Raw genomic sequence first — 69,310 nt, forward strand, 5'->3', positions numbered from 1 at the left:
GCTGCATGTCCCTCATCATTTATTCAGTCATTTATTTACTCCCCATTTACTGAATACCTGCAATGTGATCAGCACTCATTCTAGCTGGGGAGACAGATAACAAAGAGCAAACCAGCTGTTAAGTCATTTTAAAGTGTGCTGCGTGCTATGGAGAAAACAGGGCTGAGCTCCGAGTAAGGACGGAGGGGAGAAAGGAAACTGCCTTAGATTGTGGGCAGGGAAAGGCAGCTTTGAGGCGGTCCAACTGAAGCTGAGGCCCAGAGAATGAGAAGGCACCAGCTGTGGGAGAAAACGACAGAAGTCAATGCCTGGCAGAGAGACACATGGGCCTCAGCTGCCAGCTGACGCCTCCAAACAGATTGTGAAAAGGTGCCCAGAAGCAGAAACACAGTCCTTTCCTTGTGGCTGACACAGTCTTGTTGGGACCCAAGGCTCCGTGAGCTGTGGCAGAATTTCAGCCCCACGCATCCCCTTGGCCTGTGCTTGTGCAGTGTGTAAACCACTCCACCCTACATGGCAGGCTTGGACAGACAGTGCCTGGAAGCCAGCATCCCTGGGCAGCCCTACAAGGTTGGTACCAGATATAAACCCATTTTAACTCCATTTGACTTCACCCACCATTTAAAAAACAAAACAAGTTGTGCCTCTTAGCAGAGTCCATGATGTAGAAATTGGGAAATTCTTCATCAAACCCCAGACCCTTGCGCAGTGAAGGCAAGTCATGGGGAAGAGGCAGCTCCATTTCTGCCTTTAGGGAAAAGCACATGTGTCCACTTACTGGTAAGGTCTGGAAAAGGGGTTCCCTGTCCCTTGCAATAAAAGGGGATCCCAGCTGAATTTTTCCCCAGTTTTCTTCATCTCTCTCAGGAGCCAGCACATGCTGAGCAAAGGAGAAACTCTTGCTTCTCTTAGCTCAGAAGTCTCTGGTAGGATTCCAGCCCGGGTCAATTCTACTCACCACCCTCACAACCCACACCCATGTGCACAGGCACACACACTGATGTCCCTTTTAGGGGACCGGACAAGTACCAGAGCCGGGCCTGGACTGAGGCCTGGGTTGGCTGCACAATGATAGGAAGGTCTGTGTTCCAAACTGCAGTTGGTTTTATATAGCAGAAATCCCTGCCTCTTTTCACGATTGTTTGATTTTAATATGTTTACCACATTATTTAAAAGTTGGAAAGTAGAGAATATAAAAGAAAAAAGCCACTTGGAACCTTGCCATTTATTAGGGACCACATGTTTGTGTTTCCTCACCCCCAATTCCACTGTTGAACCACCAATGGGAAGGTCTTAGGATATGGGGCCTTTGGGAGGGAATTAGAGCTAGATTAGGTCATGAGGATAGGGCCCTCACGATGGGATGAATGCCCTTATAAAAAGGAGAGGAGACAAGGGATCTCTCTGCCTGCACACATCAAGGAAGACCGTGTGGGGATGTAACCAGGAAGAGGGCTCTCACCAAGAACCTGATCATGCTGGCACCCTGATCTCAGACTTCCGGCCTCCAGAACTGTGAGGAATAAATGGCTTTAAGCCACCTGGTCTTCTGTTACACATAGCAGCCTGAGCTGACAGCATTCTAACAAATCATTTTTAATATTGTCTTCCAAAGGTTCATGTATTAGTTTCCTATTGCTGTCATAACAAACTACCACAGATTGAGTGACTTAAAACAATTTAGATTTATTATTTTACATTTCTAGAGGTCAGAAGTCCAAAATCAGTCTCAGTGGCCTAACGTTAAGGTATCAGCAGGGCTGGTCCTTTCTAAAGATTCTAAAGGAGTATCCATTTCCTTGCCTTTTCCAGCTTCTATAGGCTGCCTGCATCATGTAGCTCACGGCCCCTTCTTACATCTTCAAAGCCAGCCATGTAGCATCTTTTGGCTTCTCTCTCTCTTTCTCTCTGATCTCTTCTTCTGTTGTTACATCACCTTCTCTCACTCTGAGGCTCTTATAAACATCCTTGTGATTACATTGGGCCCAACTGGACAATCCAGGTTAATTTTTCCATCTCAAGATCCTTAACATAATCACACCTGTTACGTTCCTTTTGACATGGAAGTCTTGTGTGATGAGGGCAAGGAGCTCTTGTGGAGGTCATTATTCTACTATTTTTAAGGTTTTTAAGTTGTGGTTGCAGTAATACTGAAATATAATTGTGTTCAATGAGCACTGTAACAGAAATATTTCCCCAGAGGAAGTCTTTGTAACCTTCTTTCCTCAAGGCCATGAGTGCTCCATTGAGGGGATGTGCTTCTGTTTGCTCATGCTGGAAACCAGTCTGTATTGCATTCTGGGCTGCTATACATCTTTCTGAAGCTAGCATTCCCCATACTTGGGATTGTTGCCTTAGCATAGGTTCTCAGGAACAGGTCAAAGGGAGCAGGTTTATGATTTGTATTACATATTGCCTAATTGCTATCCCGGATTGTATCACTTTACGTGATCTCTCCTAATCAGCCTCATTTGGCTTTTTTAAAAATGAAAGAAAGTTCTTTTTATAGGAAAGGTATTATATCCTCATTAAAGAATATCTGGGAAATATAGAAAGAGCCAAAGGAATAAAAATACCTCATAGTCCCATAAACTGAAACACAGCTTTCATTAGTATTTAATGCTGTTCTTTCTAATATTTCTGTCTTTGAATGTATATATAAACACCACCACCACCACCACCATGGTTATGATATTGGAACTTCTTGGAACTATTTTAGTTGTAGGACACCTCATGGTTTTGGATATGGGGGAGAAAAACTTTTATTGTTCTTATCTTGGGATGGTTACCATCTTGTTTTTCCAATTGATTTCTGCTCTCCATGTCACTCAGAACCTGGAGGCCTGGTCAACTCCTTTCCTGGATAATGAGTGACAGGGCACATTGTAGGGAGTATGGACTGGGATTCTTGACCACAAATCCTCAGTCTTGACTCCTCCTACCCAGTCTCTAGCCTGAAAAATGGTTGGAAAGTTTAAGTTTTATAACAATTCAGCTTTATAATCCAATTCATTGATGCTGGTTACAAGTAGAATTTTTTTTTTTTAATTTATTTTATTTATTTTTGGCTGCATTGGGTCTTCGTTGCTGCGTGGGCTTTCTCTAGTTGCAGCAAGCGGGGGCTGCTCCTTGTTGCTGTGCGGTGGCTTCTCTTGTTGCGGAGCATGGGCTCTAGGCACGCGGGCTTCAGTAGTTGTGGCACGTGGGCTCGGTAGTTGTGGCTTGCGGGCTGGAGAGTGCAGGCTCAGTAGTTGTGGCACACGGGCTTAGTTGCTCCGTGGCATGTGGGATCCTCCCGGACCAGGGCTCGAACCCGTGTCCTCTGCATTGGCAGGCGGATTCCCAACCACTGAGCCACCAGGGAAGCCCTACAAGTAGAATATTTTTAAAGAATAATTTATATATATATATCTTCCATCTTCCATCTTCCATTTCTATTTTCATGGACCTCATCTTCAAGCTCTGGTTACTTGACAAAGACAGTATTAAGAAATCATATTGAGGAAGTCCTGGCCACAGCAGTCAGATAAGAAAAAGAAATAAAAGGAATCCAAATTGGAAAGGAAGAAGTAAAACTGTCACTGTGTGCAGATGACATGATACTGTACATAGAAATCCTCAAGACGCCACCAAAAAACTACTACAACTCATTAATGAATTCAGTAAAGTTGCAGGATACAAAATTAATATACAGAAATCTCTTGCATTTCCATATACTAACAATGAACTCTCAGAGAAACATCAAAAAGAATACAATACCTAGGAATAAATCTAAGAGGTAAAAGATCTATACTTGGAAAACAGTAGGACACTGATTAAAGAAACTGAAGACAACATATACTTACACTGATCACCCATTCCAATATTAAAAATGAAAGTAAAATCTCCTCTTTCCTCGATGTTGTACATTGCTCTGCTTGCACAGAGGAGAGGAACAGAGTTAGGACCTGGAAGAAAACCTAATCCAAACTGGACTAAGCAAAAAGGGAATCTTTCATTTCAGAGAGCTGGAAAGCACAGGGGGTAGTCAGAGGCAGGGCTAGATCCTGGAGCAAGAGGTCCCCAGGACCTGGTTTCTGTCTATTTTGTGGGCTGGCTGCATTTTTAGGGAAAATCTTTATTTCAATAGACCCAGGAAGTCTGGGCGGGTCTCACTGGTCCATCCCTATAGCCAGGGGAGTGCAGTACTCTGATTGGTCAGGCTGAGCCAGGGTTACTGCAAGGACAGCCCTGGAGTTAGGGATGGAGTCAGGGGTGTAGTCAGCTCCATTAAACCTTGTGTACTGAGAGGAGAAAGAGGAGGGTCATTCCCCCAAATGAAAACTTTTAGACTTGACCTGGATTTCTTAGTTTGCAAGAGAGGACCTGATTGGCCACTCTTGGGTCAGGTTTCTATCCCCAGCCCAATCAGCTGTAGCAGAAGGAGTGGAGGCAGGGCTGGCAGTGTGGCTCTTGGTGGTGTGGTAAGCCTGGTAGGACAGGCTGCCTTTGCTCAGCTCTTCCCTCAGGGAGGGGTCAGCACTAGGTCCTGAGGCTTCCGTGTCCTACCTGATTCCTTCACTGTTTTCTGAGTGCTTACTTGTATGTGTCTCATTTTAAAATCACAACAACCCTCCGAAGTTGAAGCTGAGAGGTTGCGCCTCTTGCTCAGGGTCACACAGCCAGTAAGTGACTCAAAGGGCACTCAGGTGATTAATCTGAAAGTGAAACCGTGCACCTCAGATTGGGACTTGAACCCATGCGGATGGGACTCAAGCCCAGCCAAAACTCAGATTGGGACTCGAACCCATGCATCTGGGACTCGAACCCGGTCAAAACCCACAGTCTTTCAACTGAGATCACACACCAGGTTTCAGGACTTAATGGAGCTCAGGTTCTTGATGCCTCATGGCAGAAAGAATTCAGTGAGAGACAAAGTGACGGGTAAGAAGTGGATTTATTTAGAGAGAAACACACTCCATAGACAGAGTGTGGGCCATCTCAAAAGGTGAGAAAAGGCACCAGGGTATGGGGTTGTCAGTTTTTATAGGGGTGGGTAATTTCATAGGCTAATGAGTGGGAGGAGCATTCTAGCTATTTCAGGAAGGGGTGGGGATTTCCAGGAATTGGGCTACCGACCACTTTTTGATCCTTAAGGTCTGTTTTGGAACTGTCACAGCGCCTGTGGGTGTGTCATTTAGCTTGCTGATGTGTTACAGTGAGCGTATACTGAGGCTCAAGGTCTAGTGGAAGTCGACTTGTCCGCCATCTTGGACCCATTTGGTTCTAATCAGTTTATGTCATGTCCTCGAGCTATGTCATTCTTTCAGAGGATGTGCCCTGGCCCCTTCCCTCCTGTTTCAAGAGTAGCACCTAGGGGAGCCCCAGAAGGGACCCAGAGAAGGTGGGGCATGGGGAACTCTCCCCAGGCTGAAGGTCAGTGAAAGGGGGGTTGACAGGGAGGTGCTGGAGGGGAGGGAGCACCTTGGACATTTGGTCCAAGTGTCACACCTGGGCTTTACTGACCTTGGGCAGGCATCTGCTCCTAGCTCATGAGGTTTCTGAAGCTGCATCTTCTAGAAGAGCCACCTGGTCCTACCTACCTCTCTGAGGTCCTATCCTCCCAAGTTCTTCCTCACTGCCCTGGTGGGTTACTCAGTGGCTTTCCAGGAGTGGGCTGGGGCCTTTGTATGGGGGTGGGGATGGCCAGGTTGGGGAGCTCCGAGTCTCCAGTCAGTCATGGAGCAGGTCATGGGCCTGGAGAGAGTTCTGGAGTTAGTCTTCTACTCTTCAGGACCTCAAGGGGTCCAGGAGCTCCTCCTCACATTTTCAGTCAGACCGGAGCCCCTACAGGGGCAGGGCACTCTGTTCACACCCGCTCCCCCACCATAAGCTCCTTTCTTTCTCAACACCCCTAGGGCACTGGAACACTACTTGCCACTTTTCTCATTGAAGCTGCTGCCTCTTTCCAGCAGCCTGGCCTGATTGCCTCTTTGAACGCCCCAGTTGCCTACTCCTCTAATTTGTGCCACAACTGCTTGTGAGCGGACGTCTTGATTCTGCAGACTGGCGCCTCCTCCAAGGGGCCCTAGACGCCTCAAGCCTTGGAGAACGTTTTTTGGCCAAAGGCGAAGGATGCGCAGAATCTTCATCCAGCCAGGCATTCGTTAATTCTCTAAGTTCGCTAGGGGTGGGTCGCGTAGGCCTAGCGGGGAGACTGCGCACGCTTTAACCGAGCCCCGCGGGCAGGCAGGCCCTGTCTGAACGCGGGTTCCCGAGGGGCCCTAGGCTGGTCCGCGCGCCATAGGACCCAGCAGAGGACGTTCTTGCGAGAGGCAATTTACTTTTCTTACGTCTCAAATGCTCCGAAAATGGCTGCTAGCAGCTTCCCTATAGGGGTAAACTGCCTACTCATCTTGAGTGCATACTCGGCACACAGGGGTTTTCTCGGCGCCTTCCGTTCCAGGCCCCTGCAGGGATTTGCCGCTAGCAGCTTCCCTATAGGGGTAAACTGCCTACTCATCTTGAGTGCATACTCGGCACACAGGGGTTTTCTCGGCGCGTTCCGTTCCAGGCCCCTGCAGGGATTTGCGAGCCTGGAGTTGCAAGAGGGAGGGTCGGAGGCGCCGGAAACATTGTGTCTGGAGCCGGGAGCCCAGGGCCGAGGGCCAAGGAGCAGTATTCGTGGGCACTACTCTGTATCCGCGCCACCTCGGGCGCCCATTCCCCTCGCCGGGTCTGTGACTGCCCTCAGGGGCTCGGAGTCCGATTTAACACCCTGAGCAGGTTTTGCTGGGGAGGACCCGGGGGTCACCTCGTCCACCCAGGCCAGGCCTTGGTCCAGCCACCCGCCACATCAACTCCAGGGGGAGGGGTGTTGTCTCCCAGCTCCGAGGCCGAGCAGGAGGCCCAGGTCCCCCCGTGTCTTCTGTTAGCGCAGGGGACCTCGGCCACTGCTCAGCTAACCGGAAGACCCCTCCCGCCCCGAATGCTTCAACCTGGAGGGACCTCCAGCAAGGTCGGCCGGCGCGGGCGGCGGCACGCCTGTCCCTACGCACGCACACAGCTCTGCACACGTCAGCCCCACGCCGCCCAGTACCCGGGCGCACTCAGGCAATCACGCGTGTCCGCACTCGCCCGTGGGCACACGCGTCTGCCGCGGGTACCGAAGGGCCCCGAAAAGTCCGCGCGCACCTCAGGCGCTGCAAGCGAACCCGGTCCGGGCCCGGGCGGTGTCCCGGGAGGGCCCAGGGGGCGGAGCTCGCGGGGCCGGGCTCGCTGGGTCGGGGCGGGTCTGCGCCGCCGCCGTCCGTGCCGCCCCGCCCTCGGCCCCGCTGCTTGCTCTGTTCCTCACGCTGCAGCCCCCGCCGTAGCCGCCGCGGAGCCCACTGCCACCGCTTCTGAGGTAGGCGCAGCGGAGAGGGGTCAGGCCCGTGACTGCGCCCCGAGTCGCGGGCCGGCCCCTGGGGAGTTGGGGGAGGAGATGGGATGGGGAGCGGGTGAGGGCAAGGGGCCCAGAGCCGGGCCGGGGCAGGGAGCGGGAGCGGCCCGCGAGGGCCTGGCGGGTCAGCGGCTGGCAGAGCAGGCCGCGCGGGGCGGGCGGGCGGCGAGCAGGCCCGGGCAAGGGAGCGGGTGGCCGGACATCCGGAGGCGCCTGCGGCTGGGGACCAAAGCCCGCGGGGACCTTCGGGCGGAAGGGCACGGGCCGCCGCGTGGAGGCCCGGCCCGCCGCAGGTCTAGGTGACCTTCCTTGGAGGCGATCTCTGGCCCTCGATCGCGCCAGTGCGGGTCGGGCAGGGACCCGCCCGCCACCTAAGCTCGCGGGGCTGGGCTCACGGACCTGTGCGGGCCACGCTGTCGCCTAGGGGATGAGCTCATGTGACGACCGTGGTCCCGCGCCCCCGGCCCTGCACGCCCTGTCGGGTCCACGCCCGAAGAAGCTGGCTCCCGGCACTGTCTGCGCCTGCCAGCACCTTCCGGGCGGAATGGGAGGCTGACAGTCGACTTAGGCCGCAGGGACCAGGGCCGGAGCTGGGGGCTGGGCAGAAGGTTAGGCCTTGGAAAAAGAGGTCCCGCGGGTAGTGATGTGGCCTTCTTGGCCTTAGGAGGGATTCCTGCCTGATTCGGTCGCTCATTCATTCACCAAATGCAGCGGTGCCTTCACAAAACTGCTTCCGAGCCCTTTGGATTTGAGGCACGCAGCATTAGTGATTTGTCCAAGGTCACACAGCCGGGAAGATACTAAGCCTCTGTTTTTTCATCTGTAGAATGGGAGCAATCATACCTCTCCTTCATTGGGTTTTTGGGAAGAAAATGAGTTGATTAACGTCAAACATTCAGAACAGTGCCTGGTAGGGAGAAGGTCTGGGCAGAAACCTTGACAATTACCCTTGAGGCTTTTAGGGGAGGATCTAGCCCATCCCCTGCAGACTATTTTGCTCCACGTGGTGCTCTGGAAAGGGTTCAATAAAGGTGGCCTCTGTTATTTTAAACATTATTATTAAGCATTTGTGTGCCAGGCATTAACTTTCAGGGTAATTCAAAAAACTTTTAAGATTACAGACAGACAGGGTCAGGCTGGAGCAGAAAGTTGAATGTGGGTTCAGACCTGGGCTAAGCCTAGGCCTGTTCCACCTGAGGCCCCCAGCCCCTGGACCAGCCTCCCTTCTCCAGAGGAGATAGGGAAATGAACACCTCCTTTGCCTAATGTGCTGTAGGCAAGGGCAGGGCAGACTGCCCAGGGTGTGCCTTCTTTCCACCCCAGCTCTGGATTGAGTTCCTACAGGGTCAGGCTTAAGCCTTATACAACTTTGTTTTCAGTGCGTGGGGTGGTGCCACCTGGCAATACTAGGTACTTGAGAAGGGTCTGTGGGGGTGAATGTACTCTTGCTGACAGAAAGATAGTTTTCACCATTCCAGCATGTGGCTTATAGTAGGTGCTCGTTAAGTATTTGTGGGATTATTGAATGGGTATATGTAGTGGCTGCAGGCCCAGACCATAGTCCCTCGATCTTGGACATCCTTTTTGAGGGACACACATCTCATTCACTTTCAGAAAATCGCCTTGCCTAGCAGAGAGTCACAAATAACTAAAGGACTACAGCGGTGTGTACAGCAGTGAGAGGCAGAACTCTTTCCTAATTTGAAATAATTGCTTTGAACATGTTATCCTCATTCTGTGACTTTCCAAGTCCTTTGGGAAACTTGTTGAACTGGTGTTTCTGGGCTTGCGGGGCTGGGGGTGACACTGGTGAAGGGGATTCTCCTAAAGCCCTTGGGCCTGGTGCCTCTTCCCTCTCTGATGGTGAGGGGGTCAATGGCTTCTACTGGAGTTGTGCTGGATAAAGTGCTTGACCCTGGGTATGGGGGGCTGCTCTCAGTCAATTAGTTTATTTCTGCTATTCTATAGGCAGGGGCTGTTTGTAGACAAACAGACGGGCTCAGGGGGACAATATAGTGAGGATTTGCCTTTGGGCCTCTGCCCCACTGGACAGTAGGCACACGTGGACAACCACCTCCAAGCTGGTGGTCATGGGGAACATTCACCGCCACCTTTACCAGTAAGGTGCTCCCAAAGTCCATTTTGCCCTTGATGGGATTTCTCAAGGTGTGACATCTTTGGTAAGAGAGAGGCATGTATGGCTGAGAGCCAGCCCAAGCCTGCAGGCAGCCCCTCAGGGTGCTCAGGGGCTCCCCTCTGGTTGCCACTGAGGAAAGGTGATCAGGTGATCAGCTGGGCCTGGGCACAATCCTCCATTTCACTGCCTGCTCTCAGAGGGGTGAGGGTAAGTGAGAATCTTAGCCCTTTACCCAGAACTCTGCTGGAAAGAGTCCTGGAGAGCTGATTGAGCTCATATAACACAGCTCTGACATGAGCCATAGGGTCTAGTTACAGGCCAAGTTACCTCCTTGTTCCTCAGTTTCTCCACTATAAGTGTGATCGTCATTATTACAGTCATTCTTTATTGAGGGCCTGCCCAGCACTCTCCTGGCTGGTTGACATATGTATTATGACGTTGAATCCACTGTCCTCCAAGCCCTGGGAGAGAGGTACTGTTGTTTCCATTTCACGGGTCAGGAGACTTGAGCACAGAGTGGTGAGGTAACGATCCCAAGGTCACACAGCTCAGCAGGAATGGGGTTGGGATTCAGGGCCTGGACTGGCTAGCTCCAGTGCTGATGCTTTCACACTGCACTTGCCACTCCAAGGGGCCACTGTGAGCAGCTAATAGATTTGAGTGCCTTTTGAAAGGTAGAATTTGCTATTCAGAGTGGAACTGTTACTCTTTTACACTGACCAGAGGGCGCATGTGCATGGCTGGGTGTGGTCTAGCTGTCAGTGGACAGCAGTCAGTGGAGTTACCCTGTTTGTTGCGAGGACAGTGGCACAGGGTGTTTATCAGGAGAAGGGTCAGTTTTCCGTGGGATGAGGTAGGAGGCATTCTTCCAGGACCTGGCTGGACAATATTCAGCTAAACAATACCTCATTATGGTTGGGGAGAACTCTGGACCCTGTGGTTCAGGGTGACCTTTCAGCAACCTGCACAGCAGCTATAATTATGATAAGAAATATATAAAATGAAAATCTGTAATAAGTTCTATCTGTGTTTGTTACATATTTACTGGGTACCAGCCACTGTACTAAGTGCTTTGTACTAGCAATCTCATTCAGTCCTCAGAATGATGCTGAGTCAGGGACTCTTTTCCTGTACTGGAACTGAAGAAAAATGAGGGGCAGATAGGTTGTGACTTGCCCAAGATCTCATAACAAGAGAGTGGTGGAGTAGGATTGGAACTCAGGTCTGCTGGACTCCCGAGTCTACCTGCCCAAGCACTGTCTATTTTATCTCCACTGGGTCAAGCCAGGCAGCGAGCAGGAGCCCTAGGTGCACCTGGGATCCAGACCTTGGCATGCTGCCTGCCAGCCCAGGTCTTCTCCTCTTGATGGGTGGGTGGGCAGGCAGGGTGTCCCCAAGTCAGTGCATTCTCTTGAGGCTTGTGGAAGGCTGTGCCGGTGGTGGCCCACCTCCCAGGGTGTTTTAAAATAGAAGCAATACCTGGAAAGCCCAGCTGCCCTGTGTGAGACATTCGTGGAAGGGGGTGGGAGGACAGATGCACTGAGAGGACAGACCTACCAGAGTCTGGAGTGGATCTGGAGGGGCAAACAAAGAATATCCAGAATAATGGATTGTGGTTACACTACCACTTACTGAGCCCGGGCATTGGCTTTGCCAGCATCCTGGAGATCCAACCAGGGCCATTCTCCTGGGCTGCCACTTCTGGTGAGAAAGTGTGGGGTAGGGGTGTAGGGAGGCTCCTGATGGTGTTGGCCTCACATATTGGCTTTCGGAACAGCTCTGGCCTCCTGCTGGGGAAGTTGCTTTTCCTGTTCTCCAGAGTTAGGAGTAGTTGCTTTTGCTCTAATCCCTGGCTGGTCTGATGCCCCTCTTATAGGCTGGCCCAGTTCTGCCCTGACAGACTGCCTAGAATGGTGTTAGAAATAGCAGAGCCAAAGGCTTTCCTACAATTCTCCCTTCCTAAGGGGAACCCGAGATGGTGATGGTGAAGGCGATGACTGCTGTGTTGGTTGGGGTCCTTGCAGGAGTCAGATGTTCACTCCCATGGGTTAATTAAAGAAAGCATGATGAAGGGATCGTTTGCAAAGGTATGGGCAGAGTATGGGGGACCTGACAAGGGGTGTGGGCCCCTGGGTCCTTTAGAACAAGGAGGGGGTCCTTTGGCAGGAGCTGTGGCGTTGGTTAGAGGAAAGTCACTGCCCACCTGAGGACCAACAGGGAGGGAGCCTGGGGGATGAATACCCCAATTGCACTCTCCCATCTTCTGCTGGTGCCCCCTATTTGCTGAGCCCAACCCATAGCCCACTGAAAACAGTGCATAATGATCAGCTCTTGGGGCATAGAGCAGGATGGAGGAGGAAGGTGGATCTGGAGGGGCAAACAAAGAATATCCAGATTAATGGATTGTGGTTACACTACCACTTATTGAGTACTCACTGTGTGTCAGACATTTCTGCATGCTCTATCTATTTTCCTTACTTAATCCTTGCAGCCACAGTGGTAGAAAGGCACTATTGTTAGCCCCATTTTATAGATGAGCAAAATGAGACCCTAGGAGTATAAGTGACTTGTCCAGAGTCACACAGCTAGAACCTCTGCCAGGCTCATAGCCCCTTCCATTCGTCATTGTGCCCTGCTACCTGGGTACTCGGATGGGTGGAGAAATGCCATGGCAGGGTGGCTCTTGGTGTTTAGGTCCTAGCCCAGTTATACCCTTGCCATTAAGAATGTTTTCTGTTGACCCACTGGGTGTTCCCTGTGTTCAGAAAACTTTTCCTCTCAACTGTTCCTGACTGAGCCGTTTGGACCCATGGCCACCCTGCTCTCTGTCTCAGCCATTGCAATGGTTGTTGGCTTTCTGAGAGCACCGAGGCTCCCCTGCCTGGATCCTTCTGAGGGAGCTTCTGCAGAGAAAAGAACATGCTTCAAAGTGGGGGTTCTGGGGGTGCTTGGTGCGGGGAGCCAGCCCACTCTTCTCAGTGGCCTCTGAGGGCTGCCCTGCCTGTGCGATAGGCAGTGAAAGACAGAGGGAGGAAGGAGACTTTTGAAAAAGTGCCTCAGGCGACTCTCATGCACACTGAAGTTAGGGAGCTCTGCCCTACTCCTACCTTCTGGGCAGGGTGGCCAAAGCCATCAATGGTCACCTGAGGGTAGAATGTACCCCCCACAGGCCTTACCTGTTAACCCTGCCACCTCGGTGTGATTTGAATCTGTTCTTGGAACCAGTATAGACACGTTGATGGTTTTCCCTTTTGGCACCTCTGCTGCAGTAGCCTTTTGGAATGTGACTTGTGGCATCATGAATGCAGTGTGGCTTAATTTTGAACACATTCGTTAGGTTTTTAAATTTTCTGTCCTTAGTTTAAAAAAAAATTATCAAGTACACAAACAACTTAAGTGATTAAGTAAAATCAAAAATGAAAATCCTATTTTAGCTTCACTGCTTTCCTAAACCCCCTTTCCTTTCTAGAAGCAGCTCCAAGGCAGCCACAGTTTACAGGTTAGCTCATGTCCTTCCCTTTCACGTGCTTTTCCATCCATTCACAAATGTGGAACATATAAAGATGCATATGTAAAAAGGTTTTCCTCCAATCACATGGAATTATTCATTTTCTGTGGCTTGCTCTTTTTCATTGAACTATTATCATAGGTAGCTTTCTATGCCACCACGTAGAAATCCACCTCATTCTTTTTGATTACCACATGGTATTCCTTAGTTTGCAAGCACCTTAATTTTTATTCATTTGTTTCCCTATTGGTGGACATTTAGGTTGCTTCTGGGTTTTGTGTTAAAAATAACCCTGCGGTGAGCATCCTCCTGTATATATCTTTGGGTGCCTTGGGTGCCACTGTGAGTGTGTTCCTAGCAGTAGAATTGCCGCTAGAGTTACTGCGTGTTCATTTAGGCACTGCCCACCAATGGGCTCCTCAGGGGCTGTACTGTACGTAGTATTCCTACTTGGGGAGAATGGGAGTGATCATTTTCCACGCCAACAGTAGATATTGTCATTTACATTTTTGCGAATCCATTGGTTGAGTGAGCTGCCCAAACACAGATGTGTCAGCCTTTCTAATGTGGCTCTCTGAGGCCCTTTTAATAAAGGTCCATGCTTGGTTCTGATGTCAGAAGTGGCAGTACTCTCTTCTGAAGGCGCTTGGTTGGTCTCCTCAGCTTGAGTTCAGCTCCTCCTTAGGCCATTGTGGCCGTGGGACATGCTAGTTGTGCGTCTCCCCCCCATCCCTGGTGGTGCCGCAGTTTCCCTGTAGAGGGAGCTCCTGCCTACTGGTTACATTGTCATTTGCTTAGTCCCTATTGTCGGATACTAAGTTTCCTTTTTTTTTCTACTGTAAAAATACTTTGATGCTCACTGCACATTTACTTATTAGACAGTGCTGTCAGAATACCCTGCTTCATGCTCAGCCTCTAGAAGCTGAGTTTCTTCTTTTTTTTTCCTTTTTTATTGAGGTAAATTGGTTTATAACATTGTGTTTCATGTATACAACCTTATATTTCTACTTCTGTGTGCTCACCACCAAAACTTTCCATGGGTTTCCATCCATCACTATATCAATCCCTTTACCCATTCCCACCCCCTCCCCTCCTTTTCCTTTCTGGTAACCATTACTCTGTTTTCTGTATCTATGTGTTTGTTTTGGTTTGTTCATTTATTTTGTTTTTTGTTTCTTTATATTCCATATATGAGTGAAATCACAGGGAATTTGTCTTCTCCCTCTGATTTATTTCATTTAGCATAATACCCTCAAGGTCCATCCATGTTGTCACAAATGGTCAGATTTCATCTTTTTTTTTTTTTTTTAATGGCTGAGTAGTATTCCAGTGTGTGTGTATGTGTGTGTGTGTGTGTGTGTGTGTGTGCATTATCCAGTATTATCCATTATCCATTCATTCGTTGGTGGTCTCTTAGGTTGTTTCCATTTTTTGGCTATTGTAAATAATGCTGTGACGAGCATAGGAGTTCACATGTCTTTGTGAATTAGTGTTTTCATATTCTTTAGATAAATACCCAGAAGTGGAATTGCTGGCTCATATGATAGTTCTAGTCTTAATTTTTTGAAGAATACTGTTTTCCGTAGTGGCTATACCAGTTTACATTCTCACCAACAGCGTATGAGGCTTCCCTTTTCTGAAGACACGTGGGGTGGATGCTGCAGAGACAGATGGGGAGTGAGTTGGAGCTGATCGAGGTGGCGGAAGGGGCCAGGACCAGGGTTCAGTCTCCAGGTCAGTGCAGGCAGGGTGTTAAGTGAGAAAGCAGAATGCTGATTCTCTCCCCATCTAGTCCTGGCCTGAGAAAGCATGGATGGCAATCATTGTGTTTACATTAAAATTGTTTTTGAAGCAGGTACTGAGAACTGTGCTGGGTGCTGTTTGCAGTTGTAGGAAAGCTGAGCTTCTCAGAGAGGCAGAGCTGCTTCAGTCCTGTCAGATAAGTGCAGCAGGAGACGAGAGGTGGGGAAAGAGGAAGACTCCATGAAAAGCAAAAGGGGAAGCTACAGCCACACAGCCTTTGGTGAAGGGGAGTCAGCGTCTTGCCCCCCTTGGTGGGTGTTCCCTCAGGGCCAGGAGCGGGTTTGGCTCCACTCAGCTCGTGGCTCCTGTGCATCTTCCCTGCCAGCCACTGCGCTGGGGATGCAAGCAGAGCCTGGCCTTATGTGAGCTCCCTCTGCCATCCCACCTCCCTTGTCCTTGCATGGTAATCTCCTCAGTGGCCACTTTAGGGTGATTTTTGCTGTGGGTGGAGTGTGTTTTGACAGGTGGCTTTGCTTTTCAGTTTTGGGGATTAGGGATAAGCAGGGGCATTTGGGGAGCATTAAATGATGAGTGTTCTGACTTTTTCCTGAGGGATGGACGAGTCCAGATCTGAAAGCCACGTGTGCCTGGTGAGGCGGGTCCTGGATCCAGGGGCGGGTACTCGGGAAGGCCTTGACCTCTGAGGTACAGGAGGTCTTAGCTGACCCGGAGATATTGCCACTGGACTGCTCTCCCTGTCACCCGGCTGGGGCTGAGTTTGTGGCCCAGCTGGGAAGGGGACAGCACTGAAGAGAGGTGTTCTGTCCACTGATAACTGTTAGCAATTGGTGTGTGTGTGGAGAATGTCCTGGGCCCTTTGCTGAGATGTTTTGCACATTTCCTTGGGGCTCTGTTACCTCAGCCTTCAGTCCAGGGTTGTTTCATTGCTTCTCCTGGGAGGGGCCCGGGCCCATCTGTGGCTGGGGCGTGTGCCTAAGGCAGGGGGTATTTCTGGAGGACCTGGTGGATGGTTTCCTGGTTTGTCCCTGGGGTGGGTGTGCCTATGGGGTTCATTTGGGGTGGAAGGGGAGAGGGGAGGGAGCCTTGAAAGAGCCAGTGGGAGCAGCCTGAAATGGTTCTTCCACCGTGTTCTTTATGCCCTGATCCTAATGGGGACTGAGTTGCCCATGGTTCCAGCCTGATCATGTGTGAGAAATACAATAATAACAGCAACAAAAATAGGATCGCGTAAACAGCTTACTGGGCTGCTCCTCTCTGCTCTTACACAAAAGGGAGCTGGGACAGAATTAGCAAAACCTCTGAAAAAAGTAAAATAGGACCAGGACCACAGTTTTATAATTTAAAATTGTGGAAGTTTATAGTTTTTTAACATTATACTCATTGGTTTTTTGGGCTCCCCGCAATGTCTTTGAAGTTGAGGCTTTGGTCAGGATGCAACTTCCAGTTGTGATATTGTTCCCCTGAGATCACTTGCACCACTTTTCACTGGGTTCCCATTTAACCAGGAATATGCCCTGTGGGTGTTAATTTGTGTGACTACATTTATATGTGACTTTAGGTGAGGTGTATGCAGTTTGGTAATTTAAGTATACTGTATTTAAAATGGATGGAACCATCCTCGGGTTAATTGAATTTCTGGCTAATTGAGGCTAACAATTTTAGATGGAGAAGATGCAGAAGATGGTGCTTTCTCGCATTCCCCTCTCCTCCTGGGTGCAGCACAGAGTGTGTGCTGTCCGGATTAGGGTTTTAATTCTGTGTACACAGTGTGTCAGTGCAGAGCCTCCCAGCAGCGCAGTGTGGTCCTTAGGGCAAGGACTATTTGAAGTTCTTGCCTTCCTTGAACAGCGAGGTGTTTAATAAATGCTTGTTGACTGACTTAGTGATGTGCATCAATCCCAAGTAGTACTTTGATAGTTGGTTTTAAAAGTAAAGTCACATTGAAGCTCAATAGGTGTTTATTTGAATTAAATTTGGGGGGGATGTGGTTGCATTTCCTTCCATGTGAAGAATTGCCTAGTTAGGTAGGTAGGTTTTACTGTTTTCTCTATGAGGAATATGATACTCTAAAAGTGGGTTCCTGTAGAATGCAAAAGTTTTGTGAAAAGTTGGGTCCATTCTGACACATAGTAGGTACTCCATAAATATTTGTTGAATGAATGAAATCAGAACTGTATAGAAAATATGTTGCCATGAAAAGCTCTGATTTCTCTTCAGTGTATTTAATGCCCTAGCAGTCGATATTTTGTAAGATGTGTTTTATTGGCAAGAGTTCTGCAGTTCAGTAAAGTAGCTGGCTTATGGGACTGTGTCTGTGCCAATGAATTCATTTAGCAAATATTGACTGACTCCTACCGTATTCTGGGCCTGTGCTCAGTCCTGGGGATGCCTAGGAGAAGAGGTCCAAAGTCAGGCTGGTCTGCTGTCAATAAAAACTTACGGGGTGTTTCAAGCTCTGGCCACAGAAAGAAGCAGGAGATAGCACAGGCTCCTTTGTCCACACCTGGGGGAATAAGGTACCTGGAACTCAGTGCTGATGATTTTTATTGGTGGAAAACTAATATCCATAATTACCAATGTGTTTATTCTGGTGGTTCTTTTATTATAGCAGAAGATGGCTGTGCCTCCCACGTATGCTGATCTTGGCAAATCTGCCAGGGATGTCTTTACCAAGGGCTATGGTGAGTGTTGCATGGAGTGGCCTTTCAGCTCAGAAACTGGGTTGGCATGTTTGGTATTTCACCCCTTACAGTTTGAGAGACTTGGGTCAGTCAGCTCTCAGAAACTTCATGTCAGGGAAAAAAGATAAGCCTTCTATGGCTAGTGAAGCAGTTTTGGTTGTGCACCCAGTACGGGTAGGCTTGTGAATTGCTGCAGACAAGTGGACATTCTTGTTTCCTCTCCTAGGCGGGAGCAGGTCTGTGGATGCTGCTGCAGTGGAGTGCGGCTTCTAAATTTAGAGCTCGTCCTTAGGCATGTGCCCACGCTGTCATGCACCCTTTTCTCAGACTCCACTGGGAGTGCAGGTGGGGCCTGTGTCTGTTCTGCCTGCCACTGTTCCATGGCAGCCGGGCTCCACACACAGAGAGGCAGGCAGCAGTGGAGACCGGTGCCCTCTGCACTCATCTCATTTTTATTGATTTATTTTTCGCTGCATTGTGTCTTAGTTGTGGTGCGAGGGGCTTAGTTGCCCCGCAGCATGTGGGATCTTAGTTCCCCCACCAGGGATCGAACTCTCATCCCTTGAATTGGAAGGTGGATTCTTTACCACTGGACCACCAGGGAAGTCCCTCATCTCATTTTTAAACAACCTAAGGGAGGCAGAGATGCTGCTCTTGAGTTAGTTATTTAACGTATTAACAGTTACCATGTTCTTTCTTTAGGGTTTGGCTTAATAAAACTTGATTTGAAAACAAAATCTGAAAATGGACTGGTAAGTTGTCTGCCTATATGGAGCGTGGGTATTTATTGTAGATCAATAAATAACAGATAACTTCCGTCTGGGTGGCAAACAAAGGGACTTTTCTGATTGTGGCAGCTTGTGGTTGTCACATTCATTGCATCCTCTGTGGCATGGGTGGTCCAGGGGAACCATGTGACTAGGTCCCCAATTCAGCAGCTGTTAATACTCATAGGAATATGGGGCAGGCCTCAGTTTTATTTTTCCTCATGTTTCTTATTTCAAAATTGACCTGTGTTCCATACCACATAATTATTGAAAAAAAACCCCAAATCTTAGTAAGCCCTTTTAGATTGTGAATTGTTGGAAGGAAGAAGTTTTGGGTAGAATTACTGCAATGTCAGCTTTAGCTCAAAGCTTTTTGTCTGTATGAGCCTGGAGGTAGGACAGAAGGAGAATTGCCTTCCTGTCTAGACTAAAGAGTTACAGGGGAGGAAGGAAGCTTTCTCCTGATAAAGAATTCCCTGAAAGAGGCCTTTAATTAGCAGACTCCATCTGTACTTCAGATATCTAACTGAACTATAGAATGAGCTTTTGCACCCATGCATTCAGGGTCTCACCTCTTGCATAAAGGAAAGTACAGTCCATTTAGGGGTGGAGCAATGCAGAATGAAGTGCTGGCATGCAGGCTGTGACTGTCTTCTTTAAAGGAATTTACAAGCTCAGGTTCAGCCAACACCGAGACCACCAAAGTGACGGGCAGTCTGGAAACCAAGTACAGATGGACCGAATATGGTCTGACGTTTACGGAGAAATGGAACACTGACAACACACTAGGCACGGAGATTACTGTGGAAGATCAGGTAATGGTCACCTGTGAAAAGACACAGTTTTATTAAGTGACACTGGCCACCTGTCTTGTGACTAAACCTGTTGGTGAATTTCTTTTCTGTTCAGCTTGCACATGGCCTGAAGCTGACCTTCGATTCATCCTTCTCACCAAACACTGGGTAAGAATATCATCTGTTTTCTCCATAAGGACCTTTAGTGGTGTTTTACAGTAAGATTTAAGACTCATTCTGTGCTGTTTGTTGTTGTCCTCCTGGCCTCAGCTGTGGAGGCTGCAGGATTTCTGGTCCAGTAATGCTCCATTCCATGTGAGTGAGGCTGCTGGTAATGTAAGTGGCTAAGGCTCTAGGGCAGCAGGCAGTGTTTGGAAGCAAGGGCTGTTGGTCACTGTTTCCAGCCCCATTTTTCATGCTGGAGGGCCTTTTCCCCAGCTTCCTACTTAGGGACACTGAGAGTGTGTGGGCTTAATTGCAAGGTGGCTCCTGAGACTGCACTTTCCTGCTTTAGGCCCTCTAGCCACAGACAGATTAGGCTTGCTGGTTATTGGGCACATCAGGAGGCAAGAGGGCATGTTGATCTGCCTCAGCTCCTGGTGTTTTTCAAAGTGGCTAGAGGGAGTCAGTCTCTTCTAGAACACACTGTTGTTTTTTTCCACTCAGAGCAGTGGGTCTCCTAGGCCTGGGAAGGTTGTTTTGCACACTGATGACAAGGCCAAGGGCATGTATTGAATTTCATTTCTTAGTTTTTTTAGTTTTTAAAAATTGTGGGGACTTCCCTGGCAGTCAGTCCAGTGGTTAAAACTCCACACTCCCAGTGCAGGGGGCACAGGTTCAGTCCCTGGTGGGGGAAGATCCTGCATGCTGTGTGGTGCAGCCAAAAATAAAATTTGTGGTAGAATACACATAAAATTTACCGTCTCAACCATCTTTAAGTCTTTATTTTTCATGACTCTGACACTTTCAAAGATGATTGGCCAATTTTTTTGTAGAATCCTTTGATTTGGATTTGTCTGATGTTTTCTCATGGTTAAACTCAGGTTATTTATTTTTGATAGCTGTAGATAGGATGTTGTGTTCTGTCCATCTTGGTACATGACATCAGGGGGTATATATCAATGTGCCTCATTACTGGTGACGTTACTTCCGTCACTTGATTAAAGTGGCGTTTGCTGGATTTCTCTGTAAAGGTACTTTTTTGCTCTTTATAATTAACAAGTATCTTGTGGGGAGATGCTTTGAGACCATGCAAATATTCTAATTTTTATACTTTGACTCACAAATATTAGCATCCATTGGTGATTCTTGCCTGCAACAATTATGTTTGGCAAATGGTGAATTTCTTCCTTTTTTTCTTTTTAATTTATTTTTTTTATATGTTATTTATTTTTGGCCATGTTGGGTCTTCGTTGCTGCACGCAGGCTTTCTCTAGTTGCGACGAGTCGGGGGGCTTATTGAGGTGGCTTCTCGTTGTGGAGTACGGTCTCTAGGTGCGCAGGCTTCAGTAGTTGCAGCACGTGGGCTTCAGTAGTTGTGGCATGCGGGCTCCGTAGTTGTGGCTCACGGGCTCTAGAGCGCAGGCTCAGTAGTTGTGGTGCACGGGCTTAGTTGCTCTGTGGCATGTGGGATCTTCCTGGACCAGGGCTCGAACCCGTGTCTGCTGCCTTGGCAGGCGGATTGTTAACCTCTGCGCCACCAGGGAAGTCCCCCAAATGGTGAATTTCTATTCCCATCATTCCTTCTACATTTATTAATTGGGATTTTACTGAAAGGAAGAGCTCTTCCTTCTCCACCTTTTATTTATTTGATCAGTTATCTGTATCAGTATGGATTCTTGGACATTTATTTTATTCTATGGATTGTAATCCATTACTATATTTTGTTACTCATATGTCCCAGATACGGCCACTGGGAGCCTTCAAGTTGACATCCTGTGTGCTTTTGACAAGCCCCTGTCATTTTTTTGGAGCACTTCTTCAGAAAGTGTACTTGTTCTTCCCTAGTCCTGCTATCAGCTATTTCTCTGAGGAGCCTTTGTTCCTTTTATTGAAGAATGGAGTTTAGAAACTAAGACTGTGGGCACAAGATGTACTCATTGCTACTGGGTATTTGAGGAGAGTTTTGATGACTCGATGGAGATTGGAAATGAAAGCTGGCTTTCCAAAGTGTCTGAGGGGTACAGCCTGGGAAGGTATCCTGGCTTCCTTTAAGGAGCTAAGCATATACCACATTTGGATGAAGCTGCAGACAGACCTCATCAGGGGACTGGCACCCACACTGAGTACCTACCACAGATAAAGCCAGCTTGTTAACCACAGATTAAGAGTATACCTCTCTCAGGTGCTGTCAAATTAGCACCATTATTTAAATAGCTTTAAAAAATCCCAATAATATTTGAAAGAGGAAAAGCTCCAAAGGCATAGAATGCTGCCTTAGAGCCAAGCCTGGAGAGAAACCTAGTCACTGCCCCACCAGTGCCCGTTCCCTGGGGACCTGGTGCCTCTGGCCAGAATCCAGTGGGGTGGCGTGTGGAGGCAGTGTGTAACTGTCCAGTGTGGATTGTGCACACCACTGGTCAGAGGCCCTGGTACAGGTGTCACATTTTGTGTCAGCAGCAGCATTTTACCCAGTGGTTAAAAGATGCCTGATTTTTACACGTCTTGATTTCCCCTTCTTTCTAAATGTCAGCCTCTGAGCAGCTGTTTTTTTCATCAATCATCCTACCCTGCTTGGTGCCAACTGGATACTTGGTCATAACCCAGGTTTCTTCCTCTAAAGAGCTGGCAGACCAAAATAGGTTTATTTTAAGTTTTTCTTATTGAGAGGTAGTTTGTCACTCCTTTCCTTCAAAGCTTGCAAAAATGCACAGAAGCAGCTTGAACAGAAGTTGTAAGTTTCATTGTCACTAGGGAAGGGTGTTAACTTTATTTTCACCTATGACCTCTGAAATTCCGACTCATTGGAACTTGGAGTGTTTAATCTTTAAATTTTTTATTATGGAAAATTTCAAACGAATTTTGAACGAATGCAGAAAAGTATATTATACCTTCATCATGGTCTCATCACCCAGCTTTAATAATTATCAACCCATGGCCAATCATGTTTTATTTATACATCCATAATCAACCCTTCCCACCCTCAGATTATTTTGAAGTAAATAACAGATATCACATACTTTCATCTGTATATATTTTCATATGTATCTTTAAATAAGTTTCCTTTTAAAAAAAAGCATAACCACAGTATCATTACATTGTGAAAACTAATCATAATTTCTTAATATTGTCAAGCCTAGTCTCTTCAAATTTACATGATTTCATGAAAATTTTTTAGAGAATCAAAAATTGTCCATGCAAAATTGTAAAAATTGGTTCATATGGCTCCTAAATCTTAGTTTTTAGCTTCTTCTTCTGTTTTTATTCCCCTTGCAATTTATTTGTTAAAACTAGATCATTTGTCTTCTAGAATTATATATAGAGTAAATTTTGCTGTTTGCATTCTGTGGTGTTGTTTAACTTGTTCCCCTGTCCCCCACATTTCCTGTTAATTGCTAAGTCTAGAGGCTTCATCACATTTAGATTCCATTTTGGGGGGTGCTGAAATCTGCTTCCATAGAGATGCGCACAGAAGGCCTGGTTTTCTCTTTGTATGTTAGTGCCATTCATGATCTACTCATAAGGGGTTACAAATTCTTGATAATTCCACCTTTATCTTTCTTTCTTCATTTTTAGCTGGAATATTTCTATAAAGAGAAACTTATCAAATCTTTGTTTATCTTGAGATATAGTTAGTATAGGAAAGGTGGGATACATGTTTGATTCCTTTTTTATTTACTCTTTTCAAAATAACAAATTGATTCTCTAGTCCCTAAAGATGACCAATGTGTGTGTGTCTTGAGTGTCATTATGAGCTCATAGATTTAAACATTTGATGTGCTTCAGTCGCTGCTGATATTATTCTTGATGCTTATATTGTCTCATATTTGAAGCCCTTGGGAGCCTGTTTTTTTAAAAAATATATTTACATATTTATTTATTTGGCTGTGCTGGGTCTTAGTTGTGGCATGCGGGATCTTTTAGTTGCAGCATGCAGGCTCTTAGTTGTGGCATGTGGGATCTAGTTCCCTGAACAGGAATCGAACCTGGGCCCCCTGCATTGGGAGCATGGAGTCTTAACCGCTGGACCACCAGGGAAGTCCCTGTGGGAGCCTCTTCATCTTAGCTTTCAAGTCCTTTTGCTTCAACCTCAAAGTCTTTGATAGCTTTGCTAGATGCTTCAAGCTCGTCTTGCACCTTTCCTGCCCCAACCTGTAATCTGCAATTTTCTGAGGAGTGCTGGTTCCTTTTAGGAGGGAATGGTATTTAGGGCCCCCAGTTTGGGTGCTGGGGATGAAGCTTTAATCTCAGTGTGAATGAAGCTGGGCTGGACAGGGCTATGTGGTCCTTGAACCTTGAAGCATATCTGGTTTCTCCTGTGGTCTCTGCTGAGAATGTTTCTTGCTTTGGAAGATGTCCATTTTGCAGTTGAATGACAGAAACAATCAGGTGAAAATAGTCTAAATTATATTTGATAGATGTGATCTTGTCTCTAATGCTGACTTTTGGTAAAAGGCATTGTGATAATTTATTTGCAGGTGACATGACTCACTTGCCTCTCCTGAGAAATGTTGGGTCTTGAGTAATAGTCAAGGGAGGCGCTATCTGGCCGTGTATGCAAATCTGGGATCAGCAGACTAGACCTGGGATCTTGTCCAGTCCACCAGGGCTTCCGGGCTCCCTATGACTGCAGGGCCCCAGGTTCTACCTCACTATCCAGTTCTCTGAAATATATACTCATTGGGATCTTTTCCAGTCCACCAGGGCTTCCGGGCTCCCTATGACTGCAGGGCCCCAGGTTCTACCTCACTATCCAGTTCTCTGAAATATATACTCATTGGGATCTCATGGATACTGAATTAAAAGCTGTCTAACTGTTGTATTTACTTAGAAGGGATTTAGTATATGTTTCTTTACTAAGTGAGCCACAAAGTAAGAAGGTGACCATCTCATTAAAAGCTGCTGTTTAGATAGCTGCCTTCATGACAGATGTATCTTTTCCACAGACTTGGAAAATAGCAAAGATGCATCTGTTTCATAATTACATGGTGGTGCTCTGCGTAATGAATGCCTGTGTAGGCCACTACATTAAGCACAGGGAGAGGATAGTAAAAAATTACTTAGCGCTTCTTTTTCCAGCTTTTCTTGCCTGTGTTCTCACTTCATTATGGTGGTGTTTCTTCATTATTCTGGATTCCAGTTGAAGGGAGGTTGTGTTCTGCCCATTGTGGCACAGAAGTTGCTTAAGGGAGATCTGGGGCCCTGACTCTGCCTTCCTACCCCCCTATTCAAACGGGGATTATTATTTTTTTAAATTTGTGTCTCTTGGCATGCTTGTCGCAAGGTGAGTTAGCTTCTGATTTTAATACAATTTCTTTTCCTCCAGGAAAAAAAATGCTAAAATCAAGACAGGGTACAAGCGGGAACATATCAACCTGGGCTGTGACGTGGATTTCGACATTGCCGGGCCTTCCATCCGGGGTGCTCTGGTGCTGGGTTACGAGGGCTGGCTGGCTGGCTACCAGATGAATTTTGAGACCACGAAGTCTCGAGTGACCCAGAGCAACTTTGCAGTTGGCTACAAGACTGATGAGTTCCAGCTTCACACTAATGTGTAAGTGTATGTGAGTGTGTGCGGTCGGGGGATTGTTTACCACGATTTTTTGCTAAGCTTAATTTTTAATCACTGGGAAGTGAGTTTGTTGGAATCAGATGAGCCAAATGGCCTGCTAGTATTGTTCTTGTTTCCCACCTACCCGTTTCCTGAAGTGATGTAGGTTCTTCCTATTCTGTGAACAGTAAATGTTGTCCCTGGTACACACAGAATGGCTGATCACTTACGGCAAGGGCATGATGTCAGTCCACAGGAGTGTCCCTTCCCTGCAGCTTTATGGACATTGGAGGGCCTTTCGTTTTAGTTAACAAAATGGGGGTGGGGAGGTGTAGCTCTCTTTCTCTGTATACTGCCTGAGGACCAGCTTGCTGTGCTTTAATGAAATGTAGGCATGGGAGCCAAATTAGGAGTTGATTATCTCAGTTAAATACTGAGTGTCTTCTCTGCATGGCAGAACATTTAAAAGTTTATTAACTGGACAGTATCATGAAGGGAAGAGGAAATTACAGGGTAGGTAAGAGAGAGCCCTTTGTAATCAAACTTGAGGGTTGAAGCAGAGTGCTGATTTAGATTTAAGGGAGACAAATTTCATCCATGAAATCTCTGTAGACATGAAGAACTAATGCATGGTGCAAGCTGGGTACAAATTTACCAAATTTCTCTCTTTCCACTAGAGGTCACTAAAGAAGTGACTTTTAAAATTTAGAGACAAGTAAATGGTATTTGGGTCTAAACTAGTAACATTTCTATAATAAAAAGTTTTGAGGAATTTTTATAATTAATAAATTAATATAATACATTAATATAATAAATTAATAAAATTTGAGTCTTTTAAAACTAAAAAAATCACAAGAAAACTATGGAGATGGACAGCCCAGTGGTCGGGGGAGGGGAACAGGGAGGGTGTCACTTTGAAGGGGTGGCACAGGGGAGTTTGGTAGTGGGACTGTTCTGTATCCTGGCCACACGAGTCTTTGTATTAAAATTCATAGAAATGTATACTGAAAAAGGTCAAAAAAGATATGTAAATTTAAAAAAGGTAACATGCAAAAAAGCCATAGGAAAAATATCACATGCATAGAAGTGTTTTTTAATTGAGAATTTTGGCTGACATGGAAAGTGCTTCCTTGGTTTGGAATTGGGAACTTGCACCAGTTCCAGGAAGAGCAGTGACTTTTAGCTGTTTTACTTACCTGAGTTTCAAGATTTTTAATAAGTGGACATGATTTATTTTTGGAACTGGCATGGAAACAGCTGACACAGCTAATCTGGGTTGCCCTGGTCTTGCAGAGGCCCAGGTGTGGAACAGATGTTCTCTGTGCTTCATGTAGATGACTTTTTAAAAAAAATTAATTAATGTATTTATTTATTAATTTTTGGCTGCGTTGGGTCTTCGTTGCTGTGCGTGGGCTTTCTCTAGTTGGGGCAAGCGGGAGCTACTCTTCGTTGCGGTGTGCGGGCTTCTCATTGCAGCGGCTTCTCTTGTGGCGGAGCACGGGCTCTAGGTGCGTGGGCTTCAGTAGTTGTGGCACGTGGGCTCCGGTAGTTGTGGCTCACAGGCTCTAGAGCGCAGGCTCAGTAGTTGTGGTGCACGGGCTTAGTTTCTCCGCGGCATGTGGGATCTTCCTGGACCAGGGCTCAAACCCGTCTCCCCTGCATTGGCAGGTGGATTCTTGACCACTGCGCCACCAGGAAGCCCTAGATGATTTTTTTTACAACGAGTTCCTTTATGGTTTTAAGAGTTCAGTACAGGAAGGCAGTGTTGCTGGTTTTAGAATGTATTGAAAAATCTAATGTTTAAACACATTTAAGCCCAAGGAAATTTCCCCATTTGAGTTATACCACAGTCACTCAAAAATCTATTATTTTTGACAAGCTGCTGTTTTGTAGCATGCTCAGACTTTCTGAAGAAGTCAGGATTCTCTGTGAATCAGGTGGTATCTATGCTCTTCCTGTACTTTCTGGAAGCACAGTGTCTGTCTGGCTGAATTTCAGGGGAAAACTTAAGAATTTAGAATGTATTTAATGAGCATCTACTTTAGAGAGAGTGTATTAGTGAAGAGCAGAGTTTGCAATGAAACAGCAACAATTTATTCATGGGTTAGTGAGTTCTAAGCTCTTTGCTGGATTCCAAAGCATATGGGACCTGCCTTAATATAAGTTTCCAGTGCTATTTCCACTGGAGACACCCAAAATGATGAGGCAGAACTTTGACATTTTTTTTTTTTTAATTTCTTTATTTTATTTATTTTTGGCTGCATTGGATCTTCGTTGCTGCACGCTGTCTTTCTCTAGTTGCGGTGAGGGGGGCTACTCTTTGTTGCGGTGCGCGTGCTTCTCATTGCGGTGGCTTCTCTTGTTGCAGAGCACGGGCTCTAGGCGCGTGGGCTTCAGTAGTTGTGGCACGCGGGCTCAGTAGTTGTGGCTCGCGGGCTCTAGAGCGCAGGCTCAGTAGTTGTGGCGCATGGGCTTAGTTGCTCCGCGGCATGTGGGATCTTCCTGGACCAGGGCTCGAACCCGTGTCCCCTGCACTGGCAGGTGGATTCTTAACCACTGCGCCACCAGGGAAGCCCCCTGACGTTGTATTTTTATGTTAAAAATGTTAGGGTGGGGAAGGGGATATTCCCAGAGGCTGCGGTCAATACGGTGTGTTTGGAAGACAGGAAGGAGTTTGGCTTGCTGGGTTTCATTCCATTTTTGAAAGACAGAAACATTTTGTAATGTAACAAGTTGCTCCTTTTCAAATCTCACCAGGACCATAGATGTTGCAGCATGGGTCAATAGTATGCATAGGCCAGCGAGCCTGAATAATAGCTTAAGCTCTCTTGTAATTGCTGTTCCTCCTAGGGCCTGGGTCAGTTCTGGCTGTGCACCCTCAGCAGTGGATGCAGCTGCTGGTGCTAAGGGTTATAAGCTGCCTTCCGAGGAACATGAGTGGCCCAGACTTTCTTGCCATTTCTGGCTTTGTTCTCTCTTTCCGTTTTTATAATAGAGCATTTATAAAAGTAATAACCTTAGCAGCAGAAGAAAGAAATCACTCAGAATCCAGAATCCCAGTGCCCTAGTTACTGCTTTTATTGTAAAGATTAATGTGGAAGCAAACTTCAAGTTCCATGCAGCCTGAGTAGTTGACTGAGCTGCCTCTGGGTGTTCCCAGTGATGGCTGAGATAGCCTTTCCCTTCCTCTGAACCTTCCTGACCCTGGTGTCTGTGCCATTCCTATCAGGCTTGCCGTAATTTGGTGCCTGTTTTGTGATCAGTTGAGTCCATTTACAACATGCTTGTCCTCTGTTAGACTTGGTCAGCTCTGCCCAGCTCAGGTCGCCTTCCTGGGCTGCTTGGCATCGGTGCTGTGCTTATTTGCAGAAATGATGGGACAGAGTTTGGTGGCTCCATTTATCAGAAGGTGAATAAGAAGTTGGAGACTGCTGTTAATCTGGCCTGGACAGCAGGAAACAGTAACACTCGCTTCGGAATAGCAGCCAAGTACCAGATCGACCCTGACGCCTGCTTCTCGGTGGGTACCTGTGGAATCATGTATCTCTGAGACCTTACCCTGACCCTTAGGTTGGAATCCTTTTGGATTGATGGAGTTCCATGCTTTGGCTAGAGATTTTCTCACTGTGAAAGGGTTCACAATGAGTAAGACGATCATAGTAATAGTATGTACTATGGCTGCCAGGCACTGTATTGAGACCATTATATGTGGATTATTGTATTTAATTCTTATACAACCCATTTGAGATAGGTGCCTTTTTTTTTTTTTTTTTTTTTAAATTATCCCATCCATGTTTTCACAAATGAGGAACTGAAAGCTTAGAGTGGTTGAGTAACTTGCCCAAGTGTAGGCAGGTGGTAAGTGCTGGGGTTTGTGTTTGACCCAGGCTGCCTTGCTATGGAGCCTCCTTCTCTAACCAGTCCCTGGTCCATGCTGCAGACTGTAAAGGGGGTTACCTTGAGCTTGAAGGTTTTAAGTGTTCCTTTCCCCCTCAGTTTTCATTCTCTTGCCCAGCTCCTGTACTGCATATTAAGAAATCAGGCCCGGCATTGGGTGGTTGGCATCTTATTTTGCAGACCCTGTAGCATAGCTAATGGACCCTTGCGTTGCTGCACAGTTTTTGCATTAAGTCTCGTTGAGCTCATCTCTATTGTCACAGGGCACTGCCGGTTGTATCCTTTTTGGGGTGGAATGAGGAAATCTCATGTTGCAGGATGGTTTCTGGGCTGACTTGTGTAATTAACAGACAGCCTATTTTAAGTTTCCTGAAATAGGAACTGAATTTGGCTTCCTTAACGTTAGGCACTTTACAACAAAGGAAAAGGGGCCTTATTATTTGGAGGGCATGGGCAAAATTGAACATCTAGATGGGGCACTGACTGCCTGGAGGCCTACCTTCCTGTTTTCTCCTGTGGGAGATGCTGGGTCTAAAAACAGCATGTGAGCAGGAAAACACACACCCTGGTAGCTCTAGCTTTCGCCAGGACTCGGTGTTCTCACAGCTTGAGCTTGCTCTGCTCCTGACCTCTCCTTATTTCCCCAGAAAGGGGTCAGGGAGAGGCCCAGATTTCCCTACAACTCAGGCAGAAGAATAAGGGCAAAATTATTATCGACTCAACTGCTCTACTAATTATTAATCAGCATTCACTAAGTGCTGAGATTTAAGTGATTGGCTAGGTTATTGTTTTGCTCCAAAAATTCAGGCTTGTCAGTGCCAAATTTTTTTGATTTTTGCTTCTCTTTTTCATGAATAAAAAATTCGAACAATGTTCTGCCATTTAAAAAAACGCTTCAAAACCCCATCTGACATTTGGTCTGTTTTTCTTTATCCCAACAAATACAAGAAAGTCTTTTATGTCTCTGGCCATAAATAAAGGTGTCCTCACCTGTTATAACTTAAAAATACAGACCTACTATGTATAAATGGAATCGGGCACACATACTGTAAGGAATCAAATGTAAATAATAACTTCCTTTTACTTGAAAATTGTGTTGTTTCTTTGTGTTACCCTTCTGAGACCTAGTTCCTAAATTTGATATATTTCATATTGAATTTAATGAATCCTGTAAACAAAGTGGTCATGAAAAAAGAGAATTTGATACTGAAGTCCAGAGTTGGTTGATTAAAAAGCTCTTATTCAGTTTGGAGACAGAAGCGTGAAGTATTTAACATTTTCACTCTCTTATCTTTCCCTTGACTAGGCTAAAGTGAACAATTCCAGCCTGATAGGGTTAGGATATACTCAGACCCTAAAGCCAGGTATGTGTTGGTTGTGTGAAATTAGTTCACAATGGCACATTTTGTGCCATTAAAAAAGATGTGTTGCTGGTTTGCTGCTTTATGTTATTGCTTATAAAATGACTGTGTACTACATTGTAAATGAGTGTATATAAAGTTTTATAGTTGATTGTTTGTAAAGGAGTGCAGAGTCATTATAAAACGGTTGGTGAATAGGAGAAGTAGTAAGTAGGAGAAAAAAGGCCAAGGCTAACATGTATTACATTTTTGGTTATTTTCTTCCATTCTTTTTCCCAGTGTGTGCCTAATGCTTGATACTTATTTCCAGCAGGTTCTTAAAACCAGCCTATAAGTCATCCCCATTGTAAAACTGGTTTGTAGGTTTCCTCTGCACAGTTAGCCAGGCCAGTCCATAGTATGTTACAGCTACAGGAAATAATACCACCTTGGGGTTAGTTTGGTCAAACTGGGGCTTTGAACGCTGGAAATCTAAGATTAATGATGGCAGAAATTTCTAGAGAAAATAGCATTTAGTCGTGTGCGTGTGTGTTTGCATTTGTGTGCATGCTGTGATTGGGAGTGTAAGACCGTGGAGTCTGATTCATGGTTGGGGTTTCGTTTCAAGGGGCTTTTGCTAAAGAAATTTTCTGCATGGCGCTGATTATAGATTTTGTAGCGGGGATGATGAGAGGATGAAGGAAAGTGGATTTGGGTGAGCTGTGGAATAATCATTATTGTTGTACACGCTCATCCTAGGCTACCTAGTCATGAGTCGGGTGGTGCTGAGTAGCAGGGATTGAAGGGCCGTGTGGTTTTGCTGCTGCTGATCACACTCAGCTGGAACAGGTTCTGAATCGGGTGTGGTGTCACCAGTGTGCTTCAGCGATCCTCCATTTGCTAACCTTTCTTCTCTTTTCTTTCCTCCCTCTCGCCTCCTTTCCTCTCCCTGACTTCTCCCCCTGCAGGTATCAAACTGACACTGTCAGCTCTGCTGGATGGCAAGAATGTCAACGCTGGTGGCCACAAGCTTGGTCTAGGACTGGAGTTTCAAGCATAAATGAATACTGTACAATCGTTTAATTTTAAACTATTTTGCAGCATAGCTACCTTCAGAATTTAGTGTACCTTTTAATGTTGTATGTCTGGGATGCAAGTATCGCTAAATATCATGTTAGACTTCCAGGTTAAAGAAGATTCAGCTTTAGGGTGTTACCCTTTCAGAGGTACAGAAGAAACCCAATTTCAAAAAAGGTCCTTTCAGCTGTAGGCTTGAGGGGGAGCTTGCTGGCCCCTCTAGAGATGTCAGGGTTCTTTTTTACCTAGAAATGGCTGCAAGTGGAAGTTGATAATCTGCAGGCACTTTGTAATTTGTAAATTCGTATTGAGTAAATGAATGAAATTGTGACTTCCTGAGAATTGAACCTTGGTTTCCTACCCTGATTGAGGAGAGGCTGTTTGATGGTGTATACAAACTCATCTGAAAGGGACTTTTTTAGGCAGGGACTTTTTCCACCCCAATCCATCACCTCTTTTACACCAAAAGTAGTCTGCAGGGCGTGGTAGCTGTTTCTTTTGTGCCATTTTGGGGTGGAGAAGGTGGATGTGATGAAGCCAATAATTCAGGACTTAACTGTGTTTTTTCTCATGTTGTGTTTTTTTTTGCCCTTGCACCAGAGTATGAAATAGCTTCTAAGAGCTCCAGCTGCAAGCTGGGAAGAGTCTCTGTGACTGTAATCACATGGTGACAACACTCAGAATCTAAATTGAACTTCTGTTGCATTCTCGCCACTCAGTTTATTTTTTAGCAGTTTAATGGGTACATTTTAGAGTCTTCCATTTTGTGTGGAATTAGTTCCTCCCCTTCAAATGCTGTAATTAACATCACTTAAAATAAAACTTGAATAAAATATTGAAACCTTATCCTTCTTTTGTTGTCTTTATTAATAGAAGTGTAAACAAACAGGGCATATGTTTGGTCTTGTTCTTTGGCCCCTTGGTGTGGCTGTGTGTGTGTGTGTGTGTGTGTGTGTGTGTGTGTGTGTGATATTTTTAGTTTTCTATTGCTGCAGAACAAATTACCACAGATTTAGTGACTTAAAACAACACTTAATTATTTCACAGGTCTGTCGGTCTGAAGTCCAAGCACCGGGTGCCTGGGCTCTCTTAAGTTTCTCACGGTGCTGAAATTAGGATGTCAGCTGGACTGTGTTCTCATCTGAAGTTTGGGGTCCTCTTCCAGGCTCATATGGTTGTGGCAGAATTCACTTACTTTTAGTTGTAAGATAGTGGTTTCTGTTTCCTTGCTGGCCATCAGCTAGGGGCCACTTTCAGCAAATAGAGGCCACCTGCATTCCTTGCCATGTGGTGTCCTCCATCTTCAGAGCTGGAACAGAAAAATTTCACTGTCAAATCCTTCCCTACTTCAAGTCCTCCAGAAGAGCCCGAACACCTTTATAATTAAAAAAAAATTTGTTTTTAAAATTAAGCTATAATTGGCCTATAACATTATATTAGTTTCAGGTGTACAACATAATGATTTGATGTTTGTATATATTGTGAAATGATCACCACAATAAGCCCAGTTAACATCCATCACTGTACAGAATTGTTTTTTTCTTGGGATAAGAACTTTTAAGATCTACTCTCTTTGCAACTTTCAAATATATAACACAGTACAATTAATTATGGTCACCATGCTGTACATTACATCCCCATAACTTATTTATTTTATAAGCATTCCAGTCCTTTTAAGGGCTCACCTGATTAGGTCAGGTCCACTGAGGATAATCTCCCATTAAAGTCAACTGTCCACACATCATAACCTAATCACAGGAGTGATATCCCATCATATTCACAGATTCCTCCCACACTCAAGGGCAGGGGATCATATAAAGGCATGGGTCATTGGATATGGTTTCAGAATTCTGCCATATATAAAAAAATAACGGATTTCAAACGTTTACAAAGCATCAATAGAATAGTAACAACTCTGCATATACATTATCCAGCTTCATCAAATGTAGACATTTTCTTCTATTCAATGATAAATATTTTTAGGCAGAATTCCTTTTTATGGATGTTTGGAAGTGACAATTCCCAACAGGTATCAGATTTACTTATAGCATTTTGTGTAACTGGTCACCCCAAACCTGCTGCCCTCAGTATTTATTATACTGTCTTCATCAGGTTCATAAGGACCCACAGCTATTTCAAAGTTCACTTTATTAAATGTGTCCAGAGATTTTGGTGCATAATGGTTGTTGGGTACATCCAGTCAGAAGCCAGGTGCAGTATTGGTATTTTGAAATGTACAAAGGGCCCTCTGAGGGAATATTTTCCTCCCATTTACATATTTTCTGGTTGTTGCATGTAGCATGTCAGAGTATTGTGCAAAATGCCTTGAGTTCATGATATCTCACTAGTAAGAGAATTGAAATAATCTGGTATGGGGCCAAAGGAACAAAGTGGACAAAGAAGAGAGGATTGAAGGTGTGTTTATTACAGGAAAAAGGCCTGACTAAGTCTGAATCTCCCAACATGCAGAAGCTAGAACTGGGAGGCTAATTCGTTAAACTGAGTGATGGTTTCTGTACTCACAGAGGGAAAGCTCCAGGGGAACTTGGGAGGACTTTGTACCCTGGCTACCCTGGAAGTTTTGCAATAAGTGCACCATTCAGTCTATCTGGGCTTGTGGTGGGCTTAAGGAAATGAATAGATGAATGACCTCTTAGTTTTCTTAACAACACAGAGTTTGTGTGTTTTTGAGCGGTCACTAGCGCCAGATAAAATGTTAAGGGAAACCAGATTCAGGAGAACACAGGCTTTTCTCTCTTCAGAGGCAGCTCAACTGTCTCTGGGGGATAGCAGCGATCCTCTGAGGAAATCATGGAGACCAGAGTGGTGAAGCTGTGGGGTAAAATAAATGTCTTGCTTCATGCCATGCTGATTTTCCTGCAAATCAATCAAATGTAATTTTACGAGCTGAAGCCTATAGACATTAAGAAAACATTCACGGGCTCGCGCCCGTCTCTGGAGCTCATTTAAGCGGCCCTCTTTAAAAAAAAAAAAAAGAACACATTCACGGAACACACAGACCAAAGCATTGTGGCTAGGGCCCTAAGGGAACTTCCTGGAAGTTTCTAAATTTGCATTTTCATATTCTGGGGGGTTTAAGTTAAAAAAATTTAAAAGAAGCTTATTGTAGGAAATGTGGAAGCTGTTTGCACACCTCCTTCCTAGCCCACTTCCCTGCTTTTCCTCCATAATACCTTTACCATTGTATATAGTATGTATTTTACACTATAGTCTCCCTCACAGAAAAATAAATTCCACAAAGGTGGGGAGTTTGTTTTGTTCAGTGCTGTATATTGAAATATGGAGAGGTACTAAGTATTTGTTGAAGTAATAAATGATTACGGGGCAATGTTAAAAATAGAACACTTACCTAAAATTCCACCACCCACTCAACATTTATTTCCTTTGCCTTTTGTTTATTTTTGGTTGCATTGGGTCTTTGTTGCTGCACGCGGGCTTTCTCTAATTGCGGCGAGCAGGGGCTACTTTCTGTTGTGGTGCTCAGGCTTCTCATTGCGGTGGCTTCTCTTGTGGAGCACAGGCTCCCTGCGCGTGGGTTTCAGTATTTGTGGCTCATGGGCTCTAGAACGCAGGCTCAGTAGCTGTGGCACAGGGGTTTAGCTGCTCCGCGGCATGCGGGATCTTCCCGGACCAGGGCTCGAAGCTGTGTACCCTACATTGGCAGGCGGATTCTTAACCACTACGCCACCAGGGAAGCCCTCCTTTGCCTTTGGGAGGGGGAGGGCAGTTACTTCTCTTTTGGGATCAGTCTATTACACAGCTGGATATTCCTTCTAAAAATGTTCTAAAAGTTATTAGCTGTATAGTAGCCCATCACGTGGGAAGAAGGGGCTCGTTGTGACTCTCTTCACACCTTACACAATACATCCTTAGCTTGCAGCCAAGTTTCTCGTGCTTCCCTTTGCCCCAACTCTCGCTATCCCTCTCCCTCATTCCCGCTCCCAGAACCCCACTCCAGGCTGCCACGTCATCACGTTGGGACGTAAACGCCTACGGCCGCGATGCCATACGCAGCGTCTGACGTCATGACGTAGACCCTAGCAACCGCGCAGGCTCGCAGCCGACACCGTTATGGCCGCCGCCGCCCTGAGGAGGATGAGGGGAGACCAGCAAGCGAAACTGCGGCCCAGGCCGGCCATCCAGGTCCCCGGAGGGCTGGCGCTGCTGCTGGTCCTGGCGCTTCTGGTCGCGTCCGCCACCATGTCCAGTGGTAAGTGGGGCGCGGCGGTAGGGAGGTCGCGGGAAGACCGGGAGAGCCCGGGCGCGGAACGCCAAGACGGGCCCGGCCAGGGAACGGGCGCTTCCGAGTGTCCGGAGCAGGTGGCGATGTCTAGAGGGGCAGGGTCTCTACAGCCCCGACGAGGGAGAGTAGGCTGTCTGAAGGGGTCTGTGGAGGTGGGGTCTCCAAGAGGCCTGAGAAGTGGGGTTGAGAGCTGCAGGGACCCAGGCAGCGAGCGTGTAGATGGGCGGGGAGGGAGGAGTGGTGGTGGTGTCTAGAGAGTCTTGTAGAATGGGTTGCCACAGAGAATGGCGGTGATGCGGTCTCCAAGATTCCTTGGAGGTGTCGATTACAAACAAAAACAAAAACGCACAACTGTAAGAACTGTGAGTTTATTCAGTGTCTTACTGAAGGCTGTAGCGGGGGGAGCCAGTTTCTCAGTTCTGAGAAATTGTTCGAAGAGGTGAGGCAGGAGCCAGGTTAATGCATGAATTTTTTGCTGGGAAAAAAACATGTAGTCAAACATCAGAAGATTACTGCTCATCATAAAGAACAGACATCTGAAGTTCATAATTTTAGTACTTTGTATGGGAAGACGCAAGATTCTGGGGTTATTGAAATTCTTCCTTAGGTATGCATCTTACTTGTCTAGGACCCGTGTATCCAAAACAGAATACTTCATCCTGTTTTTCTCCATCCTGAGTTCCCCTCAGATCCACTGTAGGTGGGCAACTGCAGTGGCTAATAGCTTGACTCTTGTAGAACTGGAATGGCATGCAACGTTTTTTTTTCTTTTTTTTCTTTACAGAGATGGGAGTTAGGAGGGTCTAGAAGAGAGCACAGAGGGGACAGGTGCTGAGGAGACAGCCGAGAGTAGGAGCTGTGGTGTCTAGAGAGAGTCCCAAGGTCAGGTGCGGGTGCCCAGGGGTCTAGCTGGGCCAAGGGAAGGCGGGGCCTTTCCAGACCGGGTGAGATCAGCGGTAAAGACGAAGGTGGGTAGGGGCACTGACCGGACTGAGCCGGTGGAATAACTTGGAGAGCGAAAGTGAAAGGAAAAGAGCTGTCTTTGAGTATTGGTGCATCTGTGAGGACTGGGAGGTTCTGGGGCTTGGTAAAGAGCCAGAATGCTGGGGCGTTGGACTCCTGAGGGGCTTGGGAGGAGAAGAAGAGTTCTGGGACAAGGGAGATTCTTTGTAAACATGGTCCCCCCCCTGCTTCATTTTAATGGATCTGTAGGATTTAAGTATTTATTTATTTATTTTTTATTGCGGTATAATTGACATATTAGTTTCAGGTGTACAGCGTAATGATTTGATGTTTGCATACACTGTGATCACACATAAGTCTAGTTACCATCCATCACCACACATAGTTAACATTTTTTTCTTATAATGAGAACTTGTCAGATTTACTCTCTTAGCAACTTTCAGATATGCAGTACAGTATTATTAACTATAGTCACCGTGCTGTACATTGCATCCCCATGACTTATTTATTTTATAAGTGGAAGTTTGTACCTTTTGATTGCCTTCACCTCCACCCTGCCCCCGTTCCCTCCAACCACCATTTTGTTCTCTGTATTTATGAGTTTAGCTTTTTTATTTGTTTTTATTTGTTTTGTTTTGGTTTTTAGATTCCACATGTAAATGAAACCATATATCTGTCTTTCTCTGACTGACGTATTTCACGTAGCATAATGCCCTCAAGATCCATCCATGTTGTTGCAAATGGCAAGATTCCATTCTCTTTTGTGGCTGAATGATAATCCACTGTGTATGTGTACCACAACTTCTTTATCCATTCATTGATCCATGGGCGCTTAGGTTGTTTCCATATCTTGGCTATTGTAAATAGTGCTGCACGATTAAGTATTCCTTTTCTTAGAAATGTTACATTGTGAATCAAGGTATTGAAGGCTTTATTGAGAAAAGAGGAAACCTGTAGACCAGGGCCTGAGACTTAGGGGAAACAAATCCACTAGTAAGAATTTATAATGATTAAGCAGTATCTTGTTTAGTAGTCCCTTTTTTATGTCAGGCCAAGACACGATCCTGCTTTTTCTGCCTAAATCTTGTTTGAGTTCAGATGAAAAACAGTATGAATGGGATAGTGTTCATTTATTTGCCAACAGGGGCTGTCTAGCCATACATTCCTGTACTACAGTGCTGCGGTTACTTACTTGGGTTTCCCCAGCAGCAGTGAGGGCAGGGCACCTGGACCACCCTCCCAGAAGTGTTTGTAAGTCTGTGGGAAAGGACTGTGGCCCATTTTCCCAAGGCCCTTTCATCGTTAGTAAAATATAATGAGGATTTCTCTGGTTGATGCAGATACTCCTGTTCCTAAAGTACTTAAGTAGCATGGTTGTTTTGGTCATTTAATCGTCTAAGAAAAAACTGACATTTAAGCATTTATATTTCTTGCTGGAGTGCTTAAGATATACAGTTTGGGGAATATGTAGCTGGTAACTGTAGTTTCAAAAACAACTTTTTCTCTTAAGAGATGGTTGAAAATTTTCTGATGTGTGGGTAAGCGAGGGTGAGTGTGGAGTATTAAGGTGTCCTCTTGTCTTTTTTTATTTGTTAGGGCCCCATAAACATTGCTCCAACTATACTGGGACATTTCAGGGAATGGTTTTCTTTTATTAAGTTTTTGTATATATCAATTTTAAAATCAGATTATTCCCTACTGAAAATAACTTAAATGAAAACTGACGTGTATGCTTTTAATAGGGAAGCAGCTCCATTGTAGTACAGTGTAGCATGTGTAAAGCTTTGGGTAATATAAATGTTCTTTGTAAGTGTGCCTTATGGTAAAGTGATTTCAAAGTAATTACTCTTGTAATAAGAAAATTAAAGTCTAGCTAGACTATATTGCATTCCAAACTTCAAGTAAGCATAGGAAGTTAGAAAGTTTCCATATCAGATTTATTTAAACTTGTTCCATATTAGGTTTCTTAAAATTTCAGTGCTTGGGTGTATTCTTGGCAATCTGTAAGATTTTTTACAGATGTTTTTGTTTTGATAAAGTTTAAAAAAATTAATGTAAGTGTTATTTTGGATCACTGGATGCTCACCGTATGACCTAGTCTTGCCATGCCATTTCAAAAGTGCCTACTTTCTACATTGACCATCATATTGCTCCTAGATGTTGCCTAAATTTATTTAATGTGTAATGTATTTAATTTTTAAGGCATTGTTTCCCAGAATTCAGTGTGTGAATGAATTCTCAGGGTCTTCTGCATTCTTGTTTGAGAAATATTGATATAGTTTATTTTAAGGCAGTTTTTAAAAAGGTACCAGTAGGAGAGAATTAAATTAAAAAATTTTAATTTTTAAAGTGTTAAGTTTTAACTAGAGAGGTAATATCAAATAGGAAAGGGTAGAAATGGAACATACATCAATATTTAGAAGTCTAAAGTTATATATATATATATATATATATATATATATATATATATATAAAAACTCAAACAATTAAATCCATAAAGTCAGAGTTATCACTTTGTTCTGAATACTCTTTATAGCTGACTGGATCAGCCTCTTTCATTTGAAGGAGTGGCAGTCCAGGAGGTTGATCTAATTTACATCAAATGTTTCAGATGAAGTCCTAGTTTGTTTTCTTGTATATAACATCCACGTGTTTGTTTTTTTTTTTTTGCTGCGTTTCACGGCATGTGGTATCTTAGTTCCCCAACTAGGGATCGAACCCTTGACCTCTGCAGTGGAAGCGCCGAGTCTTAACCACTGACCGCTAGGGAAGTCCCAACTTCCACATTTTTACTCCTTGAACAGTATTTATTAACTCTGCTCCTACTTGGTGCTAGGTATTGGAGTTACAACAACAAATAGGGTGATGTTGGAGATATCCTTAGAAGAGTGGTGGGGTTTTACCTGGCTGAGAACTATGAGAAAGGCTTTTCAGAGGGTGTAGTAGGTGCAAAAACGCTACTTGGGAAGCAGTGTAGGATTTGTGGTGAGAGTTGAGCATTTTCAATAAATATTTATTGAATGCTTGCTATCTGTTAAGTAGGCAGTGGGGATAGAATAGTTAGGAAGATTAGTAGGAGATAACAGCATTGAGATAATGGGGACCATATCATATAGGATCTTATAGGCTATTATAAAGACTTTGAATTTCACTCTTGAGAGAAATGGAGAGCTACTAGATGGTTTTAAGCAGAGGAGTAACGTCATCTAAGTTAAGTTTTTACAGGATGACTCTGGCTGTTATGTTGAGAGTGGACACTAGGGGTTAAGGTAGAAGCAGACAGATCATTTAGAAGACTACCATAATAATCCAGGTGAGATTGTGGTGGCTTCGGCTAGGCAGTAGCAATGGAGGGGTGAAAACTCTTCAAATTCTGCATATATTTTGAAGGCAGAGAAACAGATTGGATGTGGGGTGTTAAAATAATGACTCCAAGGCTTTTGGCTTGAGTAACAGAAAAATGGAGTTGCCGTTAACTGAGAGGGAGACTATAGATAGAACAAGTTTTTGTTTTTGTTTGTTTGTTTTTTCTTTTTGGAGTGGGGAGTAAAAATGCATTTCTTTAACCTTTTCATTCTGAAATAATTGTAGATTCACTTGCAGTTGTAAGAAATAAAATACAGAAATTCTGTGTACCCTTCACCCAGTTTTTCCCAGTGATAACATCCTGCAGAACTGTAGTACAAAATCACAACCAGGATACTGATATCGATACAATCAAGATACAGAGCATTTCCATCACCATAAGGATCTTTCCTGTTGCTCTTTTATAGTCACCCTCACTTTCTTCCTATCCCTACTCCCTCCTGAAATCCTGGCAACCACTAATCTTTTTTATTTCTATAATATTATCATTTTATGAATGTGATATATGGGATCATATGGTATGTAACTTTTTGGGATTGGCTTTTTTCACCTAGCATAATTCTCGGGAGAGTCTTCTAAGTTGTTTCATTTGTCTATAGTTTGTTCCTTTTAATTGCTGAGTAATATTCCATGGTATGGATGTACTACACTTTGTTTAACCATTCATCCATTGAAGGACATCTGGGTTGTTTCCAGTTTTTGGCTATTATGAATAAGGCTGCTATAAACATTTATGAACAGAATTTTATGTGAACATAAGTTTTCATTTCTCTGGGATAAATGCCCAGGACTGTAACTGCTGGGTCATATGGTAGTTGCACATTTAGTTTTTTAAGAAACTGCCAAGCTGTTTTCTGGAATGGTCGTCCTATTTTACATTACCAGCAGCAACATATGAGTGATCTTGTTTCTCTGCATCCTTGCCAACATTTGGCATTGTCATTATTTTTTATTTTAGCCATTCTGATAGGTGTGCAGTGATATCTCATTGAGGTTTTTTTAAAAAAATTAATTAATTAATTAATTTTTGGCTGTGTTGGGTCTTCGTTGCTGTGTGCAGGCTTTCTCTAGTTGGGGTGAGCGGGGGCTACTCTTCGTTGAGGTGCATGGGCTTCTCATTGTCGTGGCTTCTCTTGTTGTGGAGCACAGGCTGTAGGTGCACAGGCTTCAGTAGTTGTGGGACGTGGGCTCAGTAGTTGTGGCTCACGGGCTCTAGAGCACAGGCTCAGTAGTTGTGGCGCACGGGCTTAGTTGCTCCGCGGCATGTGGGATCTTCCCGGACCAGGGATCGAACCCGTGTCCCCTGCATTGGCAGGTGGATTCTTAACCACTGTGCCACCAGGGAAGCCCTCTCATTGAGGTTTTAATTTGCATTTCCCTAATGGTTAACATCTTTTCATGTGCTTATTTGCCATCTGTATATTCTTTTTGGTGAAATGTCTCTATGTCTTTTGCCCATGTTCTAATTGGATTGTTTACTTTTTCACATTATGTATTCTAGATACTAGGCCTTTGTTGGGTATGTGGCTTACAAATATTTCTCCCACTTTGTAGCTTGTCTTTTCATCCTCACAGGAAGGTCTTTCACTGAAAAAAGTTTTTAAATTTTGATGGAATTGGGCTTCCCTGGTGGCGCAGTGGTTAAGAATCTGCTTGCAAATGCAGGGGACACGGGTTCGAGCCCTGGTCTGGGAAGACCCCACATGCCACGGAGCAACTAAGCCCGTGCGCCACAACTACTGAGCCTGTGCTCTAGAGCCCGCGAGCCACAACTACTGAGCCTGCGTGCCACAACTACTGAAGCCTGTGTGCCTAGAGCCCGTGCTCCACAACAAGAGAGACCACCGCAATGAGAAGCCTGCATACTGCAACGAAGAGTAGCCCCCACTTGCCACAACTAGAGAAAGCCCATGCGCAGCAACGAAGACCCAACGCAGCCAAAAATAAATAAATAAATTAAAAAAATTTTTTGATGGAATTCAATTTATGAATTTTTCCTTTTATGTATTTTTGGTATCAGGTCAAAGAATTTGTTGCCTAGTCCTAGATTCTGAAGATTTTGTCCTAAGTCTTTTAAAAAAAATCTGTGTAGTTTTACGTTGAAATTTGTGATACATTTTTAGTTAATTTTTGTAAAAGGTGTGAGACTTAGGCTGAGGTTCGTTTAGCTTGTTAATATGGTGGATTACATTGATTTTTGAGTATTGAGCCAGTCTTGCATCCCTGGAATAAACCTTAGTGATCATGGAGTATCATTCTTTTCATATATTGCTGATTTCTTTGTTGTTGTTGTTTTTTTTTTTTTTTGGCTGCACTGCGTGGCTTGTGGGATCTCAGTTACCCGTCCATGGATTGAACTTGGGCCATGGCAGCGAAAACCCGGGATCCTAACCACTAGGCCACCAGGGAACTTTATGTTAAAGTTGATTTCTTTTTTTAAAAAATTTATTCATTTATTTATTTTCGGCTGCATTGGGTCTTTGTTGTTGCACGCGGGCTTTCTCTAGTTGCGGTGAGTGGGGCTACTCTTTGTTGTGGTGCGCGGGCTTCTCATTGTGGTGCCTTCTCTTGTTGCGGAGCACGGGCTCTAGGTGCGCGGGCTCAGTAGTTGTGGCGCACGGGCTTAGTTGCTCCGCGGCATGTGGGGTCTTCCCGGGCCAGGGCTCCAACCCATGTCCCCTGCATTGGTAGGTGGATTCTTAACCACTGCACCACCAGGGAAGTCCTAAAGTTGATTTCTATTTGCTAATATTTTGTTAAGGATTTTTGCATTTCTGTTCATGAAAGATATCAGTCTGTAATTTTCTTATTCTGTAGTGGCTTTGGTTTTGGTATCAGGATAATAATATTAGCTTCATAAAATGAATTGTGAAGTGTTCCCTCCTCTGCAAGTCTCTGGAAGAGATTGTGTAGAATTGGTGTTAATTCTTCATTAAACATTTGGTAGAATTCTCCAGTGAAACCATCTAGGCCAGGAGATTTGATTTTGGGGAGTTTTAAAATTAAAAATTCAGTTTCCTTAATAGTTAAAGGGCTATTCAAATTATGTGTTTTGTATGCGGTAAATTGTGGTACTTTGTGTTGTCAAGACTCTGGTCTTAAACTTTCTCTTTTAGTTGGCTTTTTATGACATTGCTCTGGCAGGGGAGGTGGGGATTGGTGCACATTACTGGCAGGTAGAGCTAGAAATCTAGGGTCTCCGCTTGATCTGTGTTGACACCTGAAGGGTGGTGGTGGTCCTGTTAGTTCTGGGCAGGGGTGGGAGTTTTGGCTCCCCTCATGGTCTGCACTGAAATATTGTTGGGGGTGGCCTCATTACTGCTAGACCATGGTTAAAGTCTTGACTGTTCACTAGGCCTCCTCTGACATCATTCTATTGTGGAGGGGAAAGGGCACCTCATTACAGCTTGGTGAGGGTGGAAATCTAGGCTCCCCACTCGGTCTTTGCTGGTGTAGGTGTGAGTGGAGCCACAGCTTTTTCTGTGTTGTTTGCTTGGAGTAGAGCAGTCACTGTCTAGAAGTTTTCTTTCTTGCTAGGCTGCCTCTCTCCTGATCTCCTGGCAAGAGAGAGCAGGCTTTTTGGGTGGCCCTTTTTGTCCATACCCCTGGTGTTTCCAGGTTGCTGGGCTCTTCAGCTCAAGTCTGGAATACGTCAGGTAAAAAGAAAATCCAGAAAAGTCACCACTGGGTTGTTTCTCATGTCCTGAGGTCTCTAAACACTCTGCCTTATTCTTTCCACCTTTCAGAGTCGTCTTATGTTATTTTATATGTAATATGCAGGGTTTTAATTTGTTTTTAGTGGGCAGAATAGGGAAAAATACATCTACTCCATCTTCCTGGAAGTCAAAGTCAGAATTCATTTTGAACATGTTAATTTGAATGACAGACGTCTAAGAGGAGATGTCAGGGAGGCAGTTGGACTTATGAGCCTAGAGTTCTGGTAGTACATGGAAGTTCTCTTCTGATGGCTTCATTTTTCTCAGAGAAGTTAGGAAGTGATGTTAGCCTTTAAAAATGAGGACAACAGAGAAGGTGTTAGAAGTTTGAGGACAGAGGAAAATGTGAATGGTCTACTAAGGGAGTAGAAGGGTGAACGGACTAGGAAAATACAGTATAATTGCTGACAGCATTACATGTATATCTCAGTTTTGGGCATTGAATTTAAAATGAAATAAAAAAATGAAAAAATGAAAAAATTAAAAAGAAATAAATTGAAATAAAAAATGAAATATTCATCAGATAACAATTGCCTTGCCAGATGGTAACAACTTAAGCAGCATAAGAGACCTACTGCATTACATAGCCTGCCACTGTAAGAAAAAGAAAAGAAAGAATAGAGAGGGGTTTAACTTTAGGTCACAGTGGCAAAGTTCACACAAAGCTTGTACCCTCTGTTTTCATTTCACAGAGGTTTGACTTCAGTACCCAGACTCTACCCCAACCCCAGAACAGAAAGACAGGTGGCTGATCCTAGCTTAGTGAAAAATTTAGGTATATGTGCTTCTAGCTTGGTGGAGATAAATTTGAAGATTTCAGTTTAATGTTCTCTATTTACTTATTTTAGCTCTATCACAGGCTGATTCGCTGAGCCAGACTGTACTCAAGACACATGTTTCTTCTCCAAATACGAATGCTTTAACAAATGAAAACCAAACCAAACCTTCTATTTCCCAAATCAGCACCACTCTCCCTCCCACAACTAGTACAGAAAAAAGTGGAGTGGCGTCTCTGTCCCCTCATCCCTCGCCTACTACTTCTCTGTCCCAAGAGGAAGCTGATAACAATGAAGATCCTAGCATAGAGGAGGAGGATCTTCTCACACTGAATAGTTCTCCGTCCACTGCCAAAGACACTCTGGACAATGGAGATTATGGAGAACCAGACTACGACTGGACCACCAGCCCCCGGGACGATGAGTCCAATGAGGCCTTGGAAGAAAACAGGAGCTATATGGAAATTGAACAGTCAGTGAGACCTTTTAAGACCCCACCCTCAAATATAGAAGAAGAAGATAGCCATTTCTTTTTCCATCTTATTATTTTTGCTTTTTGTATTGCTGTTGTTTATATTACATATCACAACAAAAGGAAGGTAAGTTTGGGATTTTTCACCCCCTCTAGTTGCCCTCTATCATCTCAGTCATATTTCTTATTAATACTTTTGCTGATTCAGAGTTTTTTCTTTTTTGGTCAGGTTTCAATTGATGGTAAAATATCAAGATGTCTCATGTCAGTTTATAAATGTGTGGTGTATTTTAACAAATGAAAGACAGAATGCTTTACTACATGTGCTTCTAAAAAAAGAAGCCAAAATATTTTTATTGAGCAAAACCAAAGCCCAGTGATTTTTTTAAAAAAAGGTTTTGTATCTTAACTTAGCATTGCTACTTCATTGGGAGTACTTGTGGAGAGAGATTGTTAATTTAGGACTTCTAATTTATTAAGCACTGAACTTAATGATATTTTGATAACTTTTTTCCCTGGTTGTTAAAATATTACATGTCTTTTTTAGGGACACAGAAAAGTGTAGAAAAGAAAATATAAGCTACTACCCAAAGCTGAGCATTATTAATATTTTGGTATATTTCTGGTCTGTAAATGTGTGTATAGTTCAGACATATATGTGTATGTTAATTTTTAAATGAATTTGATTATTTCATATAGAGTTTTGTATCTTGCCTTTTACCTAACAAATCATGAGCATTTTTCATATCATTAATAATCTTTAAAAACATGATTTAATAGCTACATAATTTATTTGGCTATTTTCCTGCTGAGTATTTAGATAGTTTTCAATTTTTGGTTCAGAAATAATATTGTGATGAACACTGCTGTACTGGAATTGGTGTGTTGGACTACATGAGGCAGAGGAGGCATAAATAGGACTGGATGGATAATTTAGTGTGAGGGTTCATCTGGGCACTGTGTAGTCCCAGAGCTAAATAGTTAAGCTTTTTAAACATTTAAAGGGAGATCAAGCACAATGCCCTTTTTAATACTTATTGGCCAGGAAATCTCAGTCTTGACTTTGTTGTACCTTGCTTTGTCATTCCTGGCAGCCACCTTCCCCTTTGGGACCTTTTTCTCACTTGCGAAATGATAGAACTGGACCAGAGAATTTCACAATGCCTTCCAGCTTTGAGAATCAGTGATTCTAATATTTTGCTTGTTGTTTTGACTTAGAAAACAAGCAAACAAACCCTTTGGTTATTTGTGGTTTAGTGGTCTATCACTAGCTCTGTAAATATTTGTAGATGGACAAAATTTTGAATGCCAGTGATATTTTATTCCAGTGTTTAGTGTTGGACCATCTCTATTATAAATACCTAAGGGACTTGTTAAACAGGTAGGTTCCTGGACTCCACTGCAATCTGCTAACTCATCTCTGAAGAGAGAGGCCAGGAATCAGTCTTTAATAGGCATTCCTATGTACATTAAAATTTAAAAAGCACTCTCACCTTGTTTACAAGATGGAAAACAAAGTAGCCCTTTTGTTGACATTTTACTTTTGTATTTGGGAACCTAAGAGAGAGATACTTCACTTGTTATAAAAAACTTTTAGCATGTTCTCTATTTTCTTTTTTGCATATCTGATTTATTTTGCTTTATTCCAGATTTTCCTTCTGGTTCAAAGCAGGAAATGGCGTGATGGTCTTTGTTCCAAAACAGTGGAATATCATCGTCTAGACCAGAATGTTAATGAGGCAATGCCTTCTCTGAAGATTACCAATGATTATATATTTTAAAGCACTGTGATTTGCGTTTGCTTATTACGTAATTTTATTTGCTTGACTTTTTATATGATATTGTGCAGATGTTCACCATTGGCAGTTAGTACTTAAATGAGAGGTGGGCCTCTCTTTATTTTGCCTTGGTGCTTTGGAAGTTAAGTATCATGAACAAGGAGTATATAATTTTTTTATCTACATTTTTAGAGTTGAAATCAATCAGGTGTCCAAAATGTGGAGCTAAGCATTACCTGTTTTTATTGTTTTAGATTTCTTTATTGTGCTTTTTCTGGAAGTGTTAGTAATGCTACTTTTAAAAGATCCCAAACTTACAATTAAATTCTAACACATCTGATACTGCTGACTCAGATTCTCTTTCTGCCATCCAAATACTGTTTCTTAAGCACACATTTCTTTGTGCTGTCAAACTGTATCTTTGTATGTAAGGATGTATGTAATAATGCTTTATATATAAGTAAGATTTTTTTTCTTCCAGGAAAATTGCTTTGGATATTTTTGGATAACTTATACATAATTTATTATTGCTCATTCTGACCACAATTTTAAGTAACACATTAATAAATTTGTCTAGAAATTCTGGCAGTAGAGACTCTGCAGTTTGCAGTGGACATAAATAAAATGTTATAGAGAGCATTTTTTGGTTTGAATTACTGAATTAAATTTAGAGGTAGAAATTGTCATAAAATTTTAAATACGTGAGTAATTGCTTTTACTTAGCAACTGATTGTAGTATGGGTTTCTCCAAGCTTTCAAGCTAGGGGCAGAGTTTAAAATTATACCATATTTGTTCACTTGTTTATTTTTTTATAGTAAGTTTGAATAAATTTTGGGGGCCATGTCACTTAAATAATATTGTATCTAAGTCTTTCAAATTAAAATTATACCTGAATGAAGTTGTTTGTATACATGAAGGATATATGTGTACGCTGACTCTTTCTCCCCCTGTATTTGTTTTGTTTTCTTGTTCTTTTTTAATAGAAACTGGAAATTATTTACTGTATTTAATTTTAGCCTATCTTTCTATCATAAGGAGTTGATCAATATGTAAATATGTGATTTGAAACCTGGTTGACTTCTTACAAGTGTCACGACAACTTTTTGGAAAACATAACCCCTAATATATGTTAAACACCACTCACAAAGCCCGGATGAGCCAGTGGGCATGCGGTTTGTGTAGAGATGGAAGAGGCAGGGCAGTCCATTGTTGCTCTCGGGTGGACAATTTACTGTTATAATAAGGAAGGGAAGCAGAGTGGAAATACACCTGAACTGATTTATTGCAGTAATTTTTTTCATATCTGAAATTGTATTATTTAATATTTTGAATAAGATTTTAAAAAATAAATGGCAAAGATATAAATCCATGATTTTATAATGTGTTTCATTTTAATGATGGCATGGTGTCCTTCATTTGGGTCGTGACAGATGGGTAGTGCTGTGTCTGGGAGGAAGGTAAGCTGATTAGCTTGCTTTTATTCCTTTTAGCAATAGGACTGTGCTTCTATGAATTCCACGTACATTTCTAGATCTTACTTTAGGTCTAGTTTACTGTTATGTACTGAAGTTTATTGAAAACTGTAGCAAAGTAGGATTGCAAAGAAAAGTAAAGCAGCTAAATCAATGTGCACTTCTAGCATCCTAGCTTCCCTGTTGTCTCCCTGTTGAAGCCCCCCGATCCTGGAGGATCATCCCCCTTAGTGGATCTGGTGTTCTTGGCTGCTTCCTGATGGCAGTCTTTGCTACCCATGTCCCAGTGCTGCAATCAAGTAGCCTCTGACTTTTGGAGCATCAGACTGTACGTTGATTTAAAATGCTGCCAGTGTCTTACAGAGGCACCCAAGCCACTGGTCTATAAATGTGTATATAATTCACACATATGTGTATGTTAACAATTTTTAAATGAATTTGACCTCTATAGCGTTTTGTATCTTGCTTTTTACCTAACAGATCCTATCATTAATATTCTTTAAAAACATTTAATAGCTACATAATTTATTTAGCTATTTTCCTCTTGAATGTTTAGATGGTTTCCAATTTTTGGTTCAGAAATAATATTGTGGTGAACATTTCTGTACTGGAATTGGTTTGTTGGGTTAAATGAGGCAAAGGCGTAAACAGGATTGAATGGCACAGATAAGACCCACATTTGAGTCTTACAGCACTAATATATCCTACTTACATGTGGTATTGTCTGTTGCCTTCTTTCAGTGTCGGTTTCTGGAGAGGCCAGGAGCACTGCACCAAATGTTGGTACTAACGGCAAAATAGAAAACACTTTAGTTTCTGTGTCTGTATCTTATCTGGAAAAGAATGTGTTGGAAGTTGTGAGGCAGACAGAAACAGACATTTAGAATTTGTGCAGGCAAGCATGTCTTGACTGGGGTTTTGATTTTAGATGTGAACTCAAGAGGGTGAGTGCAAGCTCTTTAGTAGAATGTGTGCAGGAGGCGGCCCTCGCTATGGTTTGCTCCACAGAGTGTGAGCTTGAGAACTGAGACTGGCCCTTACTCATCTCTAGCCCCTTACTCAGCACTGCATAACACCTGCTAGGCCCCTTGAAATCATTCGATGACATACTTGCGAAATTAGATGAGAAGAAAACAGGCCCTGCACTGGCTCATGTAGTTGGCATACGGTCTAATACTACTAACATCTGGGACCTAGCACTGCAGGCAGTGGGGGAGAACCAAGATGTAGTGTGTGAGCTTTATCTGAATATCCACATTCCTACATGAGGCTAAAGCCCACATTAATTGTGTGAGATATCACCTCTTCATTCAAATCCCAGGTTCTGGTCAAAGCAGCTGCTGCCTATGAAGGTGAAGGCATGGAGAAGGTTACTGCAGGCACAGCTGCTAAAGTGTTCTGGTTCTCTCTCTTTACCTCTCTGGCTGACTTTGCCTTTTGTATTTCGCCTTTTGCCCTCTCTCAGTCCTATCTGGTGGTGCAACAGTTTGCCTTCTTTTCAGCAGTAAGCTGAAAACGGTGTGGGAACTTCCCAGCAGAAATTCAAGAGGTTAAAAATATCTTGTGAGGGCCAGACGTCTTCCAAGGGAGCTGAAAATGGGGCTGTCCTGAGGTTTGAGGTCAGTCTGTAGCTAGATTCTGTTCACCTGTCGTTTTACTTACTTGACATTTACTTACTTGAGGAGGGGAAGTTGCTAGGATAGATTGTGGAAATGGAGCTGGGGCCATTTCCGACTCCCCTCTCAAGAGCCCTGTGTGGTGGTGACCTGCTGTCTAGGCTGCTGAAGTGACTCCAGGGAGCCTGAATTTGGACCCATAAGCAGCAGCTTTTACCCCAGCTTTTATCCACCTCTCTTCCAGCTCCCTCCTAAGGAGTCCCAGACCCCTCTGCCACTATTGATGAGGTTTCAGATTTAAAAGCCCTTGCTTCTTAGGAAGCCTTTCTCTACCTAACACACTAGTATTTCTGCTCTGAAACCCTATGGATCTTTCTCTCAAAACCCCAAAACTCCCTCATTTCTCTGCTGGGAAACCTAGAGATGCCGTGTTCTGGGAATCCTTTACTTCCTGCATGCCCTTCTAATAAGGCCCTTTGTGCTTCTCTCCCAGGCTACCCTTCAGAATGTGGATTGGACAGCACTCCCGAGACCCTTCCAAAGGAGGCAGTGCCTTGCAGTGGGTTAGAGCTCTGGTGGGCCCTGTGTCAGACAGTTCTGGGTTGGATTCCCACCCTAGGCCTGACCTCAAGACTCAGAGTCCCTCACATGCCATTTTGCAGCCTCCAGGGAGAGGCCAAACACATTTCCTGATCCCCTGGGAGTGAGGAAGGGTCCGGGATCTCCAGGGCTAACTTGAACGTCCCTGGGCTTTGCTGAGGCTAAGGACGTCCTGGCCCACATTGCACCTACCTGCTCTTCTAGGAAGCCAGACCTGGGGAGAAATGGAGGGGAAGGAGGAGTGTGGGATGAGGTCAAGGCTGGATGACTTTGGTCTGAGCTCTGTGTTTGCATTAGCCTCCTACCTTATAAAATGGGCAACTGGTTAGCTTCCGGGTTTGTCAGGAAGAAAAAATGGATTTATGTTTGTGAAAGGACTTTGTGTACGGGGAGGAGTTTCCAACATATCACTGACGACAGAAGAGCCAGCTTGAGCCTTGGGCCCACCAAGGAGTGAGAGCCCGAAGGAGCTGCTAGAAGCTGCCCACAGTCCTGGGACTGACTGCCCAGCTCCCCTGGGGCTCCCTGGAACCATGCAGCTTGTCAGAGCTGGGCTTATACCCTGTCATCCAGGCTTGTACAGCCTGCTAGGGAACAGATGGGGCTTCCTTGGAGCCTCCCAACCCCATTCCCTCTTCCCATCCTCATCCTTTCCCTGAAGCAAGGCCAAAGGGTCCTTCCCATTATGCCCTGGGCTGTTCCCAAGAACTTTGTCTAAAGGCAGTGAGACCCAGGACCCCAGGGAGGGTTGCTTTTAGGCTCCTCAGTGTGCCTGAGCTAAGGGAGCCTGCAGCTCTGCCGGGGGTGAGGGTTGGGAGGTATGCAAGGACGGAGGCAGGGCTTGGGAGCCGAGGTTCACCCTCAGGTGTCTACCTTCTGCCATTACCACAGCATCGCACTGAAAGCCAAACACCTGGGCTCCTTTCACTCCGGCTCTGTGCTGTGAGCTGGGGGTGCCAGTAGGTTAAGGCAGACACTGTCTCTGTCCCCATGGTGCCCTCTGTCAGGCAGAGAAGAAAAGGAATTAAGCAGTCACAGTGAAGTGTGATGAATGTTATACGCCAAATACCAGACTGCACCTTTTTTTAAAAAAAATTTTTGACCACGCTGCTTGGCTTGTGGGATATTAGTTCCCTGACCAGGGATTGAACCCCGGCCCATGGCAGTGAAAGCACAGAGTCCCAACTACTGGACTGCCAGGGAATTCCCTCACCTTTGTTTCTTCATGGTCAAGGTAATTTAGACTTATTACAATAGCAACTAACAGTGAGGGCTTCCCATGGATCAGCTACTCACTCTTCCGTGTGTGCACACTGGCCAAATAAGGTAGTTACTATTATTATCCCCATTTCACAGATAAGGAAACAAGCACACAAGTGACTTGCCTGATGTCATAGAGCTGATAAGAGAGAGCTGGAGTTTGAATTAAGGTAAGGTCTGACTCCAGACTCCCTGTTTTTTTTCTTTTTTAATCACAAATTGTCTGTTATTATAGAAAATGAGACAGCTACACAAAAGAAGAAAGATTATCCAAAGCTCCTGTCCCCTTAGGCCCTAAACATTTAGGTATATTCTCGTTTTCTTCCTTTAAAAATTGCTTTTATTATGAATATAACATAACACACTATAAGAAAATGCATCAAACAAATATACAGCTTAACAAATTATTAAAGAGCAAATGCTTATGTAGCTATTGTCCAAGCAGAGAAATAGAATTTTGCCAACATCCCACGCTCCTTTTCCCAATCATCCCCCTCCCTCCGTAGGGAGTTATTGTTTTGACCTTCATGGCAATCACTACCTTGCTTTTCTTTTTAGATTTGCCATGTAAATATATATTCCTAAACACTACAATTTAGTAAGTTTTGGACTTTCATATAAATTGAATCATACAGTATGCATTGTGTATATTCTTTCGTGACTAGCTTCTTTCATTCTACATTATGATGGTGAGATTCATCTTAGTTCAGCATGTAGCCGTAGTTTATTCACTTTCATTGCTGAATGGTATTCTATTGTAAAAATATACTGCAATATATTTATCTAGTCTACTGTTGATGGACATTTGAGTTATTTCCAGTTTCAAACTATTATGGATGATACTATTAGGAACATTCTTGTACATATACACGTTTATATACACATTTTTTGTTGCTTGCAGGAGTGTTTGCATTTCTGCTGGGTATATACCTAGGAGTTGAATTGCTGGATGCATACATTCAACTTGAATAGCTAATGTCAAACAATTTTCTCAAGTTGATTGAACCAATGTACACTCCTTCTTCTAGCAGGGTGTGAGAGTTCCTGTTGCTCTACATTCTTGCTAACACTTAGCATTGGTTAGTGTTCTTAATTTTAGCTAGTCTGGTGGATATCTCATTGTGCTATTATTGTGGTTTGACTTTGCAGTTCCTTAATGATTAATCATATTGATCATTTTTTCATATGTTTAGCAGGCATTTGAATATCTCTTTTGTGAAGTTCTTTTTCAAGTCTCTCACCTATGTTTCTATTGGAGTGTCTTTTTCTTACTGTTTTGTGGGAGTTCTCTGTTCTGGATATGAGCCCTTAGTTGGTTGTATATGCGACATCATTTCTCTTACTTTGTGTCTGGCTTGCCTTAGCACTGTCTTAATGGTGTCTTTTTTTTTTTTTTTAAATTAATTAATTATTTATTTATTTATGGCTGTGTTGGGTCTTCGTTGCTGTGCGAGGGCTTTCTCTAGTTGCGGCAAGCGGGGGCCACTCTTCATCGCGGTGCGCGGGCCTCTCATTATCTTGGCCTCTCTCTTGTTGCGGAGCACAGGCTCCAGACGCGCAGGCTCAGTAATTGTGGCTCACGGGCCTAGTTGCTCTGCGGCATGTGGGATCTTCCCAGACCAGGGCTCGAACCCGTGTCCCCTGCATTGGCAGGCAGATTCTCAACCACTGTGCCACCAGGGAAGCCCAATGGTGTCTTTTTGATGAACAGAAGTTCTTAAGGTTTTTTGAGGAAATTATAGCTCTGTTTTACTGAGGTCTACTTTGCATACTTAAATTCACAGATTTTAAGTTCTTCAATCAGTTTTTACAATTATATATATCTGTGTGACTGCCACCCCAGACAACAGATCCATCACCCCAGAAATTTCCCTAGTGCATCTTTCCAGGTGTTTCTTTATTCACCTTTCAGAGGTAACCATTTTCTGATTTCTTTCACCGTAGATTAGCTCTGCCTGTTCTACAACTTCATATAGGTGGAGTAAAAAGCATGTATTCTCTTGTGTCTGACTTCTTTTGATTAGCACAATGGTTTTACTTTTGGTTTTTGTTTTTAAATTCACCCATATTTTTGCATTGTCAGCAGTTTATTACTTTTTATTGCTGAGTAGTGGTCATTGGACTAATAGGCCATAATTTATTCATTCTTCTATTGATGGACATTTGTATTTTTTCTAGATATAGTCATACACATATATCTGGATTTAATATATATTATACATATTAAATATATTTTAGTAATTTAATAATGTTTAATAATTAATATATAATATTAAACTTTTAATTTTGAGATAATTATAGATTAATATGCAATTATAAGAAATAATGTAAAGATCCTGTGTATCTTTTACCCAGTTTCCCTTGATAACATTTTATAAAACTAGTACAAGAATAATACACTATCACAGCCAAGGTGTTATCTTGATACAGTCCAGATACAGAGCATTTCCATCACCACAAGGGTCTCACTTGTTGCCCTTTTATGGCCACTCCCACTTCCCTCCCACCCTCGAACCCTCTTTCATCCCTGGCAACCACTAAGCTCTTCTCCATTTCTGTTATTTTGTCATTTCAAGAATGTTGTATAAATAGAATCATATAGTACATAACGTTTTGGGATTGGCTGTTGCATTCAGCATAATCATCTAGGTCATTGCGAGTAGCAATAGTTCCTTCCTTTTTATTGCCCAGTAGTATTCCATGGTGTGGGTGTACCCCGTATTTTTTAACCATTCACCTGTTCAAGGACGTCTGGGTTGTTTCCAGTTTTTCACTATTATGAATAAAGCTGCTTATAAACATTTATATACAGATTTTTGTGTAAGTATAAGTTTTCATTTCTCTGGGATAAATGCCCAGGACTGCAAATGCTGGGTTATATGGTAGTTGCATATTTAGTTTTTTAAGAAAGTGCTAAAGAGTTTTCCAGAGTGATTGTCTCATTTTGCACTCCTACCAGCAACAAATGAATGATCCAGTTTCTCTGCATTCCAACCAACATTTGGTGTTGTCACTATTTTTTTACTTAGGTATTCTGATAGGTGTGTAGTGATGTCATATTATGGTTTTAATTTGTATTTCCTTAATAGATAATGATATAGAATATCTTTTCATGTGCTTGTCATCTGTATATTCTCTTTGGTGAAATGTCTCTTTATGTAACTGGAATGTTTGCTTTTTTGCTGTTGGTTTAAAAAAAAAATTTTTTTTTTATTGTGGTAAAATATAACTTAAAATTTATCATTTAACTATTTTAAGTATATAATTCAGTGGCATTAATTACATTCATACTGTTGTGCAACCATCACCACTAACTGTTTCCAAAACTTTTTCATCACCCCAACAGAAACTCTGCAATCATTAAGCAATAGAAACCCCCCTAAACCTTGGTAACCTCTAATCTACTTTCTGTCTCCATGAATTTGCCTATTCTAGATATTTTACATAAATGGAATCATATACTGTTTATTCTTTAGTATCTGGCTTTTTTCACTTAGCATAATGTTTTCATGTTGTAGCTTGTATTAGAACTTCATTCCTTTTAATGGATGACTAATATTCCATTATATGTATGTACTACATTTTGTTTATCTGTTCATTTGTTAATGGTCACTTAGGTTGTTTCTACCTTTTGACTATTGTGTATTGCTGCAATTAACACTGGCATACAAATATCCGAGTCCTTGTTTTCAATTCTTGTGGGTTTATACCTAGGAGTGAAATTGCTGTGTCATATTGTAACACTATGTTTAGCTTTTTGAGGAACTACCACACTACCACGGAAGCTGCACCGTTTTTACATTCCCGCTAACAATGTAGGAGGGTTTTAAATCCACATCTTTGCTAACACTTGTTATTTTCATTCATTCATTTATTTATATGTATCCTAATAGGTATAAAGTGGTATCTTATTGTAGTTTCCATTTGCATTTCCCCAATGACTAAGAATGTTGAATATATTTTCATAGGTTTATTGGCTATTTGTATATCTCTTTGTCTTTTTTTTGATTGAGTTTGTCTTTTTGTTGTTAAGTTTTAGGAGTTCTTTTTGTATTTTGTATTATTTATTTATTTATTTATTTATTTTTGGCTGTGTTGGGTCCTCATTTCTGTGCGAGGGCTTTCTCTAGTTGCAGCGAGCGGGGGCCACTCCTCATCGTGGTGCGCGGGCCTCTCACTATCGCGGCCTCTCTTGTTGCGGAGCACAGGCTCCAGACGCGCAGGCTCAGTAGTTGTGGCTCACGGGCCTAGTTGTTCCGCGGCATGTGGGATCCTCCCAGACCAGGGCCCTAACCTGTGTCCCCTGCATTGGCAGGCAGACTCTCAACCACTGCGCCACCAGGGAAGCCCTGTATTTTGGATCTTAATCCCTTATCAGATATATGATTTGCAAATACTTTCTCCCATTTTATGTTCTTTGATGCATAAAAGATTTTAATTTTGATAAGGTTCAATTTATTTATCTGTTTTTTCTTTTCTTGCTTATGCTTTTGAGTTTGTAAGGATTCACTGCCATATCCAAGGTCATGAAACATTGTTTTCTTGTAAGAGTTAATGGTTTTAGCTCTTACATTTAAGTCTTGATCCATTTGGAGTTAGTTTTTGTTTTGTTTTGTTTTTTTGGCCACATGGCCTGTGGTTCTTAGTTCCCTGACCAGGGATGGAACCCAGGCCCCTGGCAGTGGAAGTGCAGAGTCCTAACCACTGAACCACCAGGGAATTCCCCATTTAGAGTTAGTTTTAACATCTTGTGAGGTAAGGTTACAACTTCATTCTTTTCTGCATGTGGAAATCCAGTTGTCTTAGGACCATTTGTTTTCTTTTTCCAGCACCATTTGTTGAAAAGACTGTTCTTTCTCCATTGAATAGCCTTAGCATCCTTGTCAAAAATAATATCTATAGATATATGGGTTTTTTTTCTGGACTCTCTGTTCTATTCCATTGGTCTATATTTCTATCCTTATGCTAGTATTACACTGTTTTGATTTCTGTAGCTTTGTAATAAGTTTTGAAATCAGAAAGTACAAGTCCTCTGAATTTATTCTTTTTTTCAAGTTTGTTTTGGTGGTTTGGGGCCCCTTGCAGTTCCATATGAATTTGAGCATCAGCTTTTCTATTTCTTCAAAAAAGTCTGTTGGAATTTTGATAGGGGTTGAATTGAATCTGTAGATCTCTTTGAGTAGTACAGACATTTTAAAAATATTAAGTCTTCCTACCTATGAACATAGGGTGTCTTTCCATTTATTTAGGTCTTTTAAAATTTTGTCAGCAATGTTTAAAGTTTTCAGTGTATAAGGCTTTTACCTCATTCGTTAAATTCATTACTAGGCATTTTATTCTGTTAGATGCTATTGTAAGTGAATTTGCTTTCTTAATTTCATTTTTGGATTGTTCACTGCTGGTGTATAGAAACAAATAGATTTTTGTGTTTTGATCTTGTACCCTGCAACTTTCCTGAACTTGCTTATTAGTTTTAGCAGCTTTCTGTGGATTCTTCAGGATTTTCAATATATAGGATAATGTCATCTGCAAATATAGTTTTACTTCTTCCTTTCCAATTTGGATGTTTTTTTATTTCTTTTTCTTGTCTAATTGCTCTGGCTAAAGCTTCCAGTACAATGTTGAATAGCAATGGTGAAAGTGGGTATTCTAGTTTTATTCCTCATCAGTCTTTTACCACTGAGTATGATTTTAGCTGTGTATTTTTTGTAAGTGCTCTTTATCATGTCAAGTAAGTTCCCCCTTATTCCTAGTTTTCTGAGTGTTTTTTAAAATGAAGAAAAGTTCTTTCATTTTGTCAAATACCTTTTCTGCATCAATTAAGATGATCTTTCCCCCCTTTTCCTATTAATGTGGTATGTTACAGTGATTGGTTTTCTTACGTTGAACCACCCTTGCATTGGTTCCACTCGGTCATGAATTATAATCCTTTTAATATGCTGTTGTATTTGGTTTGCTAGTATTTTTTAATCTATATTCATAGGGATATTGGTCTATATTTTTTTTCTTCTGAGGTTTTTATCTGGCTTTGGTATCATGGTAAGGCTGGCCTCATAGAAGGAGAGGAAGTGTTCCCTCCTCTTCTATTTTTTGGTAGAGTTTGAGAAGGGTTGGTGTTAATTCTTGTTTAAATGTGTGGTAGAACTCACCAGTGAAGCCATCTGGCCCTGACCTTTTCTGTCAGAAAGTTTTGTTTACTGATTCAGTCTCATTACTTGTTATAGGTCTGTAGAAATTTTCTATTTTATCTCGAATCATTTAGGTAATTTGTGTGTTCCTAGAAATTTGTCCATTTCATCTAGGTTATCCAGTTTGTTGGCATACAATTGCTCATGGTATTCTTTTATAATCATTTTTATTTCTGTAAGGTCAGTAGTGATATCTCCACTTTAATTTCTGATTTTAATTATGTGTATTTTCTGGCTTTTTCCCTTGTCAGTCTAGCTAAAAGTTTGTCAGTTTTGTGATCTTTTCTAAAAACTAACTTTTGGTTTCATTGATTCTATTATTTTTCTATTCTCTATTTTATTTATCTCTTTTCAAATCTTTATTTTCTTTATTCTGCTAGCTTTGGGCTACTTTGCTCTTCTTTCTTCTAGTTCCTCAAGGAATAAAGTTAAGTTATTGATTTTAGATTCTTTCCCTTTTTTTAAATTATTTTAGGCATTTACATTTATAACTTTCTGAGCACTGCTTTCTCTGCATCTCATAAGTTTTGATATGTTGTCATTTCCATTCATCTTTGCTTTCTTGTTTGATCATTGATTAAGAGTATGTTGAATTTTCTGGTTTCTCTTCTGAATTATTTATTTTTAGCTTAATCCCATGGTGGTTGGAAAATATACTTTTAAAGATTTCAGTGTTAAAAAATTTATTGAGACTTGTTTTGTGGCCTAATATTTGGTCTATGCTGGAGAATGTTCAATGTGGATTTGAGAAGAAAGTATATGCTGTTGTTGGGTAGAGTGTTTTATGTATGTCTGTTATGTCTAGTTGATTTACAATGCTGTTCAAGTGTTCTGTTTTCTTGTTGATCTTCTGTCTGATTGCCTACCCATTATCAAAAGTGGTGTATTGAAGTCTCTAGCTATTATTATAGAACTGTCTAGTTCTTCCTTCAATTCTGTTTATGTCTGCTTTATATATTTTGAGGCTCTGTTGTTTGGTTTATATATGTTTATAATTGTTCTATCTTCTTGATGGCCTTTTTCTCAATATATAATGTCTTTTTTTTGGTCTCTTTCAAAAATTTTTGGTTTAAAGTCTATTTTGTCTGATTTACTGTAGACATCCCAACTCTCTTTTGGTTACACTTTGTATGGAATTTCTTTTTCTGTCTTTTCACTTTCAACACATTGGTATCTTTGGATCTAACGTGAATCTCGGGACTTCCCTGGTGGTCCAGTGGTTAAGACTCCACGCTCCCAATGCAGGTGGCCAGGGTTCGATCCCTGGTCAGGGAACTAGATCCCTCATGCCACAACTAAGAGCGCACATGCCGCAACTAAAAAAATCCCGCATGCTGCAACTAAAGATTCCCCCATGCCGTGACGAAAGATCCCACATGCCGCACTAAGACCCAGCACAGCCAAATAAATAAATAAATATTTTAAAAAAGTGAATCTCTTGTGTATATAACATGTAGTTGGATCATGCTTTTGAATCCATTCTACCAATCTCTGCCTTTTCACTTGAAGATGTTAATCCATTACATTTAAAATAATTACTGATAAGGAAGGACTTACTTCTGCCATTTTACTATTTGTTTTCTGTATGTAATTTTAGCTATGATATGTCTTGGTGTGGGTCTATTTGGGTTAATCTTGTTTGAGATCCTCTGTTCTTCCTGTACCTGGATATCTATTTCCTTTTTCAGGTTTGGGAAGGTTTCAGCCATAATTTCATCAAATACATTTTTGACCCCTTTTTTGCCTTCTGGGACCCCTATAATGAGAATGTTGGTACACTTGATGTTGTCCCTTAAACTGTTATCATTTTAAAAAATTTGTTTTCCTTTTTGCTGTTCTGATAGGGTGATTTCCATTATTCTATCTTCCAGATCATTTATGCATTCTTTTGTATCACCTAGTCTACTGTTAATTCCTTTTAGTGTGTTTTTCATTTCCGTTATTGTATTTTTCAGTTCTGATTGTCTTTTTAAAAATTTTTTTAGTTCCTCGTTAAAATTCTCACTGTGTTTATCTCTTATCTTTCCTAATTCAGTTAGCACTCTTATTACTAATTCTTTGAACTATTTATCTAGTAAATTATTTATCTTTGTTTCATTATTTGTTTTTTCAGGGTTCTTTTTTCATGTTCTTTCATGTTCTTTTATTTGAAACAAATTCCTCTGTCTTGTCATTTTGCTTAACTTTCTCTGTATCTATTAAGTTAGGTGAAACAGTTACCTATCCTGGTCTTGAAGGGTGTCCTTGTGTGGGAATGTCCCTATACAGTCTGTATGTGCCCAGTGGCTTTGCTGGGAGAGTGGGTCTGACATGAGTATGAGTCATGTTTTCCCCTAGGGTGTGCTGGCAGCTATCACTGAGGTGGGGCTGGAGATGGAGGGGCTAGAGCCAGCCAGGTGTGAGGCAGGGCTTCTCCTCTGCCCACTGACCATCACCACCCTATTGGGGGTGGGGTTGGTCCCAAGTTTCTGGAGTGGCAGCCCTGAGGCTCAGGTCCATGCTGTCTTGGTCCCCTCTAAATGTGTGCTTCCCCCCCACCCCCAGCATTGGTAGCTTTGCCCCAGAGAGGAGCAGTGCTGGAGCAAGAGGGGCTGGAGTGGGTATTTGGTATGGGTTGGGGTGCAGGCTGGGGTGGTCCCATCGTCAGTCAGAGTTCCAGGCCACTCCTGATTGGCTGCCTCCATGAACACCAGCAATGGCTGCCCTCACCCTGTTCAGATGCTGTGTTGGGTCTGAGCTGGCTCTGTCCTCTACAGCTGCTCACTTTCTTTGGCTGTGGTAGCCTTCACCTTAGTGTGGAGCTGTGCCTTGGAGCTGGAAGAAAAGTGATAGCCTTGGTCTCTGATGAGAAATTGATTGTTACTCTTATTGAGGGTCTCTTGTACGAGATGAGTTGCTTCTCTCTTACTGCTTTCAAGATTCTCTCTGTTTTTCGACAGTTTGACTATAATGTGTCTCAGTGTGGATCACTTTGAGTTTATCCTGCTTGGAGTTGAGCTTCTTGGATTTTTGGATTTGTAGATTCATGTTTCCTGTCACATTTGGGAAGTTTTTGGCTATCACTTTTCTTCAAATATTCTTTCTGCCCTTTTCTCTCTCCTCCTTCTGGGATTCCCACAGTCCGTATGTTAGTCTGCTTGATGGTGTACCACAGGTCTCTTAGACTCTGTTCATTTCACTTTTCTCTTTCCGCTCTTTAGACTTGATAATTTCAGTGGTCCTATCTTCAAGTTTGCTGATTTTATTTCTGCCTGTCCAAATATGCTGTTGAACCCCTCTAGTGAATTTCGGTTATTGTCCCTTTTAGCTCAATAATTTCTGGATATTTCAGCTGAGTGTCAGGAGTGTTAACGTGGTGTTATCCTGTGTTAATGAGATTTCTTCACTCAGGCAGGGTCGTAACATCAGTTTCCCTCAGCACTCTTTCTCTCAACCCAATAGCAGCTACTATCTGCCAAGCCTTAGGCGGTCTCTTTCTACACATGTATAGCCTAGCCATCAGCCACAGATTTACAAGGGACCCCTACATTGACCTCTTGGGCTCCTTATCTGCACCTCTCGCTTTTTTTCAATGACCTACCTCTCAGATTATAGCTGCTTTAGCCGCTCTAAACTCTGATCTCTGCCTCTTCAGCTCAGTAGGTAGTACTGTCATGCTCTATTTGGACTCCAGCTCTTTGAAACATGATTGGGAAATAAATGAACGAACAAAAAACAAACAAATAAATATTCCAGTTTTATTATTGTTTATGATGGAAGGGCTAGACTGTACTAGCTACTCCATCATAGTTAGAGGCAGCAGTTTCCCTCTTTCTGGATGAAATGGATTATGTGTTGGCAAAGATGTCAGGCAGAACTAGCTACTCTCTCTGATGCCCTGTGTTTGTCAGGTCTCTCTGAGCAATAGGACCATCACTTGTTAGGCTCTGCAAGTGAATAGATATGATGTTTTGTGTCCCCCTCCGTCCTTAGTGTACTTCAAGTGAAGGGACTTCTACTACATGAGCGTCGATGGCAAGATTCTCTTGGACCCTGGAAGTCATTCACCTTATTGTTGCCAACAAATAAAGAGTGTGTTCATTTTCCATTAAAAACTCAGTTCTGCCTGCATTAGCCTGCTCTTTTGCAGCAAGGAGGTTAATGTTGCTCTGTTGCCTGGTGGAGGGTGGATGGGAGCACAACACCTTCAAAGTCTATTTGGCTTCTTTGCTGCTGTAAGCCATTAGCATGTGGACCAGACTCTAGGCCTTGGGCCTGCAGGCTGAAAGCCATGTGGTAAACCATGTTCCAGCAGAGGAGGACACACAAGGGATGTCTTTCAGAGCATTAGGAAGGAGACACTGCCAAGTCAAACACCAAAACAGAGGAGTTACTCTGAGACATGCTACACCTATAAAGGAATGTAAAGTTTGGCGTCTCACCCTGCTCCAGGAGCCCACAGGCAGCTCATTCATTCAATAGACATTTGATGACTGCCTGTACTGAGCCAGGCCCTGGGTTGGGTTCCAGGGATACAGGGTAAGGGGAAGATTCATCAAGGATATGATGCTTGAGTTGGCTCCTGGGGTCAAATCTTGGTTCCAAAGAAAACTGAGGGAAAAAATTGCAATCAACTCGTCTTTCCATATTGCTATTTGAATAGAAGAACATACAAACTGAATTTATTTTCTAGAAAGGGATCCAGAGATTTCATTTTGGAGGCTGGGACACTGCTTTGAGGGGGACCTCTGGCCTTCTCTAACTCACCCACACACTCTTAGAATAGGCCCTCTCTAGAGCCCATACCTAGTTGTGTTTCCAGAGCTGAAGGCATGAATGAGCTCTGGCCTTTCTGGAGGGTTGAGGACTCTTTCTGATCTCACTCCTCTTCCTCTCTTCTCCAAGAAATAACTGTCTGAGCTTTAGGTGGCCCACTCCACAGGTAGGATTAGCTGTGGAACTTTGGACTCCATCCCTGGGTTACTCCTGGGACTGGACCCTCTCTTCTTGACCTCCTGGCACCCTCAGTCTGTAGGTGGGTTTCTGGTAGGTAGAAAAGGGGAATTTCTATTTTAGGTGCCATGAGCCTCACTCTGGAGCAAGGAGGCTGCTGGCCAGGGTGAACATTTGTGGGTCTGTGTGTTCTTTGAATAAGTGAATCTACCACCCTCAAAAAAAGTCTTGGCATTTTCTCTGTAAATTCAGTTTCTGTTGAAGGGAGGTTTCTGCAGGATCTAATGGTACTAAGACTCCAGAGACTTCCTAGGTTTCCAAAGATGATTTCTGGGCTTCCTTTTTGTTAGTTTTACAAATACATCTCTGCCTTCTTTCCTCAGTCACGTTCTTGTGGGCCCTCTGGCTTCAGGGGCCTGGAGCCATAGAATAAGGGAAGGCAGGCAGGGGTTTTTTGCCTGCTGGGTGTAGTTTTGAGGTTCTCTTGGCCACACTGGTGGATGAAGCTTCCAGTTTGGGGTCAGATGCTGCCCAGGGCCGTATGCCTGGACAATGCCCTTACCATTCCTTGTCCTGGTTTCCCCATCTTCTCTCTCTTTCCCTCCCACCAGGTTGCACAGCCCTTTTTCCCTTTTGCCCACTGTCATGGGCACGATGGTGCTGCTCACATACACCGTGCCCCTCCATGGAAAGGCTTAGATTTTTGAGGAAACACAGATTTTTTTGTGTGTGAGGGACAAAAAGTCTATGATATTGTGATTAGAATTAATTGTGATGGAAATTTATTGATTTAAAAATAAAACAATTAGGTCTGGAAAAGATAGCTTAGATGAGGTTCTCCAGGTGGAAATATGTGGACTATGTGGTATGCTCTGTTTGTGGTTGGAATGGGGTTGACTTAGGAGGCTGGAGCCTGCCCTTCTGCGCAGAGGGAAGCTAGTCAGCACCACCACTAGGGGGCGACAGAAGCCACAGCTGCCACATTCCTGGGTGATGGATCTAACACCGGCTTGTTCTCCTCTCTCTGGAGAGTAGGTATGAATGCTAGACAAGAAAGGGGACACTGTTCTACAACCTGCTCTATTGTACAAAGCAAGTAAGCTGTTTGGTAACACTAACCAAGGTCACCAGGGTGTAATGGGACCAAGGCTTAGAAACGGTGCTTTGGACTCTCCAGGAATGTACCTGAAGGGGAGGAGGGTTGGGGGCAGGGAGACAAGGGGGAGTTCACAATTTTGACTCAAGCAAAACAAAAACAAAAACAACAAATAGATAAATAAATGAATAGGGAAAATATATGGAGCTGAGAGTAGTATTGGCCAAATGGATCCAAAGCTTTCCGATAGACCAGACTTCAAGGACCGGGTTTTCATGGTGCATGAACTGCTCTGAGCCTTAATGGGTTTGATTCCTCCCTTCTCGCTCTCCCCGCACAGCGAGAGGCGGCTTTTCTATAATTGGCCCTTGAAACATTACTACAATCACTTTGTGGCCTCCTACAGCTTATTTTTAATTACAAGCTCTATTGCATTGTTAAATTATTAACTCTGACAATTACTTATCTTAGCATTTTCTTATCTTGATGGAAATGAAAATAGCAAGGTCATGTTAGCTCACTTGAGGTTTTGGTCTGCTACAGCTAAAATTGAGCTGAATCAGCTCAGCAAATGTTTGCAGTGCGGTGAACCGAGTTTGCAGAGGGTCTGCTAGTGGAATGGTGCTGAGGGGGCTCTGCACCCACAGGTGCTTATTCTGGCTGGTTAGGGCTGGGCTGTCCCTGGAAGTGGGATGTGCTGTTGCACGTGATGGTGTCGCAGGCACGTGCGGCTTCTTCTCTAACCTTGAGGGAAGGGTCCTGCATGCAGGGCTCACACTTGCAGAAGCTCTCAGTCCGGTGACTGAGACAGCCAAGGCAAGGTCGGGAAGTGGAGCACATCCCACTGCCTCTCCTGATGTGTCCCAGCTCTGCTCTGGCTCACGGTCCCCCTTCTGCTTTTCTAAGTCCCACTCATCTGAAGCCCTTTCTGGACCCCTTCTTCCCTACCCCTCTCAGCCCACACTGACCTCCCAAGGTGCTCCCTGTATGACAACACTGGCAACAATGACAGCAACTAAACAGCCACAGTAACAATGACTAACATGTACTGAGTGCATACTGTATACCTGGTGCCTTGCCCGCAGTGGACTCTTGGCAAATGTCTCCAAATGCTGGCCATGGCAGGCCTCATTGTCATGCTGCCTTCTGTCCAGCAGGGGGTAGTGTGACTACACCATAAAGGGGACCCTCCTTTACCTGCGTTCTCAGGAAGAGTGAAGCTTCAGAGTTTCTGTGGATCCTGGAAGAGTGCTTCTGGCTCTCACAGTGGGTCCAAAGGCTCCAACAGACAGTGAGGGTAAAAGGCTGCACAACGGTCACCCCTTGCTCCCCCCAGCCTTGGGCACTTGGGGTCCATCAGTCCCAACATCAAGTCATTCTATGTTCAATCCCTGGCTCTACTGACTTCATGGAGAGCAGAGGGCAGGCACGAACTTGGAGAAATGGCTTTGGCCTCAGTCGACAGCGCTGATTCCATGGCAGGTACTTGGCACCTTGCTTCCTTAGGGATACACAGATGGTTCCCAAATCAGACAGCCACTTGGTAGGAACTAGAGATTGGGGGAGCGCAGATCCCCAGATGTGTTATACACATTAATGGATGGTACCGCTTTTGGGAGACCACTTGGCCCCGTGAGGCAGTGGTTTCAGTGGGCAAATGTCTAGGCTGTCTAGAGTTTCTCAGGCAGAAGCCTGTGAGAAAGTCTCATCTTTCCCATAGCCTGGTAGCCAATTGTTCCCACAGTGAGGGGAAGAGGTGAGACTACTGGCGGTTTGTGGTTGCGTCATCTCTCACCTCTCTTACTTGCGGAGGACCTCAGTGAGAAGGTAAGGTACGAGCTGGCTCCTGCTGTGGGCAATTTCTGTCGACCCAGCTCTGGCTGTGGTCTCATGCTTTGGAAAACAGTCAAGAGCTTCCCAGAAATGACTCCACTGACATTTCTACCAATACTAGGGCCTGCTCAAGACTCTGAAGGCTGATTCTTTACTTTAGGAGGGATTTTTGTGTCTGGTCCCCAGCACAGATAGGCTGAGAGATCTCTGACTAACTTCCGTGAGGAGTTCAGATCCTGGGTCCCTCAGCACAGCCCACATCTGAGGCTCTAGTTCCATGAACTTAAAGATCGATGTGGCCGCCCAACCTCTCGGCTTCTGAAGTGCTTTGGGTTCAGATGTTCAAAGCAGCCCTGAGTTATCTTTGTAGCTTCTCTAAATTCCTCCCCTATTCTCTAGGCCCCTGTGAAAAGAAACTGCTAATCTATCACAGACTACTCACTCCACCCCCAGCCATCCACCTACTGGCAGCCAGAGGGAAGCGATCAATCAGAAAGTGTTCAAACTGTAAAATGGCTGTGCGTCCAAGGCAATGCCCACATTCGAGGCCTCTTGCTCCCCATCACCAGGCCTCACCCAAATTGGCCTTTACTGTAAAAGGGCTCAAGTTCAAGGAAACTGTGTCTGTGTGTGCATGCTCTTTCCAAGTCTGTTTTTTAAAAAATATTTATTTATTTATTTTTGGCTGCGTTGGGTCTTCGTTGCTGTGCATGGGCTTTCTCTAGTTGTGGCGAGTGGAGGCTACTCTTCGTTGTGGTGCGTGGGCTTCTCATTGCAGTGGCTTCTCTTGTTGCTGAACACGGGCTCTAGGCACGCGGGCTTGAGTATTTGTGGCACGTGGTTGTGATCTGTTGTGCAGTTTCCCAGACCTAGGCCAGTTCACATACCTGAAACCACACGGCTGCAGGGGGTTCTTGGCCCTCTTGAGGAAGAAATCTACAACAGTGCCACATGCTCCCAAGCTTTCCCCAAGGGAATCCATAGCCATTTACTAGGGTGACTGTAGACTAAGGAAATATACAATCCTTTTGGGGGCAACTTGACACTGAATCTTAATTTTTGCTAATTCTTGGGGGCTCAAAATGCCCCTGTAGTCTACCAGTCAAAGAAAAGGTTTATGATGGTCAGGTGATAAATGAGGTTTTGGACAATCTTCCTCTCACACTGGGTCCATGGCCCTACTCTGTGAAGGCTCCTTAGTTTCTAAATGTGTAATTGGCGTCGATAACACCCAGCAACTGGCAGAATCGTCACATTAGCAGCCTGACCTGTGAAGTGAGAACTGATACAGAATTTCCCTTTCCTACAAGGATGCTAGGCCAAAACCAGTACTGCATCCTTGGAAGAGAGATTAGCATCAAAGAGAGAGGATTTCCAAGAGAATCCTCTCTTGGAAGAGAGAGGATTTCAGAGATTAGCATCAAAAAGTCTTGAAAGATGTAGAGGTAGTGATTTCTATCGCATGCCCATTTCACTCGTGTATTTGACCCATGTGGAAAGTGAGGGGCTCTTGGAAAATTACTATGGATTATCATAAACCTAGATTTTTTGGTAATTCTAGTTGCAGCCACTGTTCCAGTTGTGGTATCTTATATTTATTTATTTATTTATTTATTTATGGCTGTGTTGAGTCTTAGTTGCTGAGCGTGGGCTTTCTCTAGCTGTGGTGAGCGGGGGCTACTCTTTGTTGCAGTGCATGGGCTTCTCATTGCTGTGGCTTCTCTTGTTGTAGAGCATGGGTTCTAGGGCATGCAGGCTCTAGAGCGCAGGCTCAGTAGTTGTGGCGCACGGGCTTAGTTGCTCTGCGGCATGTGGGAACCGGACAAGGGCTCGAACCCGTGTCCCCTGCATTGGCAGGCAGATTCTTTTAAAAATCAGGGTTTTTTTTTTTTAATTTTTATTTATTTATTTATTTATGGCTGTGTTGGGTCTTCATTTCTGTGCGAGGGCTTTCTCTAGTTGCGGCGGCAAGTGGGGGCCACTCTTCATCGCAGCGCGTGGGCCTCTCACTATCGCGGTCTCTCTTGTTGTGGAGCTCAGGCTCCAGACATGCAGGCTCAGTAATTGTGGCTCACGGGCCTAGTTGCTCCGCGGCATGTGGGATCTTCCCAGGCCAGGGCTCGAACCCGCGTCCCCTGCATTGGCAGGCAGATTCTTAACTACAGTGCCACCAGGGAAGCCACAGTTGTGGTATCTTTATTGGAACAAATCAACACAGCCCCTGGCACCTGGTATGATCTGACAAGTACTTTTGATTTTACCTGTCAGGTACTGTTGACAGGGCACCTTTCTAGTGTTGTCTCAGGATTATGTCATCTTGTCTGGCATTTGCCATAATATAGACAATAGAGATCTTGATCATCTTAGCATTCCACAGAACATCACACAGGTACATTGCATTGATGACAGCTTGCTGATTGGACCAGATAAGCAGGAAGTATGTAGTATCTTAGAAGCCTTAGAAAGACACATATTAGCCAGAGGATGAGAGATTAACCCTATGAAAATTCTTCGAGGCTTTTGGAGTCCAGTGGTTTAGAGAATATGGGGATATGCCCTCCAAAGCGAAAGAAAAGTTGCTGCATCTTGTACCCCTTGCCTTTCAAGAGGCATAATGCTTGGGGGGCCTCTTTGGATCTTGGAAGCAATATATACAACACTTGAGTGTGCTGCTCCAACCTATTTATTAATTTATAGACTTACAGTTTTGCAAGGAGCCCAGAGCAAGAGGAAACTCTGCAGGACGTCCGGACAGCAGCACAGATGCTCTGAGACTGAGCTTTAGGACCTAGTGAGTGTCTGTGGTAAATAAGGATGCTGTCTGGAGACTCTAGTAAGCCCCAAGAGGATAATCAGGGCAGAGACCCTTAGGGTTCTGAAGAAAAACCATGCTTTTTTATGCAAAGAACTATTCTCCATTTGAGAAACAGCTCCTGGCTTCCTACTGGGCCGTGGTGGACTAAATTCCTGACATCAGTAAACAGGCCACCTGAACTACCCATTGTGCACTGGGTCTTATTTGACCATAGCCATAGGCTGGGTTTCCATAGCAGCAATCCCTCAAGTGGAAGTGGTTGCTGAAGGAACTGGAAACTACAAGTAAGGTGCATGTGTAAGTAAGTAGATGCTCTTGCTGCATTGCCTCCTCTCCCTCAATCCACACCTATGGCCAAATGGGGGAGTTTCTTATAACTACTTGAGTGAGAGAAAAAAATGGACCTAGTTTGCAGAAGGTTCTGCAGGATATGCTGGCACATTCTGGAACAGGATTGCTAGGGTAGAGACCATAATAAGGAATATTTCTGAAAGAAAATGGCAAAGAGAAATCCTCCAAGAGGACAGAGCTTCAAGAACCACCTGTGGTTTTCCACCTTCTATGGGCTCAGAGGTGGCCACAAGTAAGAATCTACTCTAATTAATGGGCAGTGGCTGATAGTTTGGCTAGATGGTCAAGTACTTGGAAGGAACAGGATCAGAAATTCGTAGACTTTACAGACAAGCAAAAGCTAAGAGAATTCAGCACCACCAAACCAGCTCTACAACAAATGCTGAAGGAACTTCTCTAAGTGGGAAACACAAGAGAAGAAAACGACCTACAAAAACAAACCCATAACAATTAAGAAAATGGTAACAGGAACATACATATCGACAATTACCTTAAACGTGAATGGATTAAATGCTCCAACCAAAAGACACAGGCTTGCTGAATGGATACAAAAACAAGACCCATATATATGCTGTCTACAAGAGACCCACTTCAGACGTAGGGATACATACAGACTGAAAGTAAAGAGATGGAGAAAGATAGTCCATGCAAATGGAAATCAAAAGAAAGCTGGAGTAGCAATATTCATGTCAGATAAAATAGACTATAAAATAAAG

The 69,310-nt window shown here is 43.7% G+C and overlaps 2 protein-coding genes and 1 long non-coding RNA gene across 5 annotated transcripts; 2 read left to right on the top strand and 1 right to left on the bottom strand.

Moving 5' to 3' along the window:
- Window positions 1-7,228: 7,228 nt before the first annotated feature.
- Window positions 7,229-31,941, top strand: VDAC1 (voltage dependent anion channel 1). Of its 3 annotated transcripts, none has more exons than XM_082454798.1 (9): window positions 7,229-7,384; window positions 17,438-17,510; window positions 18,213-18,262; window positions 18,940-19,092; window positions 19,187-19,239; window positions 24,557-24,784; window positions 28,151-28,301; window positions 29,985-30,042; window positions 30,987-31,941. In XM_082454798.1, the coding sequence occupies exons 2-9, from the start codon at window positions 17,444-17,446 to the stop codon at window positions 31,076-31,078; spliced, it is 852 nt and encodes a 283-aa protein (XP_082310924.1). In that variant the 5' UTR covers window positions 7,229-7,384; window positions 17,438-17,443; the 3' UTR covers window positions 31,079-31,941. The 3 variants fall into 3 exon arrangements, with proteins under 3 accessions (XP_082310924.1, XP_082310925.1, XP_082310926.1); XM_082454799.1 differs by having other exon boundaries at window positions 7,269-7,384; window positions 17,441-17,510; XM_082454800.1 differs by lacking the exon at window positions 7,229-7,384 and adding an exon at window positions 14,784-14,799.
- LOC309657419 lies at window positions 31,134-35,062 on the bottom strand. Its single transcript, XR_014261805.1, has 2 exons — window positions 34,466-35,062; window positions 31,134-32,945 (listed from the first exon to the last, which is right to left on the bottom strand). It is a non-coding gene; the product is annotated as an uncharacterized lncRNA (long non-coding RNA).
- Window positions 35,063-35,142: 80 nt separating this feature from the next.
- On the top strand, window positions 35,143-47,800 carry LOC309657400 (keratinocyte-associated transmembrane protein 2). Its single transcript, XM_082454802.1, has 3 exons — window positions 35,143-35,326; window positions 44,253-44,779; window positions 46,302-47,800. Exons 1-3 carry the CDS (start codon window positions 35,188-35,190, stop codon window positions 46,431-46,433), a joined length of 798 nt encoding a protein of 265 aa, XP_082310928.1. The 5' UTR covers window positions 35,143-35,187; the 3' UTR covers window positions 46,434-47,800.
- Window positions 47,801-69,310: the final 21,510 nt, after the last annotated feature.

The sequence above is a fragment of the Balaenoptera physalus genome, assembly GCF_965194825.1.
Source record: "Balaenoptera physalus genome assembly, chromosome: 3".
Classification (NCBI taxonomy): Eukaryota; Metazoa; Chordata; class Mammalia; order Artiodactyla; family Balaenopteridae; genus Balaenoptera; species Balaenoptera physalus.

Coding starts and splice junctions, on each gene's coding strand:
- VDAC1 (XM_082454798.1), top strand. CDS start 17,444: ATGGCTGTGCCTCCCACGTATGCTGATCTTGGCAAATCTGCCAGGGAT. Junction 17,511..18,212: donor TGTCTTTACCAAGGGCTATG/GTGAGTGTTGCA, acceptor TTCTTTCTTTAG/GGTTTGGCTTAATAAAACTT. Junction 30,043..30,986: donor TACTCAGACCCTAAAGCCAG/GTATGTGTTGGT, acceptor CTCCCCCTGCAG/GTATCAAACTGACACTGTCA.
- LOC309657400 (XM_082454802.1), top strand. CDS start 35,188: ATGGCCGCCGCCGCCCTGAGGAGGATGAGGGGAGACCAGCAAGCGAAA. Junction 35,327..44,252: donor GTCCGCCACCATGTCCAGTG/GTAAGTGGGGCG, acceptor TACTTATTTTAG/CTCTATCACAGGCTGATTCG. Junction 44,780..46,301: donor CATATCACAACAAAAGGAAG/GTAAGTTTGGGA, acceptor GCTTTATTCCAG/ATTTTCCTTCTGGTTCAAAG.